Source organism: Achroia grisella, unplaced genomic scaffold, assembly GCF_030625045.1.
Source record: "Achroia grisella isolate CSIRO2021 unplaced genomic scaffold, CSIRO_AGI_Agris_v1 utg778, whole genome shotgun sequence".
NCBI classification, from domain to species: Eukaryota; Metazoa; Arthropoda; class Insecta; order Lepidoptera; family Pyralidae; genus Achroia; species Achroia grisella.
Genome location: NW_026713018.1, coordinates 7,896 through 79,984, shown reverse-complemented (window position 1 = coordinate 79,984; position 72,089 = coordinate 7,896). Strand labels below are relative to the sequence as shown.

General features: G+C 39.6%; 4 protein-coding genes across 4 annotated transcripts; 2 read left to right on the top strand and 2 right to left on the bottom strand.

The window, feature by feature from the left end:
* Positions 1–27,964: 27,964 nt before the first annotated feature.
* On the bottom strand, positions 27,965–41,014 carry LOC131850619 (chaoptin-like). Its single transcript, XM_059200914.1, has 6 exons — positions 40,881–41,014; positions 34,058–34,247; positions 32,297–32,432; positions 32,107–32,217; positions 29,054–32,034; positions 27,965–28,958 (listed from the first exon to the last, which is right to left on the bottom strand). The coding sequence occupies exons 2-6, from the start codon at positions 34,233–34,235 to the stop codon at positions 28,630–28,632; spliced, it is 3,735 nt and encodes a 1,244-aa protein (XP_059056897.1). The 5' UTR covers positions 34,236–34,247; positions 40,881–41,014; the 3' UTR covers positions 27,965–28,629.
* A 3,310-nt stretch (positions 41,015–44,324) lies between these two features.
* On the bottom strand, positions 44,325–50,386 carry LOC131850615 (large ribosomal subunit protein eL38). Its single transcript, XM_059200910.1, has 5 exons — positions 50,315–50,386; positions 50,133–50,161; positions 49,320–49,380; positions 45,487–45,609; positions 44,325–44,383 (listed from the first exon to the last, which is right to left on the bottom strand). The coding sequence occupies exons 2-5, from the start codon at positions 50,133–50,135 to the stop codon at positions 44,358–44,360; spliced, it is 213 nt and encodes a 70-aa protein (XP_059056893.1). The 5' UTR covers positions 50,136–50,161; positions 50,315–50,386; the 3' UTR covers positions 44,325–44,357.
* An 834-nt stretch (positions 50,387–51,220) lies between these two features.
* On the top strand, positions 51,221–55,362 carry LOC131850614 (NAD-dependent protein deacetylase sirtuin-7). The gene is made up of 4 exons (XM_059200909.1): positions 51,221–51,636; positions 51,718–51,815; positions 53,400–54,231; positions 54,563–55,362. Exons 1-4 carry the CDS (start codon positions 51,379–51,381, stop codon positions 55,334–55,336), a joined length of 1,962 nt encoding a protein of 653 aa, XP_059056892.1. The 5' UTR covers positions 51,221–51,378; the 3' UTR covers positions 55,337–55,362.
* Positions 55,363–59,586: 4,224 nt separating this feature from the next.
* LOC131850641 (uncharacterized) lies at positions 59,587–62,129 on the top strand. Its single transcript, XM_059200941.1, has 4 exons — positions 59,587–59,680; positions 60,026–60,237; positions 60,715–60,965; positions 61,912–62,129. The coding sequence occupies exons 2-4, from the start codon at positions 60,035–60,037 to the stop codon at positions 62,127–62,129; spliced, it is 672 nt and encodes a 223-aa protein (XP_059056924.1). The 5' UTR covers positions 59,587–59,680; positions 60,026–60,034.
* The last annotated feature ends 9,960 nt before the right edge of the window (positions 62,130–72,089 follow it).

The following is a 72,089-nucleotide window of genomic DNA, read 5'->3' as shown; positions in this document are numbered from 1 at the left end:
CTGGTTGTATTTTTGTTGACCACAGCTCGGATTGGAGCTTGAAATGCTACGTATGTAATGTTCTGGATCTCTTATCGAGCCACTATGTCATAACTGTTATTTATGTTGCAGGTGCTTTTATGAGCATCATATTGCAAACGGCGACACAGATATACATATGTACATACATACCACAGATTATATTAGACTTGTGGAAAAAGACACTTATATTATACTAGCTGTACCCGCGACTTCGTCCGCGTGAATAATGAAAAAATGTTTAATGACCTAATCCAATAAAAGGTAATTAAAAAAGTTTCATCGTTTTAGTTTAAAAAATGACGACTCTTCCATACAATCTTTCATCCCCCCTTTCAACCCCTTGGAACCCTTTCTTCTCATGAAAAAGTACCCTATACCCTTTCTCAGGGTCTAGACTGTGTACCAAATTACATTTAAATTGGTTCAGTAATTTTTACGTGAAAGGGAGACAGACAGATAGAGTTACTTTCGAATTTTTAATATTAGTAAGGAGTATATACTTTATTGTAATCTTTCTGATATATGTATTCGCCAATAATCTAATTTATATTAAATAATATTTATATATTATACATAAAATTATGAAATGGTATAAATAAAATTGGAGTGTCTGTTTGTAATATTGAAATAACCGTTTTTTACTACATGCCAATGCAATGCAATATGATTCAACAGATGTTTTGAATTTATTAATAATTAAAAATAAAATTAGAATGTAAAAATTTGACGTTCATAAGCGGCTAAAATGCCCTACATAAATAAATGATTTTTGAATTTGAATTTGAATATTTAAGGGTAAATCTAGTAGACCTATAGACTTTTATTTAAAAAAAAAATATGATGTGCTTATATTAAGTTTATTTGGATTAATATAACTTCTATATCTACATCTCAAACGAGTAATTTGCAAAGTGGCCTCGTGTGGTGGCCACCGCATGCAGTGCAGCGAGCCCGTGTGGCCGTGTGGCCGGGTGGTGACCAGTGTGTGGTGACCGTTGCAGTCCTAGCTGACTTATTTACAAGACGCTGACTTATTTACGGACACTGCTCGCTGTCTGATTAGATACATGGCTGCGCAAATGATTCACATTATTGTCTGTAAGAGATTGCTTTCAGCGATAAGCGCCTTTTGTTTGAATATTTTTCTTTTTTTTAATTATTTGTTCTTTTTTTATTCACAATGAAGAGTGTTATATTATTACTAGCTGTACCCGCAACTTCGTCGCGTTGATTTTAACTTTATTTTTCTAAAATAAAAGTAGCCCAAGTCACTTTGTATTTCATCAGCTACCTGCCAAAAAAAGTCCCGTCAAAATCAGTCCAGCCATTTCAGAGATTACCCGGAAAAATATATAAAAATAAAAAAAAATGTTATTTTGATGTATGTACCGTATATATATATATACTTTCGTAAGCATTTAGTGAAGAGCTGTTAAATGAAATTACAAATAGTCAGTACAATTTTAGTTTTAGTTTTTAGTTTAGATAGTTTGGCCAGTGATGGATACACTGGCAATGAACTGAACTAATCGATCACTCTCTGCAATGTTGTTTTTAAATACACCGAGAGAAATGTGTAGTGTTGTGTTCACATCAAACTAACTCGACAGTTGATAATGCCTCCGACTACCCCAGCTGCGGAATGATTCGTAAAGATATTATATATTGTTTTTATCTTATCTTACATACTATAATATTATTAACGCGACATTTTGATAGTAATGTTGTAAGTATGGATGCATAACATTGAAGATGGTACGATTATATTCGTACCAAGAGTAACCTGACATTGAGGGTGACGCAGCTGAAGTCGAGTCACAACGCGAGTTTCAAAGCGTTTGTGGCCCTGGTCCCCACCGACTTGCTGCCCACCTTCATGAAAGAGGACTACTGGCCGAAAGGTGTGGTGTATCGGCGCTACCGTGGCAGATTGCCGTCTTCAGTGCCGTGATCACACAGACAATATCAATGTATTAGTTTTTAAATATTATATTATATGTATGTTGGTCTATAAGGTATTTATAATATGGACCTAGTCACCTGAAATAAATGAATAAATAAATAACTCCTTTACACAAAAGTCACTAAACGGATTTTATTGAAACTTTACAATAATATACTCGTAGCTTATAATAACATCAGAATAACACATGAATTTGACGCGAGTGAAACCGCGAGCATATGTATGCTTATATTGGTTTGAACGAGTTTTATGTTTTCAAATGGGAAAAACGAAAATTTCCCCTGATATAACGGATAGAGAACATTTTCAATTCATGATGTATTTCCGTGTATTTTGCTATTTTCTTAAATGAATACGTAATAGCGAAACATTTTTCCGATTGCCGAGGGAATTTTATATTTAACCGAGATAAAATGTAGCCGGAGGACAAACAGAGACACAGCGCAGACGACGCCAGACCTACCTACTCTGTGTTCTTACATACGCGAGTAGATATATTATGACGACTTGCCTCGGAGTGGCCCACCTGTTTTTGGTTAAAACAAAATGTATATTATCACAAAAACAATGTTAAATGAAACAGTCGTGATAGTGGTGTCATGAAAGGGGTTAGAATAGAATAGAATAGAATGGAATAGAATAGGATAGGATAGGATAGAATAGAATAGAATAGAAAATCAATTATTCAAATAAAAATTATTTTAATCACTTTTGACTAGTCATAGTTATCATTCTTTTAATCTACCGCTCATTCGGAAAGCTGTCTCATCACAAAAAGAACGAGCAAGAAACTTGCGTGTTGCTCTTTTAAATAATCCTTGTAGTACATAGCGCAGGCTCCAGGGTGCGCCATTTCGTTATCATCCATAAAAAAAAATATTTGAAATAACCCGAAGGAGGATGCTCAGTTCGACAATTGTATGTGACTCCACAAATTGCTAGCCTGGACTGGCACGCTTGTTACAACAGCAAAAATTATACATCACAACTGGTGTTTGTTTTATTTTAATGAGGCCGACAGTACTGGAACGAACGCGCCGAATAAACTCGTGCACTGCACGGCTCACGTTACAAACTAGTTGGTATAATTGGAACGTGGAAACATATAAACTATTACAAGTTTGATTATAGAAACATTTGAATATTTTTTTTTATATAATCACAATATTAAACGTCAAAAGTAAAATCATGAGATCGAATTTTAGCAGACGTACTGTAGGAGTTAACCAGACCTAATTTTTTTATTTCATTTCGCCCTAACATACTTGTTGCAGCCTCTTTTGACAGGACTGTTTGCTGGCCCCTTATAAGACGTAACTATTTTTTTTATTGAGTTGTTTGGGCTATTGCCAGATGTTTTTTTTTTAAAGGATGATAATGGAATGGTGCACCTGCCTGTGCTAACAGTTTACGCTGGCGGGGCACCAGTGGAGGATGATAATATGAACATGAGGTCAGGTCAGTTAGCCCAACGTGACAAATTCACCGGGAATTTATCACGATGGTTTCCAGGGGGAACCGCGTGGAGGTCGACCTAACATGGTACATTGCTAGCAATGGGGACATTAGTCCACATTACTAACAATCCCCTCCCCTCAATTGTCAGATGTTTGTAGCACCTGTAGCACTGCGACCTACATACGTCTATTGTGCTCGCCGTTTTTCAAAGTACGCTACCTAGACCCGTCAGGGACAAGAATTGAAGGATATTCTTCGGAGCGATGGTTTTTATCTCCTCAGGATAGAGTGTAAACTTTCCAAAGGAGATATTTCGTTTATGCATGAGTGGGCTACAACCACATAGGATGTGTAGCGGCGTTAGACGTAACTAGGACAGACAGAACAATTGACGGGAGACACGAATACAACGGACACAAAGACGGACGACAATATAGGAATTTTACTAATTATATTTTATATTATCAAGCAGGCTCTCTTCCATTACCGATGACCATCTTAACGGTCGGCCAGCAGACCGTTCAATACCGACAGACTAAAATATGGAAAGAGTCATCTACGAAATTGCTACTCTCTATAAACAGAGTCCACGTGTGTATTATTAATTTATTATATATAAATTTATCGTATATATGTACATGTGCAATTATAATAGAATAAGTAATAAATATAAAAAGAAATTGTGTTCTTACTTTGTTTTTTCTTTGTCTATCTCTCGGATCTCTAGGACGGATAAAGTTGGCAGTGTACTAACTAATAACCTGGCTGGGAACATTTAGAATTTATTGCTGACGACCTCGGTGGTCTAGCGGTCTAGCACACCGCTTTACGACCGATGGTCGCGGGTTCGATTCCTCGCACGGCACAAACATTTGTATTCATGATTATGATTGTTTGTATCGGTCTGGATGTTTTCTATGTATAATATGTATGTATTTACGAAAAAAAATATCTATGTACTTGTATCAGTTATCTAGTACCCATAACACAGGCTTTAGCTGGCCTAACTTGGGTCTAGATGGCGCTGTGTGAATTGTCCTGAGATTATTATTATTATTATTGCTTCATTACAAAAGGTCAATTTTCAAATCTAAATCCTCAACGCCGCCAGAAGAAGTTTATCCTGAATGATAAGTCACTTGTGTGCGTAGTAGATGCACTATAGATAGTAATGCATTACAGTTCCCGTAGTTTCACTGCAGCTGTTTGGAAACAGTTTAAACGGAGAAAAACGGACAATAAACTAGAATGTTGCACATTGCAAACGAAACTAGAACTGTACGAGCAATTTACTATCGTACGTACGTAGTTCAAATTCAATATTGCGTGTATCTACAAGGCAGGCGGAAGAACTACCAACTGCAGATATGTAAGGATTATCTACTTAACTACTCACTACATCTTTACGATTATCTACCTAACCAATCATCTCATAAAATATTTTCTTTGTAAAAAAGCTTATTATAAAATTGAAGAATTTATAAATGATAATAATGTTTTTGTAGAAAATATCTAACTTAAAATTCATAGCGCTGACAATGTTATCTGACTGAACTGAGATTAAGTGCGTAGCGGTTTTTATGTTGATTGTCGCATGCCTAATCCATGTTGTTAATTAAATATAAGTAAATCAATATTTATTTAAAAGAGCAACACACAAGTTTCTTGCTTATTCTTCTTGTGATGAATCTGCATTCCGAATAAGCGGTAGAATAAAAAAACTTGACTATTCAAAAGTGCTAATATTAAGTTTATTTGAATAAAGATTATTCCTATTTCTATTTCTATTTCTACTACTACATATTTTTGCGACGAACGGGCGTGTTAATTTGTTTCTTGTTAAGGAAGAGTGTTTTAAAATGAAACTGTAACATCTTCTCATGAAGCGTTTATTGCAACAACCTTTAAATTTTTATATTACATAGGGGTGGAGTATCCACCCTTTTTATTGGTGCTCATATGTATTGCGTGATGTGATGCCGTCATCGACGCAACGTTTGATGTCAACCAGTGGTGGTTGAGGATGGCCTGTGGGATTGCGCATTGTACTGCTCACAGCAGATTTGCTACTACTAACAGGCGATACTGAGGTAGTTAAGGAGTGTTGGCCAAAATTTGGTTGATTTAGTTATATATAAGCTTGATGAAAAGTAACAATTTAAGATCTATATTAATTACCTGTAGATAGGTAAATATCATTAGAAGAAATTGGTTGATTTAATTATAAGTTTGGTTAAAAATAACAATTTCAGGTCTATATTAATTACCTGTTGTACCGTCCCAATCATAAATTGTGCATTTTTTATTCGCTTACCGCGCGTAATGTTTGGAGCGGTCACAATCGTAGGTTGGTTTGCGCGGTGAACCCACGCATGCACTTGGCTTGACATACGCGCGGTCTGTCGTCTCGCAAATCGTGATATTACCGAATAACCGGGATAAATCCAGGAGAATACTCTTCGAAGCATCTCGTTGAAATTAAGGTGGAACCAGAACGTCGCACAAGACTCCATCCAAGTAAGTGCACGTATCCTTCTTATTTATTGTGATCGCTCCTGCAGTGATACCAGAGTGTGGCAGACGATCGAATTCCACCGCCTCACGGTGTCTGCTACACCTGTAGATAGGTAAATATCATGAGAATAAATAACCCCCCTGATCTACTAATTGGTCGAGACTTTACTAAAAAAAATTATCTTACACGGCAGGCGAAATAAATACTGAAAGAAGAAATCTTTTATTGCTGTAACCCTTTATAAGCGGAGGACGATACTGTAGTTGAGTGTTGGCCAAAATTTGGTTGTATGTAAGTGATTGTTTAGTTATAAGTTTGGTTAAAAATAATTTCAGATCTATTTTAATTACCTGTATATAGGTCAACTTCCTATGTGGCCGTAACTTCACTAAAAGTAAATTAAATCATAATTATTGTTACTTGTAACTGTACGGTTGATGTAATTATTATAATTATACGTGTGTGTTATTAGGTACAGGTCACGGAAACACATCATTCTCATATTAAGGACAACTCAGTAACTACTGGTCAATTTTTTATAATATCTGTCCAAGTTCTTAAGTAACACACAAACAAACTGTAACACGATATTGAAACCATTCGTTTTCATTTTATTTTTACACTGCAAGAACAGCAATCTCTACCGCATATATCACGGGGAGTGTTCTGAGAAATTGTTCGGATTTATACCAGCTGCTGAGAGTCACCGTCGTACCACCCGCCGGAAACTAAAATACCATCCTGATCATCTGGATGAATGGCGGTCTTCCACAGTGCGGTTTTCTAGAAACTTTTTGCCACGGACACCTTGTGGAATCCTCATATTTTATACGATATTGACGGGTGATAATCTGATCCAACATAAGAAAAAATTATATATATAGTGATAATCTGATCCAACATAAGAAAAATATATATATAGTGCGTAATAATTAAATTATGAAGTCAAATTTGTATACAAAATACACAAAAGTAATCCGTGCCTACTTCAGGTCAATCTCACCCCAGAAACATTCGTGATAAGTTCCTAGTGAATTTCGACCATCGTTTGAATTGGACGGGGATCGATGAGGAGGGGACAACCGTTAGCGCAGGAAACTGTACCATTATCCACTAAAAAATTGTTACAAATACGAATAACTGGAACGAAGTCCGAGTAACTCTGCGACGCCGCGACGGCTCCACGGCGACACCCCGCGATGAATAGTACAAATGTTGCTTTAGACAACAAAGAAATTGCATCTGTTTAAATTTCTCAAGCTAATCCCAGTTTTAAAAAGATAAAAATACATTTGTATTGCTTGTTTCTGCAACTTTTATTCTTGTGGTCCATTTGTTTAAGGACATTGTCCAAGTTGCTAGGAATATTACTGTACGATATTGTAGCACTGAAGTTTGTTCCACTCGTGAACTCAATACAATACAAAAGTATACTGATGCTAATCGTTACATACAAAAGTGTCTGTATATACATGTAGATATAAAACCTATGTTCGAAAATGCATCAATAAATCGAGTTAAAATAGGTTTTTAACATTAAATTGTTTGTTTTATGTATTTGTATCAGAAATGATCCTAGGCAGGAAAACGGGCCGTACACACTCTGGATATGCATGTAGAAGGGATACCCAGTGTATGTAGTCATAATGGCAAAAGAAAGAAATAAATAAACATTAAAAAATTAAACTTTGATTCACATAGATTTCCAAAAAACCTAACAGTTTCTAACTTTCAGTAGTTTTTTTGGAGATCTATAGATATGGAAAACAATTTCGCCCATTTTTTTAAGAAAGAAAAAAATAAACATTTTATTTTCATTCACTTTTTCAGAAAACACCCAAAAAATTTCAACTTTTATATGTTTTTGTAGATCTATATGAAAATCTATTTCGCCCATTCTTTAAAGTTCATCATCTGTCAGTATTTTTTAAGACCTTCAGTTTTTATAAAAACGTAAAACCTTATTGAATCCTAATTAAGGAAATAATAATCTTAAAGAAGAGTATCATAGAATTTCATAATTACTTCCACACTATCGCTGTTATTTTAGATATTTTTTTTTCAGTATTAAACAGACAATATTATATTAACAAATATGAAGAAATAATTTCTAAATTATTTATATATTCAAAAATTTAGAATATATCTAAATTATGCATGTAACGTCTAAATGTACCTACGTATAAATTTTAGCACGGAAGATCTAGTGGGGGACCTGATGACTCGTGACACAGGTTCCTCGTAAACCTAGTAGAGCCACCAGTTCTCCACAAATGTTGTATGGAATATGTATGTTTGTATGGAATTTTACACGCCTCAAAGGCTCTGCACCACTTTATATTATGTATTTTGTGGAGAAAAATAAATATATTATTATTATATACACAAAATTGTTATCTTATTGTTGCCAACCAGTTTAGCGAGCAATTTGAGTCGAAAAGAACTGTAAAGTAGTTGGACGGTGCATCTCGATGCCGCGCCGGCTGCCAGCGTGAGGGCTTTCACTCAGTTGACAGTTACGTGCACGAGACGCGTCGCCGGAGCTGGCTCGTCGCCAGCCACCACCCACCAGCCACCATCCACCAGCAGGCGACCTCGAGTATCCAACACTAATGCATAACAGATGAGCACCAACGTGCCTACTATGCAATTGCGATTATAAATACATACAATTCCTCTGGTATTGTGTCTGCTCATGAGCAGCGATAATCACTTACTATGAGGTGAGCTGCAAGCTTGTTTGTAGGAGCTATCCTCCCTATATAAAATACATGGAACTATAACTTTTATTTCTGTTTATTTTAACCCACCTTGGACGGAAGAATGTGTCACCTGATGGTAACTGATTACCGCCGCCCATGGTGTTAGTAGTATGGACTAATGACCTCATTGGTAGCAATATATCATGTCAGGTGGAAGTCCATGCAGTTCCCCCTGGAAACCATTGTGATATGTTCCTGGTGAATTTGTCACGATGTGCTGACTGACCTGACCTCATGTTCATCTTATCATCCTCCACTGGTGCCCCGCCAGCGTAAACCGTTAGCGCAGGCGGGTGCACTATTCTATTGTTATATGTAAAAAAAATCTACCTTGAAATGTGGTAATTCTATAGGCTTTATCTAAATATATATAACTCAAAGGTGACTGACGTAGTGATCTATCAACGCACAGCACAAACAACTGGACGGATCGGGCTGAAATTTGGCATGCAGGTAGATGTTATGACGTAGGCATCCGCTAAGAAAGGATTTTGATAAATTCTATCCCCAAGGGGAATTCTATCCCCAAGGGGATAGAATAGGGGACGAAAGTTTGTCAATTTTAAACCGATCGGGCTGAGACTTTGCATGCATAAAGCTACTACAACGTAGGCATCCCCTAAGAAAGGATTTTGATAAATTCCACCCCCAAGGCGATAAATTAACGCGAGCTAAGCCGCGGGCAAAAGCTAGTATAACATATAACAGCAGGTGTTAGACAGCACCTGGCCAGAATTCTTTTGGATGAATACTGCTATCTGTGTATCTATATCTGTGTCGGGTGATATAGCACGTGTCCACGTGTCCATGGGTGATGGCGATATGGGGAAGGGGCAGGGGGAGGGGGGGTGAGCTGAGAGTTTTATTTATTGCTGCAAAGTTGCGTCACGGAACATTCAGCGGTCCAATCGTTCGCTACTAACTTCCAAACAGGAAGGGAGGACGCGCCGCCGCTAAACTGGCCTCAATATACGATTAAACACCTCCTCCGTACATAAATCTATATCGAGGGAGCGAGCCTGAAAACTTTAATAAGATGTTTAATATTAATAATTATGTGCTAATGCAATATACAAGAAATACCGGCCAAACAAATCGACGGCCTCGGTGGTCTAACGGTTTGGCACACCGCTTTACATCCGATGGTCGCGGGTTCGATTCCTCGCACGTCACAAACATTGGTATTCATGAGTCTGATTTGTATCTGTCTGAGTGTTTTCTGTGTATAATATGTACGTATTTACAAATATATATATATATATATATATCTATGTATTTGTATCAGTTATCTAGTACCCATAACACAAGCTTTAGCGAGCTTAACTTGGGTCTAGATGGCGCTGTGTGAATTGTCCTGAGATTATTATTATTATAGTTTGATAATCCTTGGGAAGAAAAATAAACCTATAAGTCGCCTCGCGCCCGTAGACCCGGTACCATTTCTCCGTAACTTTTCGTCTAAATTGTTATGAAATTTAATAATAAAACTTTTCAAATGAGGTTTAAGTATATTGTTTTAATTCACATATTCTGTTGTCCGTCTGTCTACTGTCAATAATAATAATTACCCTGGACTACCTCCACGTGGTTCCCCCTGCAAACCATCGTGATAAATTCTTGGTGAATTTGTCACGATGGGCTAACTGACCTGACCTCATGCTCATCATATCATGCTCCATTCGTGGGACACCAGCGTAAACCGTTACCGCAGGCGGGCACCATTCCATAATCATCCATAAAAAAAATTAGCCTGGATTAAGTCAAATTGGGCGCTGGTGACATTACATATCATCCCAGCCAATGACACGGCGTCGTATACGAATATACAAGAGTGGAGTATCTAGACCAGTGATTCCCAAAGTGGTCTATATCGACCCCCAGGGGTCTACGACAAACTGCAAGGGGTCTACGACAGCGATCATCTTGTTATTTTCACTTTATGTTTTTAACACTAAAATTTACTACAGTTAGAAATCTACAAAAAAAATCAATACCTGATAAGAATGGGGGGTCTACCCAAAACTTAACAAACAAAAGTAATTTGGTACAAAAAAGTTTGGGAACCTCTGGTCTAGACAATAAGTTATTCGATAAATAAATGTTTGGGAACCTCTGATCGAGACAATAAGTAATTCGATACATAAATGTTTGGGAACCTCTGGTCTAGACAATAAGTAATTCGGCGTGGTCCCGTAGTAAACCTGCTTTATTGTACATTTTACGTGCCTTTTATGAACTCTCCCGCAGCAAAAATGTAGCGACTTATAATAATATACTAAACCTAATAAAATAACATTCACACGATATTATTTGAGGCGGAAAGAACGAACTCCGTGTATATGGGGACACAAGTGGGGACAATTATATTATTTACTAGCTGTACCCGTGACTACGTCCGCGTGGGATTTAACTTTTCTAAAATAAAAGTAGCCTAAATTACTCTTTATTATATCAGCTACCTGCCAATAAAAGTCCCGTCAAAATCGTTCCAGCCATTTCAGAGATTAACCGGAAGAAAGAGGCAGACAGACAAAAATTGTAAAAAATGTTATTTTGGTGTATTTATATTCATATGCATGTAGTAAAAAACGGTTATTGCAATATTACAAACAGGCACTCCAATCTTATTTATGTGTATAGATACTTAAATAGGATTTTTAAACTATAATATTTTGCACCGTACGTACCGGAATTTCAGGTAATTATATAATAAAGTCACTAATTTTACACTCAGACAAATTGTAAGTTAAAGAGTTTATTGATATCTCCCTACATACGGATGGAGTGTAGCAGAATGTCACGTGATTATTTCTATCAGCCGGGCTACAATGATAACTACTCCAACCGGAGGTAGTGGGCGGTCGCACAACAAGCAAATAATAATAATAACAACAACCTGTAGAATAGTCCGCAAATGTTTGTCATCATAATCATTTATTTTATAATTGTCATTGTTTGGTGATATTTACCCGCAATGACAAATTCAAATTCAAAAATCATTTATTCATGTAGGACATTTTAGCCGCTTATGAACGTCAAATTTTTACATTCTAATTTTATTTTTTTCCCTACCGTCCAGTTCGGTATATAGATCCAATTGAGAAGAACTGACAAGAAACTCAATGAAATTACTTTTTTTTAAAAGCCAGTTTACTTACAATGTATATTTATATAGGTGTCTATGTCTAACATTAAATGAAAATTCAGTGCATGAACAACTATTGCCATGCACGCTCGTCATTCAAGTAATCGTTTAGTGAGTAATAGGCTCTGCTCAGTAAATATGATTTAACAGATGTTTTGAATTTATTTAAGGGTAATTCCAGTATATCCTTTGGTATCTTATTGTAAATATTTATACCTATTCCCATAAAAGATCTATTGACTTTTTCTAAACACTAGCCTCAAGATATTACAACTTCACCCACTTACTTTCATCCTTCTCCAAAAAGCTGTAATATTAAACACTTGTAGAATAGTCCGCAATTTTTTGTCTTCCACTTAAAAATTCTCCATCCTCATCATTCATAATTTATAAATGAATGTTGTCCAAGACTTTAACCTGTGTTTCCATTCCATACATTGCGCGTCACGACCAACAAGAGCCTGCTTTCTTAACTGTTACCGGGGCGGATCCTCTGGATTTAGTTTGATGAAGGTTTAACTCTACGTCGAGTTTTGTTTCCTGCACGTTATATATATAGTACATCTCTTGACACCAATACAGTTGATGCATTAATAAATTCTGAAATTTATATTTAAGTATATTATTTGTGTTGGAGACAGACACACAGCCAGACAAGCATCTTTTTATAGCTGTTTCTTCTTTTAAACCATATATTTTTTATTTACAATTTCTGATATATATATATTTTATTACATTGTTTTTTTATTATCGTGTCATATATGTTACTAAATACATTACTATAAGATTGGTAAGTTATTTATTTATTTTACCCTACATTCGCTGACGTTGCCAGCCGTATTAATTTGATATGACTTTTATGCATATTATAAAACATTGCTCTCATGCATAATATGCTGCCATGCATACGCTTTGAGAGATTTTATTTTTAAGAGATTTTTTTTCATACGTCAAATGGCCGACAAAATTTTCTAATTTTATTTAATATATCTAGTAAATTTTCATAAAGTAATCTTATCTATTAAACATGGGGCATTCCGTTCTGACATGTATCACAGGCTGCGGTGTCTCATCGTCACACGGACAGTGATCGGAGTCTGTTATCTTAAGTCTGTGCAGGTACGATCTATTCCCTCTATTAGGGGAGACCTTTGTTCAGCAGTGGACGTCTTCCGGGCTGAGATGATGATGATGATGATGATGAAGATGATTTTTGTTTTTCATTATGAGGAGGTGTAATATATCCAATGTGGCTATTTCACATTGTTACTGGAGCGGGAACACAACGACTTTGTATTAAAAATCAAATAGTATTATATTAAGCTCGCCTTTGTACAAGTTTTATTGTACATTAAAGAATAAATAAATAAATAAAATATATTCATAAATAATATAAATGACGTAGTGGAGTAACTTGAAACAATCATGCTCGCTATAAAGTTCAAACTTGTGGCGCCGCGGCGTGGTGGGCCGGGTCGATGTGCTCCCTCTAATAAATGGTTGAGTGCAATGATGGCTTGCTCATCCGTCATACTCGTGGACGGGTGCTCCTTGTGGAGACTGGTCTGTTTGGGTTGCGAACACCGATTAGACTATTTGCTTTAGCAATAGCATATGCTGGTGGTCACTCTATTCTCCCAAGTTTGAATTGAAATGAATCTGTATTATTGTAAACATGTATAATATTAATTTGAAAAGAATACGAGCTGAGTTTCTTGTCAGTTCTTCTCATCTCGGAATCATTCCGAACTGACGGTAGATTTATCTATAGACATATCATAAGTCTGTAATAAACCTACATGAGAAAGATATTTTGAATTTGAAATGTGTATATTTCTCAAAAGGGCTCACAGCAAAGAGTACCAACAATCAAAAGTGACATAAAAACAGATATCAAAAATACAAAGTTTGTAAAAAGAATGGTTTTTAATATGGGTTCCGGGGCGTCTTTACGAGAGTGCTTCAAGGAATCAAATATCCCCACCGTTGCTTCTCAATACATTTATAAAAATATCATATATGCCAAGAAGAATATAGACCATTTCAAAAGAGTTAGTGATTACACTAATGAAAGCTTACGTAACAATAACAAACTGATTTTTATGGCAATTGCGTAAGGTTTTACAACAAAATACCAGACTCTGTTATAAATCTGTCAGAAAAAAGATTTAAATGTCAAATAAAACACTTCCTTTGCAAAAAAGCTTACTATAAAATTGATGAATTCCTAAACGATAATAATGTTTTTATAGAAAAACTTTAAATACATAGCACTGACAATATTATCTGATTACACTAATAATGAGTGCGTAGCGATTTCTATGTTGATTATCTGTAGTATATATATATAGTAGTGTGTTGCTCTTTTTAATAGATGTTTTTTTATATAATAATTACTGTAAAAGAGCAACAGACAAGTTTCTTGCTCATTCTTCTCGTGATGAGATCTGCATTCCGAATGAGTGGTAGAATCAAAATATGATTATTCAAAAGTGCTTGTAATGAGTTTATTTGAATAAAGATTATTTTTATTTCTAATTGTAAAAAATCCAAGTGCGCTCTGAATGGAGTTGAGTGAAACCTGTTTACAGCTAGTAGAGTAGCAGCGTGGAGTCAGCGCTGTTGCATATTTGTGCGCTGTGGACGCTTGCTCGCAGTGCACCATTTGTACGTAATCATACACTACATCACAAGGTTTTGCTAAATAAGTTCCTCTCCAACTATTTTCAAGTAGAGCGGCGGGGTGGTGCGGGGCGGCGGGGGACGGGGCGGTTGCTCCCTGCACCCTGCACCCTGCACCCTGCACCCTGCACCCTGCTCCACCGAGTACATAAATGCCTTATTTTCTAAGAAATTATACGCCACACTGCTAATGAATATGCATTTTTCTGAAATCCTCAAACTTGTGCACATTTCGCTGGCGCTGGCACATAACTTACTGCATGTTCATTAATTTGATTATTAACTAAAGCAGATTATAAAAATACAACTTTCATCATTGAGGAATGATCACGTAAGTCAATTCAATTTATTAACACTATATGTATCTATTCAACATACTACAAGAGTTGAAGTTTTGTAAACTTAATACTTACTACTTATTGGTAGACTAAACAGACAACCAGACAAACATAACAACACAAAGAACGGAATCCATGGATTTCATCTTTTAGAATACCTACCAAAAATTTGTCTTCTGATATATAATATGTGAAAGAAATAATGATTGCAGTGATCACTAATACAAGTAGGTGCCTACTTAAATCTGATTTATTACGCATTACAAACAATCAAATGCGACAATATAAATTTCCGTTTTAAGCGAAACTCAAACCGCGACTTACAGCATAGCATATGCAGAACTTTATGGTTTAACGCATTAACTGTAGACATTGACATTGTGAATAACAGTTCAAACGTACAAAAGCAGACTAACGCAAGCAGATAACAGAAATGGAGTCGTTAAAACTGTTTGCGGTGAAAAACAATTTGGCAGCAAAATACGGAGCAGTGGGTGTGGGTGAGGCGCGCCGCGGTACAAACTGATAGAGCGGCGAGTGACGCGCAGGTGATGAGAATGTGGGGCCGGGGGGTGCTGTGACTAATTTAGTAAACAAAGACTGAGATGCAATCTTAACGCAGTGTGTACACTACCACAGTACGTCACCGTACAGTCGTCAACATTTTCCACCGCTCCACGTCCAGATATCGTCCATACATACCATTTCCCCTTCAGTACACCAAATTAGAGATGTACTAACTCGTAATAAACATGACTCGAGTTAACTCGAGTTGAAATTCAGGTAACTCGAGTTAACTCGAGTTGACTCGAGTTACCTGGAATAAAAAGTTTTTTTTTTCATTATTTCGAAAAATTCTAATGTTTTGGGCGCGGCTAGCCTTGAAAGTTTCACCGAACTATACAGTAGAAATGGCACTTTAAAGCCGCAGAAGGACTTATAGAACGCAAAATCATTTTAATGATAACATAATCGGACGAATATGCGAAAAACAATAATAATCCCAATTCAATATTGAAATTTTTGTGACGAGTGAAAATTGTATGATATGAAATGATTGGAAAATTTCATTTCATTGTCAGTTCGATGACAGAATCATGCTTTCGCTCTTTCACTTGATTCATTCATTTACCAGCTGAATTCTTCCAACTAGAGTTGGCAGAATTCGGTGAGTATTTGGTGCAGAGATGAGTCAACTCGAGTTAACTCGAGTTGATCTCTGCACCAAATACTCACAAGCGATCATCAGTCCATACTCATGCATCGTGTTAATAATAATAATAATAAAAATATACATTTATTTAGCAAAAAAGTCAACATTAGCATACCTACATTAAATTAATTTTGCAGTATGTATACATGAAATAACTTATATATATATATATATACACCACCACTCCAATATAGTAAATCAAATAATTAAAAACCGATACACTACTAACAAATATTTACTTAACAGGCCTCCGCTCAGCATATTGCTGCAGCCGAAGCTACAGCGCTGATTTTCAGAGGAGCTCACATCGATATTGGAGAAAAATCCGACATCTTAAAAAAATTTTAAGAAGGTAGTTTCATTATTACTCGGTATCGTTAAACTAGTTGCGTATAACACCCACTCATATCTTCTCTGTATAAAAAGAGGGTTTTTGTAGGTCGCGGCATTCGGTGTTTGAGCACAGGATGTGCTGGTTGTATTTTAAATGCTAAAGTGAATTGTGTTAGATACATAGTTAAATTAATGCTATATAGTTGTTATTTCATTATAATACATATATTTACCAGTATATGGAGCTGATATTTTTTATAATCGTGTACTCAATATATCAAGTTGGAAAGCAGCCCGGACTTATCGTTTATACATCATAGCATCCAGATTGTGTGGGTCGTACAGACTCATACACCGTGGAATGCAACCCGCCACCCTGCCCGAGTACTGCTGTATACTGTCAACAGAGTCAGAGCCGACCGCCCCGCCCCGCACCCCGCGCCCGTCACCCGCCCTCTTTTAATTGTTGTTCCAGTAAGTGCACTGACTCGCTCCATACACGACAGTTGTAAACACAATGATGTACATGAACAGGTACTTGCCGAAAAAAGCACTTTATATTGGTTTACTTAATCTAAGAAAGGAAGTACACGTATGTTCTTTTATAAAAAGAATATAGTTATTTTGAGTAAGTACTCAAAACTACACTATTGTTTTATGGGTGATAATGGAACAGTGTCCCCGCCTGCATTAACGTTTCACGCTGGCGGGGCATCAGTGGAGGATGATAAAATTAGCATGAAATCAGGTCACTCAGCCCGACAGTTACGGCAATTTCAGCAGGATTTAGATTTATCATAAGGTAAAGGGCCATATTATGAGACACCTTTTGAGTAGGAGTTGAATATTTTACATTGTTTAAAAAAAAATAGAGTTGAAACATTGAATTTTTCTAAGTTAATAGTTTGCCTGATATCTACTGAAGTGATAATAATTATTATCAAGTGAGTTTTAGTTGAAAATGCTAATAAATTGAATAAAATAACAGATAATAACAGTACATACGGCCGTATTTATGAAACAGTCTAAAGCAACACGTACGGGTGTTCCATCGGGAATGTCCCAAATTATGGAACTCAAAATGAACTGAAGTACTCACATTAAAAACATTTTTCAGTTACTAATTTATTTATTCATAGTATCAAAAGTTTTATTATTAATTATTAATACAGTTAGATTTAAAAATTATACGAATAAACAAGCAATAAATAAATATTCACTTACAAAGTAAATATGACAAGAACAGTTTCAAATCTTAGGATTAATAAACAAGATATAAAAACCAAATATACATTAAATTAAACCAAAAATTCAACTATTTCATTTCTTCTTTGATCCTTTGTAGTAATGCGTTCTCTATTAGCTTTTTCCGTTCATCAGCTATCACTTTTTTCTCATTTAATAATTGTTTTCTTTTATGTAGCTTTTCTTCTTTAGTTTTACGATCAGTTTCTTTTTTTGAGTCATATTGCATCCATTGATCAGATATGCCAGCAGAAGGTAGTTTGAGTTTACCTGATGACTCAACTTTAATCCATTTTTTCTTGACTTCAAATTCAACTCAAATATTAATTCATCACCAACATTACGCACAATATTAAATTTATATTAACAAAATATTAGTTAAATTTAGTCAATTTAAATTACTACTTTCATTAATACCAGAATGAGCTTCAGTAACCATATCTAAAGGTTCATTTTATACTATAATTTCATACAGTAATTACCTCAGGAATGGCCGCTTTGTTGAGACTGGGTACTGGTATTTATCAGAGGAGAATATTTATTAGAAGAATGACAATCATTGTTAAGTGTCATGTAATCATTAGTTTTATCATTCGACTTGATTATTAATCAAATTATTTTCTTACTGTTCTGTTCTTTCTCTAAAAATTAAAATTTACCAACGTCACTTCTTTGACAGTTAGTTTATTTATTTCATGAAAACCAACCAATATCAAATTATAAAAATTATACCAAACAATCAAAATTAATAATAACAATATAAAACAAGTCTATAGAATAAAGATATCAAATTCAATAAAAAAAATGTGTCTACCTATAAAAATTATTAATTTAAAAACATCTATAAAAATGTGATATGTAGGTGCTTCGTAAAAATTTTTAATAAAATAAAGTGTTATTAATTTTTTCAGGCAGGTTTTCCACTTAAGTATATGTTTTAATTAACATAAAACAATATTTATCATCCAGCTTATTCATTTTTGAGGTTAGTTTTTTATTTTCATGGAAATTTACAATCTATGTACTTATCTAAATGCAAATTTTTATAAATATAAACTGTTCTAACGTAAATTGCTTTGTTATAATTAATTAACAATTATTAACACGAAATTAACTAAATATTGTCCACTTATTGCTGTTTCATAATTACGGACAACTTAGAAAATCGAATGTGAGGGGGATGTGGAACACTGAATATACTGTTCCATAAATACGGTCTGTTTAGAAATTTTTGCGGCAATTATGAAACACCTAAATAAAAAATAAATACCTTATTAAAGTACTTTAAATTCAATATCAATCAATAGATTATAAGTCAAACTTTTGATTAACATGTTTCAAGTATTTTTGAATCATTGACAAATATTTCAAATTGTTAAAACAAAATGACACCTGTCATTCTCTAACTCTAAAAGACAGTCTTTTTTCATGCAACCTGACACGTGCATTTCACTATTTTTTTTTTCTATACATTTTAAGGTGTTTACCAAAATAAATTAATTTAATCAATAAATAGGTTATTAAAGATCATAAAGATAATATTATAAATACTGAATACGTTAGAAATTATTTGTAATTCAGATTTTTATCACTTGTTTCATAAACTAGTACAATGTTCCATAATATGGCCCTTTACCTTAATGATTTGCAGGGGGAACTGCGTGGAGGTCAACCTGACATTGTACATAGCTAAAAATAGAAATAGAAATAATCTTTATTCAAATAAACTCATTACAAGCACTTTTGAATAGTATATGTTTTGATTCTACCACTCATTCGGAACGCAGATTCATCACAAGAATAATGAGCAAGAAACTTGTGTGTTGCTCTATTGAATAGATGTTTTTTTATATAAATAATTACACAATAACAAGTAAGAGGCAGGAGGAATGGACGAGACTAAGATACTTTATATGAACTCATCTTCCATAAAAATATGATTAAGTATAAAACAATAACGTAGCGCTACATAACATACTTACGTTATGGAAGTATCGGAACAGAGATTAGTATGTAACAGGTTGTAGAGTAACAGAGCGATACGCTTCAATAAAATGGTCGTCACTACACCATGTGCGCTGTAGGCTGTAGCATGGTGCAGGTGACAGTTTCATTAACGTTTCGTTTCACTCTAAAAAGTTGCCGCGATTTACAAATTATTTATTTATTTAAACATGAGTGTACAGTTTGATGTAGTCCTGACTCCCAAACCAGCGTGAGCTGTATATCAGGAGTTAGTTCTTCCCAAAACAAGGATTATAGGTTTAATTTACATGTAGTATGTCTGCATACTTAATTAATATTCTATACAATTTAGCCAGTGTGTGTGTGTGTGTGTGTGTGTGTGTGTATTATGACTTAGTATTTCAGTTGTACCATCATCACCTGCTTCTTCCTTATCCCATTTATTTGTGGTCGTCGTAATATGTTTTCTCTTCCATTCATCTCTGTTCGCAGTCATCTCGTTATTTACTTCATCTTTCACACAGTCCATCCATCTTTTTTTCGGCGTTCCTCTGCCCTTATTATTATGCACATTCATATGTAACACCTTCCTTAGGATATGATCTTCATTCCTACGCATTACATGCCCATACCACGACAGACGATTACTCTTCAACCTCTCCGACACCGGCGCCACTTTCATACTTCCTCTGATGTATTCATTCTTTATCTTATCAGTTGTACCACATTCGTAATATATTAAATCATTAATAACTGTATTATTAACTTGAATTTAAATGTAAAATTATAACTGTCACCCGCACCATGGTAGAGCGCACATGGTGTACACGTCTAAATAACAATGAGCCGGCCCCGAGCGGGGGGCTTCTACCAAACAATCACGCCCCGACGCATTATCACTTTGACAATAGTATCAGTGTAGACTCAGAGTGGTGTAGTTTCAGTTGTGTAACAGCTTTCAGCCGCGACTCATGACTATTTGTTAGCGTCAATTGTATAATACAACCGTTGGTGTGTTTGTTATTTGAACTGTTTACCTGTTACGCTATTTGTTGAGGGTAATATAAATGTGCTGACTGGCTAACGGGCGTGTCATTGGTGAATACAGGGGGTTCTCAAAATGTGGATTATTATTTATATTAGTAACCGGGTCTTAACACGAATAATTTTTATGGCAATTAATGGTATTTACCTCTCTCGACGTTTCGACTAGGTTGCACTATTTGCCATAAAATTATTCGTGTTAAGACCCGGTTAATAATTTAAATAGTGTATTATTATGTCGATCAAGATGGTATATAGTAGAAAACAAAATCACCGACGCTGTCTATTCGCTTATATCTTTTAAATTACGCAACGGATTTTAATGCATCTTCAGCAATAGATAGAGTTATTCAAGAGGAAGGTTTATATGTATACATGCCTGTTATACGAGTAGTATAGAACAAGCCGGGAAATTCAAATAATTGTAATACCTCCATGCGAAGCCGGGACGGGTCGCTAGTATACAATAAGTAGATATTGTGTCAACAAACTGATCTAACGGATATATTCATGGTAAAATGAAATAACCTTAACATACGAAATAAATAAATAAGCGTCAAGATACAGCTTATAAATATTAATAAACGATTGGTTTGAGAGTTTCAATTCTTCTAAAATATGTATGCCAGCATGTGCAAATGATGTATGCTCTTCTACACAATACAAACTAAAAACAACTACTAATATTCTTTATAGAAATGCTAATAATGCTCTTCTACTACTAATGTATACCATATCATTTTTTTTAATACCAGCGACTGTATAATCTCAGCATATTTTTTTTTGTGTATGATAATGGAATGGTGCACCCGCCTGCGCTAACGGTTTACGCTGGCGGGGCACCAGTGAGGATGATAAGATGAACATGAGGTCAGGTCAGTTAGCACATCGTGACAAATTCACCAGGAATTTATCATGATAGTTTTTAGAAGAAACAGCGTGGAGGTCAACCTGAATTGGTACATTGCTAGCAATTCAAAAATCATTTATTCATGTAGGACATTTTAACCGGTTATGAAAGTCAAATTTTTACATTATAATTTTATTTTTTCCTTACCGTCCAGTTCGGTATAGATCGGCAGTCGAGAAACTCAATTGAATTACTTTTTTTTGTAAAACTCAGTTCATTTATATAGGTGTCTATGTCTAACATTAAATGAAAATCCCGTGCATGAACAACTATTGCCATGCAAGCTCGTCATTCAAGTAATCGTTTAGTTATTTAACAGATGTTTTGAATTTATTTAAGGGTAACTCCAATATATCCTTTGGTATCTTATTGTAAATTTTTATACCTATTCCTATAAATCTATACCTATTGACTTTTTCTAAACGTTACTCGGGGACAGTAAGTTTGTCTTTAAATCTAGTATTAATATTATGAATATTGCTGTTGTAAAAAATATTATAAATGTTTGTTGTTATATACAAAGTGTATGTACTTTGTTATATATAGCAGGTAATATGTAATAATAATATAATGTGTGGGTCTGTATGAGCCGTACTTTATCCCCGGCACGCAATTCGATTTCGGCGAGGATCACTGGCTGATTGAAGCACATAATGTTTACATCCATCATCGTAACCTTCGAGCCACCTTCGCACCTAGTCTCCGCCTCTAATGAATACTATTATATGTTAAGTGTACTTATATAATATGTTATTTTATTTTACATATTGTTATTCCGCTGTAAGAATAGGAATCGAGTTTCATCTGAGGTTTAATCGGCTGAATTTTTTTGTTAAATGATTGACAAAACTTGTATTGTTAGCTCAATACATATATATATATATATTGAGCTAACAATTTATATATATATATTTATAATATTATATTGTTTTTATATGACATAAGTCATATTATTATACAATATTTTACGACTATACCGCGGCGTTTTCTTTGCTCGTCGTCTTGGTCTCCATCCTTCACACTACCATATACACCATATTATATATTATTTTATTACTAGTTGTGCCCGTGGTCTTACTCGCGTACTTTGTTGTGTGTGTGTTATTCTGATGTATAAACTACATTATTGTAAAGTTTCATTAAAATCTGTTCAGTAGTTTGGCTTGAAAGAGTAACAAACATCCATCCATACTCATCAAACTTTCTCGTATATATTATATTATTAGTAGGATTACCTGTATATATAGTTAGTCTTTAAGATACATATATATATAATATACGAAACTTTGTTCTAAGGGGTAACTTAAGTTACTTATTTAACCTTCAAAATAATATAAATTTTATATAATTTAATATAAAAAAAAAATCTACGTGGACGAAGTCGCAGTTAATAGCTTGTATAAAATTACTTATTTATATCATATTAGTGTACGATATACAAGTACGTAGTTAGTTTAAAAACATGTTAAAGTACATATTCGTGTGAGTCGTTTAGTATTGAAGCTGTATTTATATATAAATGATAAACAATCATGTTTGTCGTCAGTGTAATAGAGTCGTATTGTTAGGATGAATTAAATATAATAACCTGGCGGTGTACTCAAAGGTGTTCTGCGTATTATTGAGGTGCACGGCTCACTGCCTCCGCGCCGCGCCGTACTATGAAATAATTCAGTTTGCTAATATTGTTTGCCGACGCCGCAGCTGAAAACGAAATATTTCAGGCCATTTTCTTACGAAAACATGTTGAGCGCGCGTCCCCATTATCAGAGGACGGGCCCGTGACGTCGACGTCGCGTCTGGGCTTGCCACTCGTACTTATAAAATCATCATCATCATCTCAGCCTGGAAGACGTCCACTGCTGGACATAGGCCTCCCCCAAAGATCTCCACGACGATCGGTCCTGCGCTGCTCGCATCCAATGCCTTCCAGCGATCTTGACCAGATCGTCGTTCCACCTAGCTGGAGGCCTTCCCACGCTGTGTCTTCCGGTCCGCGGTCGCCACTCGAGGACTTTACTGCCCCAACGGCCATCTGTCCTACGAGCTATGTGCCCTGCCCATTGCCACTTCAGTTTCGCAATTCTTCGGGCTATGTCGGTCACTCTGGTTCTTCTGTGGATCTCATTTCTAATTCGATCACGCAGAGAAACTCCGAACATAGCCCTCTGAGTGACTCTGAGCTTGTTTGTGAGGCCCGTATTTAGCGACCACGTCATCACTGGCAACACACATTGGTCGTAAACCTTCGTCTTGAGACACTGCGGAAATTAAGTTATAATAAAGTATTGTACATATTTCAGGTAGTCGTACTCTATACTTTATGTGAATAAAGTACACGAAAATACGTTATTTCGCGTGATTTGATTTCTTTGGGATTTTGTAAAGTTTAGTCGTATGTATCTTTTCATTAAGTGAAATTCATCGATTGGTGCTGACTGATTTTATTAATTATTTATTTTAATTTAAATATTGACTGTAAAGTTGATGTGCAATTATTTAATAGAGATACTAATTTGATACAATATCTTCTAACTTCTTTATTATTATATTTAAAATATATTTTTAAATATAATAATAAAGAAAGATAAATTATACTTTATTTTGATACTATGTACTTTTTTTCTTACCTATAATAACTAATTTATCTGCAAAAAAAAAAGATGGCAACCCTATTCGCGTGACGCCCCTGCCGGCCACGTGTCAACGCGCAGGGAACTAATCGCTGAATGATATTATCACCGTGTGATGACAGAAGCAGAGTGCAGTCGAACGTGTCATGTTGACAGATGATACAGGACACAGGTTATAAATTTACACACCTTATATAAATACCAGCTGACCCGGCAAACGATGTTTTGCCATATAAATTAAAATCGCTATAAAAAAATAAAGGTTTTGTGATAGAAGTGTTTTTTATGGTGAGTCACCCTATACATCATACAGAGGTATAAAAATTAGTCATAAACCTATTCTCAGACCTACTGAATATACATATAAAATTTCATGAAAATTGGTCAAGCCGTTTCGCGGAATATAAATGCGAAACCTGTGACACGAGAATTTTATATATTAGATATATATACTAGCTGTGCCTGCGGCTTCATCCGAATGGAATAGTGCAAATAAAGATATAATATTTAAATATTTGACCCAAACAAGCAAAAAAAAATTACATCGTTCTTCAGAAATGATGAATTCCTATACAAACTTTCATCACCTATTTTATTTTTATTAAGGGTAATATTTACGTTCTTTGAATGTCACATTTATTTATATTTAATCAGTAACCTCAAACATAAGTATCAAGCTTCTAGCTTTAAAATAACGGTACTTCCATACAATCTTTCATCTCCCCTTTCCAATACTTTACAACCATTATTAGTATTAAAAAGTAGGCTATGTCCATCCTCAGGGTCTAGACTATCTGTGTACCAAATTTCATTTAAATGGGTTCAGTAGTTTTGGCGTGAAAGCGCTACAAACAGATAGACAGAGTTACTTTCGCATTTGAAATATTAGTAAGTATATCTACTACGTACATGTGGGACATACTCGTATCTTCATTGCGATCGCGTTGTGACACGCCGCGCCGCGCCGTAAACGTATATTTGCATGTTCATTTTATTCAGGTAGTTATTGTACTCCATACGTAACTAAGCGAATAAAAAAGGGATTCGTAACGTACCGACCGGGAACACAATGTGTCACCGCTCGGTTTTATGTATTGCATCCATATCACGAGGATATAACACAATTACAACGCTGTGAACAGGACAATTATAAATGAAATCGTATGCCATGCCGTATGGCCAGCGTGTTGTAACTGGCTAATACAAATGTATTTTATATTTTAAAATGGTATTTAAATTTAAATAAATTTTGATTGTACATCTAAATATAACTCAAAGGTAACTGACTGACATAGTGATCTATCAACGCATAGGCCAGATGTTATGACGTAGGCATCTGCTAAGAAAGGATTTTGATTAATTCTACCCCCAAGGAGATAAAATAAGGGATGAAATTTATATGAAACTTTGTCAATTTTAAACCGATCAGGCTGAGACTTTGCGTGCATAAACCTACTATAACGTAGGGGAAGGGGATTGTTAGTAATGGGAACTAATAACCCCCAATGCTAACAATGTACCATGTTAGGTCGACCTCCACGCGGTTCCTCCTGGAAACCATCGTTATAAATTCCTAGTGAATTTGTCACTATGGGCTAATTGACCTGACATCATATTCATCTTATCATCCTCCACTGGTGCCCCGCCAGCGTAAACCGTTAGCGCAGACGGGTGCACCATTTCATTATCATCCACAAAAAAACCTACTATAACGTAGGGAGCCGCAGGTAAAAGCTAGTTCTTTTATAAATACTTTCATTCTGTTCTGTTAATTCAAGATAGATCCCGCGTTTCGGGCAGTATAACCGTGAGGCTGGAATGGCCATGTGTTGGTTGGAGGGTTGTTCTGTTATGTCAATACAATACTAACCGAATATATATTTTCTCCGTAAACCAAATGTTGTTCCTTTTACCTATACAAAAATAAAACCAGAACACAGCGGGACAATACTAAATTGTTAATAATAATAATAACCCTGGACAGTTAACTGGACGCCACCTGGTCCCACGGTAAGCAGAGCTTGTGTTATGAGTACTAGACAACTGATATAAATACTTAGATATATTTTTTACAAATACATACATATTATACATAGAAAACACCCAGACCGAGACAAACCATTATACACATGAATGCAAATTTATACCTTGCGAAGAATCGAACCCGCAAATAGTTAGTAGTTATAGGAAAAAGTGGAATCGAAATGAAGAATTAATGTAAAAAATATGATTCAGTAAATATACGATATCCAATAGTAATTAGTTTCAATACCTCAGTACATAATAATGAATCGAAACATAGAGAAAATTAAACTATTAAAATATATAATACACTGCAATACAATTATACTATACTAGCGACCCATCCCGGCTTCGCATTACATATCTTTGAATTTTTCAGATTGTTTTATACTATATTCCACATATAAACCTTCCTCTTAAATCACTCTACCCATTGCTGAAAACTTTTTTTCGGACTACACAGTTAGATTGGTTATTTCAATAGTCCAAACAGACACTCCAATATTATTTATATGTATAGACTTAGTGATTTGCGCGGTCGTAGCGAGCGTAGTCGCTCGTAGACGCTCGTAGACAACCCGTAGGGCGTCGTAGCGCTGAGCTACGCCACGCTACGAGTATTCGCTGATCGCTTGCAGGTGATTGCACTGTAGAGCTATTCTGTAAGCATCACTTACGAATTCGAAAGCGGAATCCGCGGTGAGATTGTACGTTGGTATTCTGTAAAACTCGATAGCGACTGGAGCGCCACACACACACTCGATAGCGGGATGGAGGTAAAACAGGTACTAGTATTTTTTTTATAAATAGGCAAACTCTATGGCTCAGTAGAAACTTTATATCTGCAAATGTATACGAGTCCGTTGAGTGAAGTGAGTCGATAAAACTCTTACTGAATACCAATTCTGCACTTGTAGTGCAGGCTGCACACTAGTGTTACTATTCGTGTGATATATAGTTCGATCTGGATGTTTTTTATGTTATTGTACATAAAAAACATCCAGATCGAAACAAACAATTGTATGTATTCAAAAAAAAATTAATCTATGTATTTGTATCAGTTGTCGAGTACCCATAACACAAGCTTTAGCTAGCTTAGTTTGGATATAGATCGTTGTATATTGTTTGCTTTACTATTAATAATGGACGGTTCCTCACGTCTTTAATAATTAGTAATCATTTAAACCAAAATGATCGGATGCCTCAATGAAGGAGTTACGTTTTTCTTACATTTGTTTTTAATTTCTAATTCTTTCAATTTTGTAAGTTTTGACTACATACTTATTTCTGTTACAAATATATCTTTATGTTACACACTTCAATAAAACTAATTAAAAAAAAATACATATTTATTTGTTGTTATCAGAATTATGTACAAAAAAGACTTAAACTATACAGACTGACTGACTGACTGTTACTTACTAATAATATCTCGCCTTGAATTGTATACTTAATAAAAAAATGTAATGACACACCGATACCAGGTTTTATAGATTTATTATGGATATATATATTAAAAAAATGGACTCAATAAATACAAACTGTCGTACACACATAAGACTGCTGAATTTATATGAAAAAAAGGTAAGAAAGTTCCAGACAACCGCACGTAGTGCTCGGCGCAGGATGCGAACCAAGTCCGATCGCCCATTAGTTTTACGCCGAGTTTTCCCAGACCGCATGCCCACCGGTGGGTCACGCCGCAGCGAAAGTAAATTTACACGTTGCGAGCGGGCGACCAGCCCAGGGCACTTTAATTGAAACAATTCTTGTTAAATATTGTCTACCTCAAATTATTGTACACTAAAAACATACGGAAAAATAAAATACGTAATTAACAATAAAAAATGCAGGTCCCTAGGTGAGAAATAGATTCTTCAATGCTGTCTTCAACGTGTTATACCGGTCAGGACAACGGGAATTACAATTTTCTATATATTCGTTAAAATTTGATATGTCCTACCTACATACATACATACATACATCGTAACTCTTTGTTAACTACTCTCTCATTCCGCAAGTATTACAATTAAATATATTTACATACTAATTTTATACATTCATGGACATTATTATATAATATCTAAAAGTTAACTGTTCGTTGCATTTAGAATTTAATTATTGTAAATTTACAATTATATGTATTTACTAATATTTACAACAAGCGCATATTTTGTAGAGTTCAACGAAATTATTATTCAACGTTATTGTTGATTCGAGAAATAACACTTCATTCAGTGAGTATAGGACGACACAGTAGAGTCACATTTAGTCATTTGAATATATTATTGTATATTAAACTTGACAATTATTGTTTTCACCAAACCAAAAGCAATTTAAAACATTGCACACAATGCACAAAATTAGAACACACTCATCACTAACTGAGCGAATGAAGGAGCACGATCCAGAGGAAGGCTGACAGTTCAAAGTGGCGAACGTCGAGCGCTTTACTGGAGAGCGCGCTGGCGTGGCACTCGGACTCGTCGGCGTCCAGCGCCAGCAGCGGCTGAGCGACGGCGGCGGCGGAGGGGCGGGCGGCGGCGGCGGCGGCAGCGGAGGGGGGGGCGCGGCACGTGCTGCGCCGCGCCGCCTCCCGCGCGCCCCGCGACCCCCCGCCCACCTCCACCGTCCACCGCCGCAGCCACGCGCCCACCCACGACACCGAGCACCCGCACCGCAGCGGATTCCCCGACACCACCAGCCCACCTGTTGCATACACGATTACACGCTATAGTCCTACAAATCAATTTAACCAGATTATGATTAGATGGCAATAGCGACTGGTTGTTATTGTTCCTTACCTGGCAACAGTCGGGTCGCGAGACGATTCCATCCAGTGAGATTTGGGTAAAGCGTCGCCGGACTAAAAATGCTGAGTCGGTTATTACTGATGTCTAGTGCTAGATGAGGCACGCGCACCAGGGGACGCACCAGTCCCGCTGGCAGCGCGTCGATGCTGGACTCCGTCAGGCGCAGCGCGAGCGCACGCTGCTGTCCCAGCGAGACGAAAGCGTCCCCGGACACTCGCTTTAGTGCCATACCTCTCACTTCGATAGCTCGTAATTTCATTGCTCGCACATCATGAAATTGCTTGTCCAAAATTTTATCCCGCATATGCACTGAAAGTGACTCTACTGCAACAGTGGATGCCATTATATCGGCCAAGGTAACGTCCCCTCGCTCGGTGCTCGTAGGTGACTCGAGTGCTACCGTACGCAGTGAGCACAGTGACAGAAAAGCACGAGGTTCGATAGTCTCGAGATGTCTCAAGTGGTCCATACGTAGGTGTAACAGACGATCGAGTCCGTCGAATGAGCCCCGTGTTATACGAACTATTGGATTATGAGATACATCGAGAGAAGTGAGCTGTCTGAGTGTCGACCACATGGCCGGCTGCAGTGAAGTGAGTCTATTGCGGGCTAGGTTCAATATCCGTAGGTTAGCTAGTCGACGTACGTCGTTTTCACGAAAAGAAAATATATGATTATCACTCAGGTCGAGTTCTGTCAGATTAGCGAGAGGCAGATGTGGAACAGACTTTAATCCGGTAGCGGCGAGACCGAGTCGACGCAAACGCGGCAAATTATGAAACAATTCCTTAAAATTAGTTTTAATCGCGTTAAATGAGAGCTCTAATAGCATCAGACGTGAAAGGCCAGCGAAAGTATTATCCGAGAGTACAGTAAGAGCATTGTTTGCCAGATTCAATTCGTGGAGGAAAGAAATGGCGTGAAACATGGCGACGTCTAGGTATTCTAAATGGTTATGCGCCAGTTCTAAACGCCGCAGAGTAAACCCAACATGTGTGAGCGCACTACTCGGGAATATACTTATCTGATTTTTGCTAAGATTAAGATGTTCCAGCACAGTATTTTTAAAGGAATCTCTGGGTAGCGACCTGAGTTCATTGGCATCAAGGCGTAGGTGCCGTAGTTGCTGCATATTTTGAAATTGTTCCGCCGAGAGTTGTGTCAATTTGTTATAGGACAAGTCGAGCACTTGCAGCGAAACCATTTCGGCAAATGCTTTTTTTTTCACTACAGCTATTTTGTTGTTATTCAAACGCAATACATCCAGTTTCGGTAAAGAGCCGAAACTGAAGTTATCTATATTCGTCAATACATTATATGACAGTACAAGTTGTCTCAGACTCGATCCTAGATAATTGTAAAAATTTTCAGATATACTTTCAATAAAGTTGTGTGATAAATCTAATACAGTAATGTGCACCATGTGGCCACCGCTCAAGTATGATATTCTATTATAACTCACGTTTACTGAGAAGTTAATATCCTCCTTGGATACATTCTCAAAGTATTCGGTGGAAAACTCAGTTAATTTATTCTGTTGCAAGTCTAGCACTTCTAATTTCGGCAAATTGCAAAACGTTCTCTCGGAGACGTACTCGACGACATTTCCAGCTAAAGTTAAATAAACTAAGTTTGGCAGATTTGCAAAACTACGCTCGCTAATGTTGTGCATGCGATTGTAAGACAAGTCTACGCTTCGCAACTCTATTAGACCTGCTAGAAATTCTGAGTTAATTTTACTTACATAATTATACGATAACCTTAACTCCTTCAATATGAAAGAACTATTCGTTTCGATTGCTTCTGTGGGAAATTCTATAATCTTATTAAAATCTAGATCGAGATATTCCAAAGAAGAGAACATTTCTATTTCCCTTGATGATAAGAAGTGAATATTATTGTTATTTAGACTAAGCCAACTCAATTTGTCTATAGGTGTAGTGATGGGGAACTCTCCGCTGAATAGAGTCGATGATAGTTCGAGCACTTCTAGCGTTGTAAGGTTCACAAAAACATCCGCGTCCACGTTGTAAAGGTCGTTGAAACTAAGCACGAGTTCGCGAAGCGGCAAAGTTGCCGGGAATGCACCGGCTTCGAGTTGGGACAATCGGTTGCCCTTCAAGCTAAGCGTCACCAACGCATCTGACCAAGGTCCGAACATATCGCCCGATATTACGGATATTTGGTTGTAGCCGAGGTCCAGATATGCGAGTGTGGCATCCGCCAAATCACTCAAAGCTACCGGGAAGGACGTTAGATAGTTGCTCGTTAATGATAGTGAATGGAGATTAGGCGGTAGACCTGTCATGTCCTCTAAACGATTATATGCCAACGACAAATGCCGCATACGGGTCATTTCCCGTAAATTTGCAGGAAGCGATGTCAGATCATTATGATCCAAGTCCAGTTGCTCCAGATTATGCTTTAACAATGCTATAGTCGATTCCGATACGTATTTAAGTCTATTATAAGACACGGACAGTTTTTCGAGGCGACCACTATCGAGCACGAACGAAGGTATCACCGTGAACTGGTTCAAGTCTAACATCAGTTGCTTTATTTGAATTCTATTTTGAAAATCTAACTGAAACGTGTCATCGAGTTCGTTGTGGCTCAAGTCTAGGGAATCAATTTTGGAGTAGTGTGCGTGACAGGTGCGGTTGAAAGCGGCTCGTAATACGTTGTTACGGAGGTGTAGGTGTTGGAGGCGCGGCAGGCGCTCGAGACTGGCGCACGGCACGTGGGGCAGCAAGTTGTCGGACAAGCGCAGCACGGCGAGAGCGGGCGGCAGCGAGCCGGCCGCCAGCGTCCGCAGGCGGTTCCCGTCCAGGTGGAGCTGCGCCAGCCGACGGAGCTGCGACAACGCGCCGTCGCGTAGCACCACCAGGTGGTTGTTACTGAGAGATAAGCTGCTCAAACACTCTGACAGGAATCCCCAGTCCATCGTCGGGTCTATATCGCTTATGTAGTTGCTGAAATATTGCAGACAACATTAATAAAAACAACATTTTGTATATATTAAATGGCAATGTGCCGTGACATACTTTTGTAAATTAAGCCAATTCAGCACCCGCAGTTCTTGTAAAGCTTCTATTGGTATTTCAGTAAATTCATTGTGTCCTAAATCTAGAGATGCCAGAGTGGCAATCATTGACCTGCGAATGAAAAGATAATGTTTATATATTATGTAGAGTCAGAGATGTGGTGAATGTCATGTTGTTTGGGTGTACGTACGAGAAGGCGCCGGTGTCGAGGTGGTGGAGGCGCGATGCGACCAACACCAGCGTGCGCAGACGGCGGGAGTCGAGCGCCGCCTCCCCGAGCGAGCCCAGCCGCGCCTGCGACACCGACACGTGCCACGTCTCCGCCTCTACACCCAACATATCACCAACAACATACGTGTACTACGCCACTTACGTAAAAAAGTTAATTATGATGATTCTGAAAACATACTCACAGTAATCTTATAAAACACACCAACCATATTCATGCACCACCCACACACAGACACCGTACACTCACACGTACTCACTCACCTTACTCACTCACTCATTCACACTTAGACTTAATTTTTACAATATAATTCGTATTCTGGCTCGTACAGGACAGATCCGGCCTAGTGTAGGAATCAATGCTATTGTGTACATATGAAACAATTTTGATAAATTATTATTATTATTAAGTCCTGTTCGGACATCGTCGTCTCGCCGGACTGGAGTCCGCGAGGGTGGTGGTGCGGGGCGTGCTCGTGGGGGTGCGCATAGCACCGCACCGCACCGCCCGGACTCACTTCTGATCTCACCACCGAATACGACACGCGCGCTCAATATTCCATTTAATTTAAAAGTCCTTAGTGTAGGACCCTACAGTCCAGTCCATATAACAACAATATTCCCTATATTGTTGTTAAGGCGCAATCAATCACGGGGTCTCGTGATTAACCCATCCCACATACTATGAGTACATTACATTAAAAATATAGTTTATATCAATGACACTAAGCATATATGTTATTAATTTGTCTTATGTATCGTATGTAAATATAACACGAAATGTAATAAAAATTGTCGTCCTTTCTGTGTGATCGAGTGTTAATAGAAACATTCCTTTCTCTCAATAAAAAGTAGATGATGATGACAAACTCCAGTACTGACGTGACGCATCACATCTGAGCCCCGCAATCCGTTGTCTAGTACTCACAACACACGGTCTGTTTGTACTATCCTTTTGTTGTTGTGAAAATAAAACAAATATTTTGTACTAATGTAAAGGATCTTGTATTTTCCCTCCAATGATTCAGCTCAGAATGACAAATTTAAAATTACAGTGTTCTGTGTTCTTTTTTAAAGTTATATACTACAATGCAGCAAAATGAGGCTGCATACATTTATAAGTAACAACACCTAACGTCTTAGACACGGCCTGTTTATCTTAGGAACAGACTTGACTAGTATGTCAATTATTGTAGATTATTATTATTGTTATACAGCTATGGTTGAAATGCAATACAACTATAGCAAACTAACTAGTATTCCTCTATATATTCACTGTATATATCAAACTAGTCTATAGTAACGTCCAACAAGTAAGAATTTGAATAAGTTAACTAGTTTTAATATTCATAGATTTATTTTCCAATAGAATACCTTCAGTTAAAAACATGATGATGCTTCATTCATGCTTATAGAAATAGAAATAATCTTTATTCAAATAAACTTAATATAAACACTTTTAAATAGTCACATTTATTTATTTATTCTACCGCTCATTCGGAATGCAGACACAAGAAGAATGAGCATGAAAATTGTGTTGTTGCTCTTTTAAATAAATATTATTTTAATTATATTTACATTAACAAGGATTAGGCATGCGACAATCAACATAGAAACCGCTACCCACTTAATCTCTGTTCAATCAGATAACATTGTCAGCGCTATGAATTTTATGTTAGATATTTTCTACAAAAACATTATTTATATAAATAAATATGTGTACCTGTGTCGGGGAACCTGTGGAACGGTACGTGGTGGCAGTCGAGGTGGTCGCCGCGGCACACGCAGAGCGCGTTGGAGGCGCAGGGCCGCGCGGGCGCCGCCGCCGGCTCCGGGAGCCCCGCCGCCAGCAGCAGCGCCGCCGCCACGTTCAGCACGCGGCCCCCGCACCACCGCCGCATCACGCGCCGCCACTAGCGACCAACACTCATTGGAATTCATGCCCACACGCTGGTACCTGAGTGGTCTCGGACAGTGCGGTTTCAGTGGAGATTCCTCCCACGTTTCATAAAGGTCGGCAACGCGCACGTAACACGTAGCGTTTTTTTTTATGTAATGATTTGTATTGTGTTATTTCTATTTCATATAAATAAAATTGGAGTGTCTGTTTGTAATATTGAAATAACCGTTTTCTACTACATGCATGTGAATATAAATACGGTGCATACCCCAAAATAACTTTTTTTACAATTTTTGTCTGTTCCTGTCTGTTTGTTCCGGCTAATCTCTGAAATGGCTGGACCGATTTTGACGGGATTTTTTTTGGCAGGTGCTGATGTACATAATAAGGAGTAAGTTAGGCTACTTTTATTTTAGAAAAATAAAGTTAAATTCCACGTGGTCGAAATCGCGGGTACAGCTAGTATGTTATAATAATTTATATGGTGCTGTGCTGTGCTGTGCTGTGCTGTGAGCATCGTCATTGTTGTGTTGTGATGTGTGATTGTAATAAATATTATTCTATTCTATTCTATTCTAACCAAGTCAAGGTCATTATTCCACGCGAACGAAGTCGCGGGCACACCTAGTGTGTAATAAAACTATTTATAACGGAATAAATGCTTTAATGGTAAGATGGTAGACAGTGAAGTGACATATTATATAGAATTTGTTTTATATGTTTTTGATTAAAGAATACACAAAATAAACTTTGGATATATTATCAAAAGAGTTTCACAACAGAAATAAGCAGAAAATATATGGCCCTCCTCTAGAGCTGCCTGAGCTACGCTCGTAGCGCTGTAGTACGGCAGCACACGGTACATGGACCACACGGCACAGCCGCCAGAAATTACAATCTTCATTTGTCATATCGCAGAATACCGCGCTTTACTCACGCTGTACCCCAAGTCGTCCCAACTTCGCACGGATGCATTACAAATCTTTGAACTTCTCGGCTTGTTCTATACTATAACACGCATGTATTACATAAACCTTTCTCTTGAATCACTCTATCTTTTGCTGGAAACAACATTAAAATCCGTTGCGTAATTCAATACCGCGAATTAGCGAACAGAGTCGGCGACTTTGTTTATACTATGAGTAAAAATGAATTAATATAGAGAGGTGCTTCTAGAGACGTCTATTATAGCAGAGCACAGTGACAGAAGTAATAATAAAACAATTGTATAACAAAAACTATCATATTTTAAATATGGATAAACGAATATAAAAACTGCCGGTGACTCTCATTGTAGGTCCAACACTATGTGAAGAAAAAAAGTTAATTCATTAATATCAAAACCGCCTACAAACTTATTACAATTATGGACTGTTCAGTTTCTCTAAATCCAGAAAATATCACCAAGATATGTATATATTGTACTTTTGTGACTCTTGAGATATTTGCTATATTTAAAAGAAACATAAAACACTTCAATAGTTAAAATAAATTTTAATGCGATTTTGATGACGAGCGTGCATTCCAATAGTTGTTCATGCACAGGATTTTCATTTAATGTTAGACATAGACACCTATATAAATATACATTGAAAATAAACTGGCTTTAAAAAAATAAGTAATTTAATTGAGTTTCTTGCCAGTTCTTCTCAATTGGATCTATATACTGAACTGGACGGTAGGGAAAAAATTAAAATTATAATGTAAAAATTTGACGTTCATAAGCGGCTAAAATGTCCTACATGAATAAATGATTTTTGAATTTGATGTGTATGAATCTGAGGAAATTATTAAGCTAAGACTCGTAGATATATTGTGAAGTTCTGAAGTTCCACCTCGTGTCACTATACAGACCGCTGCACACTGTCGTTTCCATGTTTCCAGCTACTGCTTTCTCAGTACAAAATAAGTAGTTATATGCGCTCTAAATATATTTATTGTACTTAACGTTATCGTAAAAGTTTACGTTCTAGGCAGCTGACTAAGATTCCCGAGTAATCACTCGCATGCCGTCCCAATTGTATTGGTAACAGTGGCGGTGGTAGCCGCATGCCGTCCGCAGCCACCGTCACCCCGTCACCGAGTTACTGTCCCATTATTTTTCTGTATAATTCTCAAATCTTCGGCGAGGGTCGGTGTTACGAGAAGTGGATTTAGTGTAAGGGTCGGCAGTTAGGCAGGACTCGGCGCCCATATATAATACGCACATTATGCTGCCACTGCGTGTGTGTGCGTCCGTTGCCAGACCTCTGTGCGTTAGTGCACCTGTGTGCGTGTGCGCGTGTGTGCGCAGGTAACAAACGCGTGTAATGAATTATTCATAATGTCCGGGATATACGCGAACTATCGCCTACATTCGCATAATGTTGGTGTCCCACTACACAGCTGCACATAACACAATTATAAATGTTTATACATACATTTATTGTATGGAAATGTTTATGTATTTTTATCAAAATATTTTCGTAACATGCGTGTTCGTTCAAGTAATTTAGTTATAAAATCCAGGCCTGCTGGCTGTAAGGTGCACTAAAACTTATACGCTCCATGTTCGTATCATAAATATATATGGTGCCGTAAACAGTCGAAAGTGAATTAATGGCGGGGCTCAGTACTCTGTACGTTGTGACAATGTAACGTGCACTCGATTGTAATCTTATCTTAATATAATATTATAAACGCGAAAGTTTGTGAGTGTGGAATATGGATGGACCGATGTTTGTTACTCTTTCAAGCCAAAAATTCTTAACGGAATTTGATGAAACTTTACAGTAATTATAGTTCATACATCAGAATAACACACCTTATCATTACATAGTATAAAACAAAGTCGCTGTCGCTGTCTGTCCGTCCCTATGTATGCTAAAATCTTTAAAACTACGCAACGGATTGGAAGCGGTTCTTTTTAGTAGATAGAGTGATTCAAGAGGAAGGTTTATATATATAACACATGTACACCCGTGCGAAGCCGGGGTGACTAGTTATTAATATTATAAATACGAAAGTTTATAAGGTATGTATGTATGTTACTCTTTCACACAAAAACTACTAAACGGATGTTGATGAAACTTTACAGTAATATAGTTTATACATCAGAATAACACATAGGCTATGTTTTATATTGAAATTTACAGCACAGTACAGCTATAATTTAAAAAGATATTATATAAATTGGGTGTAATCTATCTATCTAAATATATTATATATAACTCAAAGGTGACTGACGTAGTGATCTATCAACGCACAGCACAAACCACTGGACGGATCGGGCTGAAATTTGGTACTCAGGTAGATGTTATGATGTAGGCACCCGCTTAGAAAGGATTTTGATTAATTCTACCCCCAAGGGGATAAAATAGGGGATGAAAGTTTGTCAATTTTAAACCGATCGGGCTGAGACTTTGCATGCATAAAGCTACTTTGACGTAGGCATCCGCTAAGAAAGGATTTTGATAAATTCCACCCCTATGGGGATAAATTAACGGGAGCGAAGCCACGGGCAAAAGCTAGTATAATGATAAATGTAAAGTAAGTGTAATGCAGACAAAGATCCGTGGGTGAGGTAGTGAGAGCCTAACATAAAAGTAGCTATGTCCTTGTTGGTGTGTTATCTATCATCTACAAATACGTACATCCCACGTTACATCTACAACTATGAGTGAGTATTGAACAATAACTAACTACGTGTAGGTATTGTAATTACTCAACAATTATTTGTTTCATTGCGAGACAGTACTCAAAGGAGTGTAATTATTATTTTGATCAAGTTTTGTCGTTCGTATTATAAAGTTGATCCTGGGTCCCTCACTAATACCTGGCTTGTCATTATGAATACTAAATAACTTGTTATTGTCTTCTTCAAATTAGATACAAACGTGTGTGTTTCGGACAGCTACCACTACTACAGGTACATACTATCACCTCACCACTGTAGCGTTATGTTATATGTTGTGATGAGGTGTCACTACATAATATATTATTTATTGTGGTATGTAGGTAGTGAGTAGTGAGTATACAGCTGTAATAATTGTACTATTTATTGTACACTAGCTGTACTCGCGACTTCGTCCGCGTGGAAATTGTCTAAAATAAAAGTAGCCTAAGTTACTCCTTATTACATCAGCTAATTGCCAATAAAAATCCAGTCAAAATCGGTCCAGCCATTTCAGAGATTAGCCGCAACAAACAGACAGACAGACAAAAAATGTTATTTTAGTTTATGTACCGTATTTATATTAATATGCATGTAGTAAAAAACGATTATTTCAATATTACAAACAGACACTCCAATTTTATTTATATGTATAGATTAGTAAGTTTATTGGTGTGTTCGCGTTCATTCGACACGGAGTCGAGACGTAGACTGATTTTACATTGAACTTATATATAATATATAGCAGTAGATACATAAACTAATGGAAGGGTCTCAAGTGTTGAGAGAAATATTACAAGTGTAGACACAACATGATATAATCGGAATTAAATTTAATAAACGAAAAAATATACGAACGAACTACGAATATGTACCTATGAAGTAAAGCTACGATATTGTAGCAAACAGGTATGTATTCCTCTTTACGACCATACAACACTATTATCTTTTACAACTTATAAGGAATAAATATGGACAAAAAAATTTAATCTTTCAAAGTATTTTAATGAGTAATTTTTGTTTAGTAATATTTGATATAATATAAGTCATTCAATTGAGTTTTCTTCTCAATTGGATCTATATACTGAACTGAATGGTACGGAAAATAATATATTATAAAAAATTAGACGTTCATAAGCGGCTAAAATGTCTACTTGAATAAATGATTTTTGAATTTGAATAAGATTTCGAATTAATATTTAATGTATTAAATAAATCTTAAAAAATCATATATGGCAATGTATATAAAAAAAAAGATTTATATACATTGCCATATATGAGTTTTTTACAATTTATATCTCAATATAAATTGTTTTTAAGAGGTAAAAATTTTTTTATTTCTTTCGCAATTACAGTAATTGTTCTATTTTGCAGATAAATATGAGTTTAAATTTTAGTTTTAATCGGCCATAGAATAGAATAGAATATCATTTAATTAAAACTTAATATAAGCACTTTTAAATTATTATTTAAATTTGATTTGAAATGCATATCTGAGCAGTGTAGACAAGACATCAAATATGTCGTTTGTTCGTTCACTACCAACTATATGTAGAGACAGCTCATACAGGCAGCTCGAAAAGTAATTTTAGAACAAAATAAACAGTACGGGCTCGGATTATTGGAACATAATTATAATATACGAGCGAGCTTAGAATGTTACCTGAATAGAAACTATTATATGTAGACGGCAACCACGATTACGACAAGTAACAAAAGACGCCATTGTTTCGTATATCTACGTGATATCATAATTATCGTAATTTAACATATAGTCGTTTATAAACGCTGTTTATTTGACGGTGAAATATAAAAATATATACATTGTACAAAGTACAATACTGTACAGTGGGACACGGAAAATCTATACAAATAAATATATGTAATTAAAATATGTAGGGGTTGTTCCCTTGTACACTTGTTGATTATGATAATTGATAATGTACGGGGATGACAAATAAAGAGATACGTCCCGTAGTGACCGCTCGATGTTACACACTGATTTATTGTATAGTAATAATATATTATATATGCTGCGTAAGTGATAGTTTATAAGAATATGTTTATTATAGTACGGTGTTCCTTACAAAGTGTCTGTTTGTAATTTCAAATTAACTCCATATGTTTATTAAAAAAATGTTGTCTGTCTATTTGTTCTTGCTAATCTCTGAAGCGGCTGGACTTATTTTGACAGGACTTTCACTCGCTGATAGCTAATGTTATAAGGAGTAACTCAGGCTATTATTTTAGAAATTTTGTTTATTTTAAATAAATGAAAAGTCAAAGGAATTCTACGTGAACGAAGTCGCGGGTAACAACTAATTAATAATATAACCCCGCATACAGGCGGACCATGACGAGTTGTTGTGCAAGTGTAGGTACATAGATAAATATCTATAGTTTTATTCAAAACTGGCATTGACTACGTATCCCAACAAATTTACACTCCTTTTTAATGTACATAGTCTGATAAAAAAAAAGTAGTTAGGTTTAATAACAATGTTAAAAAACCGACTAATGAAATCAATTGATCATACGTTGATTTAACAGTTACTTACATAGTAGTCATTATAGAATGCAGGTTACTTAAGAAACTTAAGAAAAATTGAATGATTGAATGATTACCAAACTGTATCTTGTATGCATAAGTTGTAAACTTGAAGACTGCAAAATATTGTTAATGTTATTCTATTGTATGTTACAATAATTTTTACAATTTAATTTAATTTTTTTGTACGCTATGCGATGTACTTCATATTAATCAAGTTATATATAAATAACTTAATCTTTTATATGTACGAGTAATCTATAATTCTAACTAAATATATTGCAGCTAATAGAAAATTCGGTGTATTTTATTATTTTTATATAATTTCTCATTTACAATAGATCTTCTTAATAAACACATATTTTTAAATAGCTCTACTCTGCCATACGCAGTGATGTGTACACGTTTACTTTTTAACCGGCGTGTAAGTACAATATTTAACTTACATGTACAAACGAGTAACTCTGTCCGTACTTATTGTATAGGATATAGGAGCACTCGGTCACTGTTCGCGTGCGAGCACTCGTGTCTCGTCACAGTAGAGGGGTCCGCGGCCGCCTCTCGACCACCGCTCGCTCGCCGGCCGGAGGCGGACTGCCGCCGACTGCCGCCGACTGTCGTCGTGTCGCCGCGGTACTCCACAACCGCCGCCGCCCGTCACTTGCACCGTCGCCGTCGCCGTTAGGGTTACCACCCGTACTTCATAATAAAATATTGTACGTTATTTCAGGTAGTTGTACCTCTATACATTATGTGAATAATAAAGTACAAGGAAATACTTTATTTCACATGATTTGATTTGAAAAGTTTAGTCCTATGTATCTTTTCATTAAGCGAAATTTATTTCCGATTGGTGCTGGCTGAATCGATGTTATTCGTTAGGTATTTATTTTAATTTAAATATAGACTGTAAAGATGTGAGACACTAATCTTATACATTACTTTATATAATATACTAAACGAATAGTAATAATTGATAGTGTATAATACTTTGTATCAAACAACCTGCAAAAAAATATGTTTTTAAATATAATAATAAATAAAAATAAATTGTACTTGATACTATATACATTTTTATTACCTATATAATAACCAACGTATTTTAACTGCAAACAAAAGGTGGCAACCCTAGTCGCCGCGCCGTCCTAGTAGCGCAGTGATCTAGTCACTGCGAGTAACGAGCGAACGTAAGTACATAACGATAATCATTTGTAAAGACTTCGCAAAGTTTTTTAAGAGGAGTGTCCATGCAATTAAATTACTTGTTACCTACATCGTTTCTTTAGTATTTTAATATTCTTTTTTGGATTATTAAAACGAGAGAGCTGAGATAGGTCCTTTTTATGGTGAAAATCGAGTTTTTTCAGTTGCACGTCATTTTGTATAGCTGTTAATCACAATTATCAATTGTAAAACTTAAACTTGAAATTAGTTAACATCATGAGACATCTTTCCGAATGAGCGGTAGATTAAAAGAATGATAAAACTATGACTATTCAAATGTGCTTAAATCACAGACAACATAATATTACATAGCTTAAATTAAGTTTATTTGAACAAATTCATTTCAATTCAAAATTGTAATTCATTCGAGTTCTGAATACACAGCTAAATTGCACGCTGCACAATTGCAATTGTAAAGTAGTGCTTGAATATAAATATTTCAAACAAATGAGAATTGTTATTCAAAACTGATCAATTTAAATCGGTTTGATTTAAATTGATCAGATCTGAATCAATTTCAATCAAACCGATTTAAATCGATCAGTTCTGAAAACATTGGATACTAATATTGCGTCGAAGCCAACAATGTCGGCTGTATAACTTTATACGTTTGTGCTCAACAGCTCGTAAACTAGCTGCAGAAAGCGCCTGATATTGTAGTAATAGCAAATAATAAACACGAACCAAGAGCAGAGAGCTGCCGACGGCAGCCTGCCTACCTAATATAATCAACAAACCACTTCGGCGAAAATTGTCCGCATTCTGTATGGAAATTTTATATGAAATTTAGAGCAGAGTCGCGTTGAATTGAACATCACTCACCACCATCTTGAGAGCAGTACACCGATGCGACCGTAAAACTATTCATACAACCATTAGAAGCTCCAAGACTGTTAGTTGTAATTTATAAAGGAAGATTTTTTTGTAATCGGATTAACCTCCACGCGGTTTTGTTAATGTATCACAACGCTTTCATCATCTGCTTATTCCTTATCCCATTTACTTGAAGTCAACGTAATATGTTTTTCTCTACCATTCATCCCTGTTCGCAGTCATCTCGTCATATTACGAGAGAATAGTTCTGGCTTCAGTTTTTTTATGACCGGCCGCCTGCCTGACGTCAACCTTCCTAGAGCATACTCGTAGGCTGCAAGTTATTTAGATTGTGTATTACAATGCTTTAACTGTTCTTTATTTAGTCATCGTTCCTTCAGCAACTGGTGGCATCCTTACTTCAACCAGTAGTAAATGAAATAGAGCAGCCGCGATCACCATTTCATACTCACCCATGTGATAATGAAATGATATGGTAATGACATATTGGAAAGAACTTAGTAACATCGTTCTATAGCAATGTCTATTATATTATAGACATTGCTATAGCGATGAAGCACTAGTTCTTTCCAATATAGGACATATTGGAACCGCTTGGAGGTCAACCTAATATGGTACATTGCTATTAATAACCCTATTACGGTTCGCCTGGAGACCATCATAATAAATTCCTGTTGAATGTCAGGATGGGCTAACTGATCTGACCTCATGTTCATCTGTCATGTTCTCATCCTCTCATCTTCACTTCGGGGTGCAAGTAACCATTATAAAGCATTATCGCAGGCGGGTGCACCATACCTTCAAAATATCTGTCCGTCAGTAGTACCGGCTGACACTTATTTTAAAGTTAACGCCGTCCTTCACGTAAACAGCCGTGTACAGGCGGTTCAGGTAAGAAATGAAACTGAATAACAAATGGTATAAAAATATTATAGAAGGATCTATGTATTTATTTACCTACAGTACCTGTACCTACTTCATCAATTCAATCATCATCGTTTTCAATTAAATGCCAGTTGTAGCTATTTATGTGCAGTTCTTTAGCTATTTATGTGCTTTTTACAAATGGGCGAAAATTATAACGAATGGCAAAAATATCAATCATATCTGTAGGTTGAAAATCACAATCGAACTGACAATATCTAAACTTAACATTGTTCAAAATTTCGTTAGTCAAGGATTAATAGTACTAGCCAAACAAAAGGCAAACGTACTGTATAAGTGTCAGCTGCTTGTAGGACTGGACAAACTGGCGAACTGGTAAAGGCTCTACTACCGTTTTGATTCCCTATACACTATCAAATCATTGTTCGTTTTACTGACACATCCCATGCATCCATGTGTTGGTGTTGGATGGCAACTGAAGTTCGCTTAACAAACTATTTCTTCTATTATTAGTTCTATTATATTATCTATTATTAATATTAGTTTTTTTTTGTAATTATTTTGTATTATTTTGTAAAACAAAAAATAGAATAACAAACAGTGCGACACTGTTTGTTATTCTATTTTTTGTTTGTTTAATGAGTGTTTTAGTTTTTTCTTCTACTGAATAAATATCATTTCATTTCATATTATATTCTTTGACGGCTGAGTACCTGGTGATATAATTCACCACAATGAATTATATCACCTGTGTGGTGAGTGAGTGCACTGTGCTATATATTATTTATAAGCAGTGCGCAATAAATTAGAAATGTTAGTAAATGATATTAATATTAAACTGTTGGTCGATATTTAGTGAAGTTTTACAGTAGCACTCACCACACTCTACAACGAAGTTATCGCGGGCATCTCCGCAGGATACTACTAGTGGTAAATGAAACGACAAATGGTATTTTATTATTTTTTATTTGCACTTAACATCACTTAACTTCTTTAACTTGCAGACCTGCAACAAAATAATAACAGTATATTAAAAATTAAATATTTTTTTCACTAGAGGCCAGACTGCCGTGTGGAACTTTCAAAATAACACTATTAGATATATGAATTATTTACTATGGAAAGATTTCCTTTGGCAGAGTTAATCAATGACCTCTGCTTCATCTTAAGCTACAAGAATTTTCAGGGTCCAGACCTTTGTCCTGAGTAATGAAAAGACATGACAATGTTATTGTCTGGCCGGTATTTAAGAAAGTTCTAAAATACAAATACTACATCATCATATTATAAAATTAAAGCTATGTGAATAGTGTTGTTTACATTCTACAGCATAATGAATATAGGCAGTATTGCTACTAGAAAGAAAATAAAATTATTTTTTAATAATATTTTTATTGGGTCTTTTTAGAAGTCAACTCACTGGTATTTTCTAGATTATAGGACTGTGACAGACAGATAGACAAATGGTTTGGTTTTATTTTAACTTTCTTGGTAGAAACCCTATAGCAGGGTAGGCGGACCTTTATGCATCAACATGCAATTTTTCAAAAAAATATTCAATGGGGTCATTGATGTGCCATCAAATAATTTTGACTTTCTGATTATTTGGAAAATAATAATAATAAATACTATCAAAACTCTCTATGAAATAAAGTAAACAAAACAGGTACATTTTGGATTGTTTTCATTACAGGCATAAATTAAATTACTGTAATATTAGTGTGACTTCTGTTGCTGCAGGTTACAGTCAGGCTTGTACGATGTTACTTTTAGCAAAATGCATGCTGAACTGAATTCATCTGTCAAACGGTTTCTAACAGTTTTTAATGTTATTCATCTCTGAAAATAATGACTCACAGGCATAGGTAGGTGAAAATATTGTTAAAATAGCATGAGCCAGCTTCTTCAAACAGTTTTATGATTGACGATGTGCTATTGACGGCACGCGTGCCATGGGTTCGCCTTCCCTGCCCTATATATTACTTCAAATAATAACAAAAAGTAAATGGCATGGAATTGAAAGTAAATGTAGTTCTTTTCACTAAAATTAATCCAAAACAGTTGATTTAAACATTTTCCATTTAGTAATAGGGATGTAATCTATAATACCTGGTGGCAAGCTCTGCTTGAGCTTCTCTGCCTTCTCCTTATCTGTGATGACCAGCGTGTACAGAAACCGGGAACAGCGCACTTTGAACTTTACATTCTCTGAATTCTTCTTTATTTTCACAGCTGAAATATAATATGACCTATTAGTTATACAGTAATAACACCTACATGAGCACTCACTTTAAAGACATATACATTGTAGTGTATCAATGTTGGCCCACAAGACGAGAACAGATCCTGATGACCAACTTCCTCTCGGCCGAATCTTCTAAAATAGTTAAGATATTTGTATTATGAAACTTAGTGAACATCTATGACGCCTGATAAACAACCACAATTTGAACCTAAAGGAAATTGATGCTCCACCACAACCCACACTCAGAACAGTCTCAGGCAGAGAGAAAGCAATTAATGAAATTGGGGTCGGGGCTCATGAACTCTATGTATTGTTGTGGGTAATAATATGCCGTTATCAGTTGAAATTATGTTTATTAAAGATGATGATATATTGACATCATCATCATCATCATCGCAGCCCGGAAGACGTCCACTGCTGGACATAGGCCTCCCCCAAAGATCTCCACGACGATCGGTCCTGCGCTGCTCGCATCCAATGCCTTCCCGCGATCTTGACCAGATCGTCGGTCCACCTTGCTGGAGGCCTGCCCACGCTGCGTCTTCCGGTCCGTGGTCGCCACTCGAGGACTTTACTGCCCCAACGGCCATCTGTCCTACGAGCTATGTGCCCTGCCCATTGCCACTTCAAAGTCGCAATTCTTCGGGCTATGTCGGTCACTCTGGTTCTTCTGCGGATCTCCTCATTTCTGATTCGATCACGCAGAGAAACTCCGAGCATAGCCCTCTCCATTGCCCTCTGAGTGACTCTGAGCTTATTGATGGGGCCCATAGTTAGCGACCACGTCTCTGTTCCGTAAGTCATCACTGGCAACACACATTGGTCGTAAACCTTCGTCTTGAGACACTGCGGAAATTTGGACGAAAAGATATATCGGAGCTTCCCGAACGCTGCCCATCCGAGTTGGATTCGACGATTGACCTCTTTCTCGAAATTGGATCTACCTAGCTGGATAGTTTGCCCTAAGTATACGTAGTGATCGACAATTTCGAGTGTAGAATCTCCGATTTTTACGGGAGCAGGTACGACATGGACGTTTGACATAATTTTCGTCTTGTCCATGTTCATTTTAAGACCTACTCCTTGTGAGACTCTACTGAGGTCTTCGAGCATTTTGCTAAGGTCTTCCAGGGTCTCAGCCATGACCACGATATCGTCGGCAAATCGAAGGTGATTGATGTACTCGCCGTTAATGTTGATGCCCAGCCCGCTCCAGTCCGGAAGCTTGAAGACATCTTCCAACGCAGCGGTAAACAGCTTTGGCGATATGACATCGCCTTGTCTGACACCTCGCTGCAGTTGGATAGGCTTCGAATTCTGGTCGTGGAGGCGAACTGACATAGTGGCGTTTTCATACAAACATTTCAACGCTTCGATATATCGATAGTCAATTTGGCACCGCTGGAGAGACTGTAGCACAGCCCACGTCTCGATCGAATCAAAGGCTTTTTCATAGTCCACAAACGCCAAGCAAAGTGGCAGGTTGTATTCTTCGGTCTTCTGAATTACCTGCCGCAGCGTATGAATGTGGTCTATGGTACTGAAGCCTTTTCGAAACCCGGCTTGTTCGGGAGGCTGGAAGTCGTCAAACCTGCGCGCGAGACGATTCGTGATGACTCTCGAAAACAACTTATAAACATGGCTCAGCAGTGTTACGGGTCTGAAATTCTTCAGAAGCGATTTGTCTCCCTTCTTGAAGAACAGAACCACCACACCCTTTGCCATGCTTGAGGCGTTTTGCCCTCGAGGATGACGGAGTTGAATAGCTTCTGGAGGATTCGTAGAACAGGTCTACCTCCAGCCCTCAGAAGCTCAGCAGTAACTCCATCATCGCCCGGCGCCTTGTTGTTTTTAAGTTGTTTAAGAGCCATACCAATCTCGTACAGGCTGACGTCCGGGATATCTTCGGTATAGTGTCGGGTTAATTTGGCTCTAGGGTCTTTCGCCGTGTTGTTAACAGGTGCCCGTGTTGTCGTGTATAACTGTCCATAGAACTTCTCAATTTCCCTCAAAAGTTCGGGTTTAGACGAAACGATCCTGCCGTCATCCGTCCTAAGTCGCGTCAGCTGGCTCTGTCCGGCAGCCAGATCCCTGTTAAAGACTTTTGAGCCCTTGTTTCTCTCAATAGCCTCCTTTACACAATTTGTGTTAAAGTGGCGTAAGTCACGAGTCAAGGACTTAGAGATCTGCCTGCTAAGTTGCCGATACTGAGAAGCGTCAGTCGGAGACTGCAGGACCATACTTCGCCTTTCATCCATCAATTTGAGGGTAGAGATAGATATTTTTCCGGTTCTTTCTGCGCGGCGGGTTTTAAAGTGCTTAGACCCAGCCGCACGGACAGTTTCCACGAACCTGTTGTTGTAATCGTCCACGTCAACGCAGTCACCAAGGCTTTCGAAACGGTTTTGCAATTCTAGCTGAAAGCTTTCGGGGTTTTGGATCTGTATAGGTGTAGGGCGGAGCGTAGATTTCATCAGTCGGGATCGTTCGAGTTTCAGATTCAGATTCAATGTGCCTCTTACAATCCGGTGATCACTTCCAATTTTGACGGCATTGATCACAGAGACATCATTGAAAATCTGTCTTCTCGTTGACAAGATGAAATCTATCTCGTTTTTTGTGGCACCATCGGGACTAATCCACGTCCATTTCCGGTGTTCCGGCTTCCTGAAGAAGGAGTTCATCATAAAGAGGTTCTCCTTCTCCATGAAGTCGGCCAGCATTTGACCTCGGAAGTTCCGATCACCGATACCAAATTGCCCCACTCTCAGCTCATCACCGCTTCGTTTGCCCAATTTTGCGTTAAAGTCCCCCATGATAACGCTATAATGAGTCTTTGTACTATGTATGGCTCTGGAGATATCCTCATACATAGCCTCAACCTCATCGTCGGAGTGCGTCGAAGTTGGAGCGTACACTTGGATGACCTTCAATGAATACCGTTTGGTAATTCTGAGTATCAGGTACGCTACCCTAGTCGACACGCTCTCGACCTTGATAACATTATTCACAAGGGACTTGTGGACGAGGAACCCGACACCGCCTTGGGACAGTTGATCGCCCTCCCGGAAGTAAAGCAGATTGCCGGATTTCAGGACTATCGAGTCCTCCCCCTTTCTTCGGACTTCAGATAATCCCACGACATGCCAGTGCAATCTGCTCAACTCTTCCTCCAGTTCAATTAACTTTTCGTCGGTCCGCAAACGTTGTATGTTGCCAGGGCCAGTGGTCGTCGTTTGTGGTAGCCTGGTCTTACCTGGGGATTCTTCGCACCCCTGCCCCGCCGTTTCCATGACCGCTACCATGGTCAAGACTAGCGGGGCCGCCGGGGACTGGGGGCCGGGGCCTTGGGTGTAAATTCATTTGGGGGGATATTGCCATAATCGCCACGCTTGGCATGCGGGTTGGCGATCGCAGTATGATGGTAGGTACTCAGTAGGACGCTGCTGCCCGTCCACTGGTCGATGAATCCCTTAGTCGCCTTTTACGACACCCACGGGAAGAGAGGGGGTGGTGCTATTCTTACAGCGACACCACACGCTTTATATTGACAATTGTACATAAAATATTGATCTTACATACTAAATAACAATAGCAAAATGTAAGGTGGGGTGACACAGTTTAGATGTGGCAGTGCTCAATAGACATGTTATGAAACTAAGTTTAATAAAAAGTTGAAAATAATAAAGTAACTCACACTTAGCGTCTGGTCTCCGTGCCTTTAGTAAAAAGTCTTTAATGTCTTTGATTTCACGCGGCTGAAAATGAAAACAATTTGAGATTAAACATAAAGAGTGACTACTCGAGCTAGCTCCTCACACCCACACACTATGGAATGGCCTCACTAATGTTTTTCCAAAAACTAAATTATGCTGTTGTAACTTTAAAAAATAAACAATAACAACTGTTGACCAATGCTTTTTGAAATAATTTGATTGTAGAACACACCACAAGTTATCTTCAAATTTGGTTTCAATTGGTTGTAATAAAATATTATAGATGTATAACAGTGATATACTTAATAAATAATACTAGTATATACTACCAAAATACATAATACATATTTAATAGGAATGGACCTTGTTTTACAAAAAGATTAAATATATGATTTTGTTCAATACTTAATAAATAAGAAGCTGCAGAAAATGTGAAGTTAAGTCTCAAGACAAGGCACATTTTATAAAATGTAACTGCTAGTGTAACTCATGAATATTACAGAACAAAGATAGCAGAGTACGTGGTAGTCATGTTAATATCCGGAGTAGTACTCGCTACGCTATTCCTGAAGATTCTGGTCGGCACCAGTCTTCAGTTTTGTAGTAATCTCGTGGATTGTATTGACACTTTTCAAATCGGACCAAAACAAATTGTAGTTTTTAACCGTACTATACTGGTGTTATCACAAAAATTGATACGTGCATATTTAGGCGAATGGCTCAAAACTGTTCATCATCAATTATAAACATTTTGATACACTTCTCCAAAATAAAAACAAAAAATATATTCTTACCATGGTGAACAATCGGTCTGACACTTGCACTGAAATAGTAAAACACAGAATATAAAAATAAAAGTTTCAACATATAGATATATACGTTACACAGAAATGTTACTATTTCATATAAATAAATAGTATTTTGATACGACGATTTATTACGATTATTAAAAATTTCAAAACATCACTTTACTCACCTGTCAAGAAGTTGAACACCAAAAAAAGAAAGACATTATTTTTTTTTTACTTTATTATTAGGAACCGGATGAGAGTCCTTCAGCCGAGATATTAAAAGACAATGCAAATTTTTATATAAGCAAAAGTAATAACAAATAAAGAATTATCAGCTACTATTATATCAGAAACAAACATTTCTTTAGTAATATTTAGATAATCTTAAATTTTATCTACCAGTGAAATAAAATTATAAATAAAATATGCCAACCGTCGCGTTTACCTCCACTAATTTGCCCAAAATTCCCCTAAATATTGAAGAATAATACATCGAATAACAATGTGATTGTGTCTTATTTATTAAAATAATATTGCAGTATGAATATTTATATTAATATATATTCGATTATTTGTTAATTCATTTTTAGTGGAACAAAGTGACTTAAAAAGCAGAAATATCTACAGAAGGAATTTAAAAAATAGGTTTGACAAAATATTTGTGAATGACTTTCCATAAAATCGATTATCTATAGAAATACATTTTCATTTAAACGATTATTGTATTAATAAATATATAAACAATTATTAAAACGCAAATTACAAATTAGTCCATATACTTATACTAAAATATCATTCCACACTCAGTCTGTACGTGTCTGTACCAGTCTTTATTTTTTTTTATCTGTGAGGAACCCAAATTTCCTATCCCGTTACTTTGTTATATGATTTCATTAGAAATGCATACATACAATTCTTTACAGAGTAATAAGACTTAGAATATCAATAAGTAATGAAAAATTGTTAAACTCTAAAACGATTTTACAGTATAGATGGATCAGTGTAGTCTAACATTATCTTATCTGTGGTTCAACTAAAGCGAAAAGTTATCTGTGGATGTGACATCTTTGGCAGTCTGTGGAGATAAGTGATCTGTGGAAATAATATTTATTTGAACCTATTTCAACCAATCTTAATTGACACATTTTATTGTTTTCGGTCATGAAACCCAGCGACATACATATTACTCCACAAAAAACGGTTAATTTCGTTTAGAATGAGCGAGTATAAGTGAGAACCGATAGCCAGAATGGAGGCTCGTGGCGGGCTGCGCTGCAGCGCGAGACTCAACGGTGAGGCGAGTCGTTCCTCGACGGGTACGAGTAGCAACGGAGGCAACCTCACCGTAAACAAGAGACCGCTGGCGGCGGCGGCGGCGGCGGCGGCGGCGGCGCTGCGGCGGGCGCGGGCCGCCGAGCGCGCGCGGGAGGTGGAGGACAGCCCCAGGGTGCTGCGGGACAAGTGCCGCCGGCTCGCGCGCGCCCTGCGCAACGCCAAGCATCTCGTCGTGAGTTACTCTTCGTTGCCTCCTTTGTTCGCTCACATTTTTGGTATACCGAGTGCCTGTAACGTGATGCAATGTGTACAGGTGTACACCGGTGCGGGCATCAGTACGGCTGCTGATATTCCCGACTATCGTGGGCCGCACGGAGTGTGGACGCGACTACAGCGGGGCGAGACCGTAGGGTCAGTGTTTTGATTTCATATTATATTTATTGGATGATAACTATAAACAACCTGTTGGTGCACCATCTGTAATGAAATGGTAACTGTACGGCTCTTGAAAAATAAAAACACACAGATATATATCAGCGATTGAAGAATTTTGCAATCTATCATTATATTTCACCATATTTACATAATATCTTTTAAAATTATACCCAATGACTTATGAGATGATTAGCATTCTATGTATTCACCATGCAGATGCCGGGTCCATCCTCTGGGAGTTCATAATGCTCTTCATGTGCCCATTAAAATAGTCCAGACATGTGTAATACATAATATTGAAATTGTATTTTGAGTATCAAGTTGAGCCTTCTTTTATAAAATTAATTTGTGTTTTGTTGTTAATCATTTTTGGTCTGGCTATTGTAAGATTTATAGCTTCACATATAATTAGAAGTACTCTATCAAGGCGTCAGAGTAATCCCTCTGATAGAGGAGGACCTTTTATTCATTTATATGCTGTATTACTGTAAAGTTTTCTAGCATACCATGGATTCACTATGCGGTTGTCAGGCATGAACCTGTAGCAAAAAGGGAGTAGTTCCAGGGAATTGGAACTGGGTGTAGGTTTATAGGGTTCCTTGCTCATGGTGTTGATGTATACACTCACAATTTCTCTCTCATGACAGATAGAACTGCCAGTAGACTGATAGTGTAGCTTTAGATACACATTCTAATATATAATTTACTACAGTTCCCTAGGATCTACTAAGATTTTTTAAAAATTGTAGAAAAATTTTGATGGCATTGGTATTTTTTTGTTCCATTTTGACTGCATTTAAATGAATCATGTAGCTTTTTACTTATAAACAAAAGGTTGTCCGTAAACTAATATTCTATAATATTCTGTATTCACAATTATCCCTTTTTCCACACTCATTACAGCTGCTCACAGACTGCTTACAGCACACTAGATATATTTTAAGAAAAAGAAATAGAATATATTTTAAGTTTTTCATTAAGAATAAGAGGTGTGGCCATGAAAATGCACTGTGGCATGTTATTGGTGTCATAAATAATAATAATAATAAAAACCTTTATGTATGTATAATAATAATAAAGTCATGTTAGTCTATAATTTAGTAATTTTTTTTTTATTTCCACATCTGAATATCAACAGTCTGTCATGTGATATAGGCCTCCTCCAAGTATTTCCATAGCATTCATTCCCTTGCACTCTGAGTCTAAACTTTCCCTGCTACCTTCCTATTTTTTGGTCTGTCTGCCTCTGTTTCTTTTGTGTCTTTGGGTACCACTCTGTAATGTCTTTTGTCCAGTTTGGTATTTTTTCCCTCATCATGTGCCTAGCCTGTCCACCACCACTTCATAGATTTAACAGTTGTTTCTACATTTTAAAATTTTGTTTTTTCTTTTATTTTTGTTAGGTTAATTTCGTCTCCTAGTTTAACACCGATAACACTTCTTTCTATTGAGTTCTGCCATACTCTTGGTCTCTGCACGTTTCTCTGTAGCGCTCCAAGTTTGGCACCCATATGCTAGACAGGGACTATTCTGTTGGTGTAACGTATCGGTGTGGCGCAGGCGCGTGGAGGTGTCCCGGGCGCGGCCGACGTTCACGCACATGGCGCTGACGGCGCTGTGGGCGCGCGGCACGCTCAAGTTCGTGGCGTCGCAGAACTGCGACGGGCTGCACGTGCGCGCCGGCCTGCCGCGCCGCGCGCTGGCCGAGCTGCACGGGGACATGTTCGCGGAGCTGTGCGCCGCCTGCCGCCGCGTCTACCTGCGGGCCTTCGACACCACCGAGCGCACGGCGCGGCACGCGCACGCCACGCGCCGCCTGTGCCACGACTGCGGCGCCGAGCTGCGGGACTCCATCGTGCACTTCGGGGAGCGCGGCCGCGCCGCCTGGCCGCTCAACTGGGCCGGGGCGCTGCGGCACGCCGCGCGCGCGGACGTGGTGCTGTGCCTCGGCTCCAGCCTCAAGGTGCTGCGCCGCTACCCGCGCCTGTGGCGCATGCACGCCGCGCCGGCCGCGCGCCCCGCGCTCTACATCGTCAACCTGCAGTGGACGCCCAAGGACTCGGTGGCCGCGCTCAAGATCAACGCGCGCTGCGACGCGGTGATGCGGCAGGTGGCGCGGCGGCTGCGGCTGCGCGTGCCGCCCTACCGCGCCTCCCGCGACCCCCTGCTGGCGCACGCCGAGCCGCTCGCGGAGCCCGAGGCGCACACCTCGCGCCGCCCCCCGCTCCGCGCGCCGCCCGCCTCCGCCTCCGCCTCCTCCGACGAGCCCTCCTCGCCCTCCGCCTCCGACTCGGACGAGGAGCTGCCGCTGCGCCGCCTGGCCGACCGCCTGCGCGGCCGCCCCCCGCCGCCCCCCGCGCCGCCGCCGCCCGACCTGCTCCACGCCTTCCAGGTTCTACTCCCTTTCACTCGATTAGCGTGAGCTATACCAGATGACGGCAGATTTTTTTAGGTTTATATTGAGTTGCAAATGAGATATTATTAAATATTGGACATTTAATTATTTTATAACACTGTCCGTATTAGTTATTTCTATATCTTAGAAAAAACGGTAACAATGTTTTAGTAGAAGAAAACCCTCAATAGGTAACTATGAATAGTGGTTTATTTGTTATATATATAATATATACAAAATTTATCAATAAAGACTTCATAGATTAAGGTTTATTTGTGTATACTATTTTTAAATAAATCATTGAATCGAAAGTTGAATTATGTTACAGGTCAACATGCGGTCCGGGGAAGCGACCATTTTGTTGCGTGCCGAGCACGCGCCGACTCTGTGCAGTCAGCGTGCGACGTCGCCCGAGCGGAAGACCACGAGCGCGCTGCGGCAGTACAGGAGGCCGCGCCCCCCGCCCCGCGCCAACGGATCCCTCGCCGCCCCGCCCACCGCCGGCACCGCCTCGCCGCTCCTCATCGAGCCCAAGAAGGAGGAGGACGAGGGCGGCGGCGACGCCCGCCGCGCGCCCTGGGACCTCGGCGGCGGCCTGCGGCGCCTGCTCCACCGGCCCGCGGACGCCAACGGACTCGCGCCCAAGACGGAGTTCAAGGCCGAGCCCGAGTCGGAGTCGGAGGGCGAGGTGAAGTCGGAGGCGGGCGAGTGGGAGGAGCCGTCGGCGGAGGCGGCGGAGGCGGCGGCCGGGTCGCTGGCGGCGGCCATCATCGCGCGCGCGGTGCTGGTGTGCCGCGCGTCGCTGTACCCGGGGCTGCACACCATCCTGGCGGCGCCGGCGGACGCGGTCGAGTGCGCCTGGTGCCGCGGCCGGTACGGCGCGCGCCGCTGCCTGTGGTACGGCCCCCCGCGGACGCCCCCGCCCGACCGCCGCGTGTGGCGCCGCGCGCGCGGCCGCCGCCTGCTGTGCGCCTGCTGCGCCGGCGACGACGCCCCCGCCCCCGGCACCCCCGCCGCCCCCGGCACCCCCGCCGCCGCCGACGACGACGGCGGCGGCTGGTACGGCAAGGGGTACCGCAAGGGGCGCCGCCGGAGACGGTAGCGCGACACACGCTCCCCCTCGCCCCCCTCGCCCCCCTCGATCCCTCTCCCCGCGACGTCGCACGTGCCCGCATCGCATCGCACCGACCGAGAACGCGACCGGCGCGGCAGTATTAAAAATGTTTATATTAAAAAGAATTGTGAATAGTAATAATGTTGAATTGTACATATGAATTATTTAAGTCGACCGACGACCGTAGCTCGTAAGATATTCATATTTATTTTTTTTACCGTGGACTGGTACTGGTGACGTAGGTGTAGTGCCGCGAGTGAGGCCCCGCGCCGCCTCGACGTGCGGTGTTCACCGCAGCCGACCGGTGATGAGGTGATGAGGTGATGAGATTCCATTTGTAGGCGTGGACCGATCACCGCCAGTTAAGAATTAATTATCTTAGAATAATAATCGTGACTGAATATTTTATACTTCACATTATTGTAGCTTTAATTTAGTCAATTGTTTTACAGAAAATAAATATCGAGGTAGTCGATGGCTCCGTTCCCCGTGACAATGAACGACTTGATGAACATTCTGTGATAGTTTACGGAACAAAACTCGTTTACACAAACCGCCGCTAGTGTCGCAACCTAGTAGTAATCATATTTGTTGTGTCAGAAGTGCACTCGACTCGTACTGATCTCAATATACAAATATAAACATAAATATATAGATTATCTGAATGTACAATAACAATGTAACCACAAACCACAACTTGAATACACTGCTCGCACAAATTTTCTTTAAAACCGTACTCATGTTTAGATGAATCATGGTTTGGTTGATTGGACTGTGTTGCCAAATATTTAGTTAATAATTGCCTCGATTGATGGAAAATAAAATTAATAATTTAATTGTTTAATGCATTCTTATCGTGAACAGGTAAAATAACTTAAAGCACATCCTCAAAGTGATACGGCTCACATATTAGCTGAGTTAGATTCATTTGTACCGTTGTAACTGTAATTGTCATCACATGTTAGGTTATTTATTTTAGAAAATGAAAGTTGTGAACACTCACTTCTACTGCCGTGATGTATGACTATGTCGAACATATGTATGTGTGTGTATATCGACAATAACGAATGAACAAAGACGAAGTGTTAGTGTTGGTCGCTGGGAGGCCGGCGCCGCGGCCGAGTACCGGCCACAGTCTCTACAGACCACCTCACAGTAATGTGCGGCCGCTATGACTGCCAGGCGGGAGCTGGCCTGCAGCCGCTCCAACTCCTTCCTTTGGTTTGGAGTGCCATCTGCACTCGCCCCCTATCGTCCGGTGAAGCTGTAAAGGCCAGCTGCGGCCGACAGCATTAGAGTAGTCCGAAAAAAAAATGAGTGACGGTACAATAATGCGTTGGTAACGTTTGGTCTGCTCGCTGTTACTGTTGACTATGATACTGTCACTGTCATATGGCGATATTTTTTATGTAGTATTAATTTGTGCATCACCAGAATACTCGTTGCCCTAGCTTAGAGTTGCCAACCGTCCTGTTTTCCCAGGACATGTCCTAGTTCTTATAGTGTCCTGGATAGTTTTAAGAAGCGCCCTGGGTTTTTCAAACGCTCTGAGAAGATGATGTATTTTATTTAAAAAATACTTTTAAGTATTGAAGACTGATTATGACCATTACTTGAATTTTATTAATTTAGCCTATTGACATTATATAATAATATCATTATAACAAGTATATTACTGAGTCCTGGTTTTATATTTGGTGTTGGCAACCCTACTCTAGTTTCCGTTGCAGTTTGCACAATAACTGAATAATTGAAGGTTGTGATGTACATAATTAGTTGTATAAGTACCGAACAATAATTATAAGAAGAACACGGCCAGTGTGTCGCGCACGCTCCTCCTCTGTACCTCCAATGTATTGTAAATATAACACAACTGGGACATACATGCACACCAATTATACTCCTGAACGAGTGCCGCCCGTAGGGACCGGCCGGCTCTGATCACTACGACTCATATACTCTTATATAGTTGCTCAACCAGTTGGTTGGATATTTAATTTTTTCGCATTTAATTGAATTAGTGCTAATTGGTAGTTTGTATTCACACACGTCAACTTAACGTGATGACTATTCAAAAGTACTTCAATGTAAGTTTATTTGAATAAATTATTTTTTATTCTATTATAATAATAAACAACAAACCAACATACAAAATTATTACATTGTCCCAGGTACTTATAATACTATTTGAAAATTGTAACAGTTTTTGTTTCAATGTTTTATACTTTTTTTTTTTTATTATTTAATTTTATCTATCGAGCCACGGTGCTGTGCTTGTGCTGCTATCGCGCCGTAGTGGCCGCACGTCGTGTAGAGTCGTTAGAGTACGTAGAGCGGCTGTTGACACACTGGAGTGTGGCGGCGACAGTCCCCCAACACTATTGTATAGTTTAATATAATTATGATATGTATCTATGTAATGTGCTGTAGATAGGGTGACGCGACATCGTGTCGTGATGTTCAATTGATGACTACCGTTTATAATTATGTAATTTGACTAATATTGGAATAAACAAATGAGCTGAATTTTGTATAGTGTGTTTCTTTTTATTGAACCCACTGACCCATAGAGTATCACATTTTAAAAATTGAAATGATTTTGTATTGCATCACAACTTTAACAGAAACGATTTCATATAGTGTTATATAATTAGCCCACAGATATCGAAAGTATATTCAATAGGCGTATCTATATTTTTTAATTTTGTATATTGCAAAACTACAAAAATGGGAGGAGCAAGCACCAACAGCACTATGTAAGATGTGTATGTCACGCTATGAGAACGGCGCGGAGATCAACTCGACATGGTACATTGAATCGACGATACTTTCCCCCAATTGCAACTACTGCTGATAAGACTGTCTCGGATGGTATGTGCAGGTATATGTGACCCTTACTTGTAGTGACGACATCTCCAGGAATTAACTACGATGGTTTCTAGACAGGATCACGCAGATGAACAAAATGTATAGTTGCGTAAGGCCACTAAGCCCCGTCGCTGAAAACCTATGTTCTTTTTGATTTGTAGTTGTATATATTTACTTATATCGTGAATAATCATGGGATAGGGATGGACTTGCCCTAATGCTTATGATTACTTTCGTTAGTGCTCACGGCTGTCTATTTCCGATGAGAGTGCTATCTCGTTTTATAGTTTTAGGTCGTGTTGTGTCAGTAATCGTATATGTAAGTTGTATAAAATTTTCTATTACAATTAATTATTGATTCGACATACATACAATGTCGGTGTATATTTATATTTCTTTGTGTTTAATGAACCCAAAAGATGTTCGTCCTGTGCTATAAATAGCGACTTATTTAATACAGTTGCACGGCACGTGTGCCGCGGACTGGGTACCGGCGCGCTAGCGGGAGAGCACCCGCGAGTGTCGTCGCTACAGCACTGTACGTGTGTGTGTGACCGGACATACCGGACATACCGGACGGCGCGGCGGCGGCACGCTAACTCACACGCTATCTCATTCTGAGGCGAGGGTCCAGCCCCGTATAAAAATTTGTTTGGGAACCCTTATACGAAGGGTAAGGATTTCAGCCTTACCCATTGCGAGGCCCCGGGCGGCAGTCTTTGCGAGTTCCCTTTGTCCTTCGTTTTTTTTTTACGTTTCTTTTTTCCGCCATTGCATCATAATTATATGCCTGTCACTTTTTTCACAATTTTTACAAACAATTAAAATTACATAACACTCTTCTTGCCTTTTCTTTTCTTTTCGGCAACTGATTTACTAAATCATTAAAATAAAAAAATTGCTTTTTTGTTTTTGTTTTTTGTGAAATAATAAAAAAAAAGGTTTGCAAGTTAATTTTGGTTTACGCACGTTGGGGAGCCCCGGTATAATTGGGTTCCTGCCTGACCCCTGGGTCTAGTCTTAAATCCGCTTCTCGGCCATGAGCGCGCGCGTCTCGTGTCTCACACCGCTAACCTAATACTCCGCGCCGCCCCGCCCACAGTGCCCGTACTAGAAGCTCGCTACAGACACGTCGGATGCTGTTATCTGAAGCGGCTTCCGTAAACGAGTACATTACTCTGCGTGAAGTGGACACCATGTTTACATTACCACCATTTATAATTAAAACGTCTGCTGCAGTGGAACGCGTGTTCATTAGTGTTCTCATTGCGTTCAAAATATAGTATTCAGAACATGTAGATTATTGTGGACATACATTTTCATTACAATTATTGATAGATAGATATTATAGAGATTATTATAGAGGTAAGTGTAAATTGTTGGTAATGAGTGATTAATACTATATAATAACAGCGTGTTGTATATCAATTGGGAGTAAATTTCTGTCTCTGCAACTCATAAGTAGTGGGTAAATGATTTCAACAAATTGTTTCAAGTTGTGAATAATGCTAGACTCAGGGGCCGACTAAGGTGTAGCAACCTAGGCACGTGGATAGGGCTCCTAAATTTTAAACTATCAAACTTCTTTCTACAGCATGCAATCAAATTTCTTTTTAAACCATCAAACGTAAACGTAAAGTATGTGTAAAGATTGAAAAATAGTCTTGGCATTTCAGTGATGCCTAGGACCCGGTCTGGACTTAGTCCGCCGCTAATAGTACTGTACATAATTGTGAGCTAGTTAATTACGGTTAGAGTCGGTGATTGGTAAGTATGCAGTTGTAATGATAACAATGGTGGTGCGGTCAGGGCGGGGCGATGGTGGTGGGCAGTGTACGGCGGCGGCTGGGCCGGCGGTGGTCGCGGGCGGCGGCGCTGGTGGCGGCGTGCTGCGCGGCGGCCGTGCTGGCGGGGCTGCGGCCGGCGCCCGACCTCCTCACGCAGGCAGAGTTCCCCGGCGTGCGGCCCGCGGCGGTGGCTCACCTGCTCGCGGACTACTCCTCGCACCCGTTGACCCAACGGTATACATTTCTTATTTAAATAAGTGCTTAGTAACCCGCGCAACTTCGTCTCCGTTTCTTTTGCAATATATTTTTCATTGCAGCTCCGCTCCCATTGGTCGTAGCGTAATGTTATATAGCCTAAAGTCGTCCTCGACAGTATGGATTATCACCGATTATCCAACACAAAAATATTTATTCAATTTGAACCAGCTCTTCAGCTTTATAATATTAGTTAGATAGGTAAATATCGTGGAAGGTCATGGACCTTACCATTCATGTGTTGTGTTGATTACTTGTAGCGTGTACTTGTAACATTAGTATTGAACTGAAACTTACGAGTCACGAAAAAGAGTTACCGTCGCGTGGAGGACGTCGCGTCGATATATCGCGTTGTGAGACAAAGACAAAGGCTGGTGGCGGTGGCTGAGAGAGGACAACGGCAGTCCGTCAAGTTTCTCTTCTACGATATGACCCAGTACACATTTCTTATTTTAGTGGCACGTGGTCCGTGGAGAAGGAGTGGAGTAACTACACGTCGTGGCAGTACATCGTGTCGTACGATTGCGGCGCGCGGTGCTCGGGCCGCGCCACCGTGGAGGCGCACGACCCGCACCACGACCCCCGCGCCGGGGCCCATGCTGGGTCCCACGCCGGGGCCCACGCCAGTGACGGCGGGGAACACCGTGTGCGCGTGGTGCACGCACACTGCACCAGACTGCCGCTGCTGCCGTGGCCTCAACTATGCGGTACATGTAGTTGAATTATTAATAATGTGACCAATGAACCCAATGCATGTACAATGTCAGCTCGATCTCTACGCGGTTCATCCTGGACACAATCGTGATATGGTATTCGCGAATTTATCACGATGGGTTATAGCTCATCTTATCATTCTCCACTGGTGCCCTGTCAGCATATTTACCATTAAAGCAAGGGGGTGCAATACAAAAAAAAAAAAGGAAAGAATTATAAAGTCACTACTGTAAGGATTTAGATAGAGATATTGACATAATTGAACTCCTACAATAATAAAACTGTCTATTTATGTAAATTACATTAGTAGATATTATTTATTACGCCTTTACTAGGTTACACCATATACAACACAATCTATATATATTTTATAGTATGAAATGAAAATGAAAAGATATTTATGAAAATTCACAACTATTTGCACTGCGTACAATCATCAACGTCGTATCACTCGTAACCATAAAAAAAAACCGACCCATATTTCAATTTTATGCAATAGCAGTACATGGGCTGGGACAAAGTCAAACATTAGCGTGTTTAAATTTTACTTTTTTTTTTTTTTTTTTATTTACGTTTAATACATTATTTAAATTATTAACCGGGTCTTAACACGAAATATTTTTATGACAAATAAAGGTATTTACCTCTCTCGACGTTTCGACTAGGTTGCACTAGCCGTGATCACGAGCTGACGACCACGTCGTGTGACACCACGTGTTAAGACCCGGTTAATAATTTAAATAGCGCCATCTAGTAACAGACATGAGAAACAAACCTTACTAGGTAACCATTAATATACAACTCAGGTTTAGTTTGTGGATACACATGTATACCTTTCCGACCGTAACCTTGTAACGGTGCACTACAATTTCTCGTTTTGATAGTGAATTAGGAAACTTCTTATAAACTTTAATTAGAGTGTTCATTGTGGTTTCGTAGGTGAGACGGACACGGAGACTGTGGTGCGGGGCGGGGGCGCGGAGGGCGGCGCGCGTGTGAGCGAGCGCGCCCGGTCGCGGTGCGTGGGCGCGGCGGCGGCGCTGGCGGCGCTGGCCGGCGCGTGCGGCGACCAGCGGCTGCTGCGCGCGCAGCGACACCTGCACCTGCAGCACCTGCGACGAGCGCTCGCAGCCACCGCACCGCACCCACCACTCTGAATAATGTACTTGGGAATATAAACAATAAAGAATACAAATTCAATTTTTTTTTTTTTTTTTTCTCAAAATATAGCAAAACGGGAATTTTGATATAACTACCAATGTAACGATCGATATTAATGTAACGATCAGCCCCTAAAAACCAGCAATATATACATTACAAGATGCAAGTACATAATATTTAACATACTAGATGTACCCGCAACTTCGTCCGTGTAAAATAATCATGACCAAAAAAAAAAATATTTAATAAACTAACCCAATAATGCCAAATAAAAAAAAAAAATAAATAAAAAAAGTTTAAACGTTAAAACGTTAGTTTAAAATGACGACACTTCCATACAACCTTACACCTACTCTTTTAACAACAGCCTATGTCCTTTCTCCGGGTATAGACCTGTGTACTAAATTTCATTGAATTTGGTTCAGTAGTTTTGACGTAAAAGCGAGACAGACAGAGTTACTTTCGCATTTATAATATTAGTAAGGAGTAAGGATAGTAAGATGTTATACATATACACACATATCTATGTTTATATATGTATAAGATGTTATACATATACAAACATAGATAAGGAAGTAAGGATGTTATACATATACACAGAGTTATTCCGCCGAAGGCACTGAGTCTACCAAAAAGGTCTGTTCTGTGTATGCATGGACCTAAAACCTTTTCTCCAGATCTACTCCACACTGTAATACGTCGATTGTCAATCGAAAACTTATGTAAGTTTACATCACCAGTAAAGAGCACTGCAGCACTGTCCTCAACATTAAGTACAATCCAGGTATTGTCTTGCATACCTTAGACGATCTGCACAATATACTGCACTTAACTGAATACGAACTAAACATTTTCTCGAGTAGTTGTTGGTCTTCATGGAGTCGATTTCATACAGTTTGGTCGCTCACATGAGTAGCTCGGCATAACACGTTTTGTACGGTCCGCGCCGTGGACGTTCGCTCTTTTCGTTCTCGAGCTGTTGTAACCCGAACTCTTCCTGAACCACGACGTCTGGCGACCGATGTAATAACCGACTCCATCCAGACATTTCAAACTGCCCGCCGCTACCTAATACCTTACCTTACCATTAAACCTTCAGCGCGCAGACTGTGACCCTCCTCGGTTAAAGTTATTATTACCCTAGCGGCTGTAAGTACATCCATATCACACCCCGAATTTTGAATACAAAGACACAATATGAACCTGTTAGTGCAAGAAACCCTAATCAAAAGTTATAAAATTAAATTTCACAAAAACATAATACATATATTCAAGAGTTATCAACTTAAGTGTTAAAAACAACACAAAAAGTGTACCCACCAAATTGATTTCTTACTATAAATATTAGTGACACACTTTAAAGAACCCATAATTTAAAATTTACAGAGTATTACGAACTTTATATATAAGTTGTTAAATTGTAGATCGCAGCTATCTTCATGGCTTCATTGGACTCCTTCACTCCTTTTTCTCTGTTAAAGTGCCGAGTTTTGTAGCAACTGATATCATCTGCTGTCGTGTCGCCGCGAGTACTTCCTCGACCACGAGTAATTTATAATATATAATTATAATTGTCCTAACAGTAACACCATTGCACGCTAGATGGCGCGGCCTACAAAGCAAAGCAAAATAAACGAGCAATTTAACGCAGTACGTAGTACTACTATCGCCCACTAGATGGTGGGTAAGGTAAATGTAAATGGCGATAGAGTTTCGATTTGGAAATAGCATACTTATATCTGAAGTCCTTGCAATACCTCCGGTTTAGGTTTAGGTTTAGGTTTAGGTTTAGGTTTAGGTTTAGGTTTAGGTTTAGGTTTAGGTTTAGGTTTAGGTTTAGGTTTAGGTTTAGGTTTAGGTTTAGGTTTAGGTTTAGGTTTAGGTTTAGGTTTAGGTTTAGGTTTAGGTTTAGGTTTAGGTTTAGGTTTAGGTTTAGGTTTAGGTTTAGGTTTAGGTTTAGGTTTAGGTTTAGGTTTAGGTTTAGGTTTAGGTTTAGGTTTAGGTTTAGGTTTAGGTTTAGGTTTAGGTTTAGGTTTAGGTTTAGGTTTAGGTTTAGGTTTAGGTTTAGGTTTAGGTTTAGGTTTAGGTTTAGGTTTAGGTTTAGGTTTAGGTTTAGGTTTAGGTTTAGGTTTAGGTTTAGGTTTAGGTTTAGGTTTAGGTTTAGGTTTAGGTTTAGGTTTAGGTTTAGGTTTAGGTTTAGGTTTAGGTTTAGGTTTAGGTTTAGGTTTAGGTTTAGGTTTAGGTTTAGGTTTAGGTTTAGGTTTAGGTTTAGGTTTAGGTTTAGGTTTAGGTTTAGGTTTAGGTTTAGGTTTAGGTTTAGGTTTAGGTTTAGGTTTAGGTTTAGGTTTAGGTTTAGGTTTAGGTTTAGGTTTAGGTTTAGGTTTAGGTTTAGGTTTAGGTTTAGGTTTAGGTTTAGGTTTAGGTTTAGGTTTAGGTTTAGGTTTAGGTTTAGGTTTAGGTTTAGGTTTAGGTTTAGGTTTAGGTTTAGGTTTAGGTTTAGGTTTAGGTTTAGGTTTAGGTTTAGGTTTAGGTTTAGGTTTAGGTTTAGGTTTAGGTTTAGGTTTAGGTTTAGGTTTAGGTTTAGGTTTAGGTTTAGGTTTAGGTTTAGGTTTAGGTTTAGGTTTAGGTTTAGGTTTAGGTTTAGGTTTAGGTTTAGGTTTAGGTTTAGGTTTAGGTTTAGGTTTAGGTTTAGGTTTAGGTTTAGGTTTAGGTTTAGGTTTAGGTTTAGGTTTAGGTTTAGGTTTAGGTTTAGGTTTAGGTTTAGGTTTAGGTTTAGGTTTAGGTTTAGGTTTAGGTTTAGGTTTAGGTTTAGGTTTAGGTTTAGGTTTAGGTTTAGGTTTAGGTTTAGGTTTAGGTTTAGGTTTAGGTTTAGGTTTAGGTTTAGGTTTAGGTTTAGGTTTAGGTTTAGGTTTAGGTTTAGGTTTAGGTTTAGGTTTAGGTTTAGGTTTAGGTTTAGGTTTAGGTTTAGGTTTAGGTTTAGGTTTAGGTTTAGGTTTAGGTTTAGGTTTAGGTTTAGGTTTAGGTTTAGGTTTAGGTTTAGGTTTAGGTTTAGGTTTAGGTTTAGGTTTAGGTTTAGGTTTAGGTTTAGGTTTAGGTTTAGGTTTAGGTTTAGGTTTAGGTTTAGGTTTAGGTTTAGGTTTAGGTTTAGGTTTAGGTTTAGGTTTAGGTTTAGGTTTAGGTTTAGGTTTAGGTTTAGGTTTAGGTTTAGGTTTAGGTTTAGGTTTAGGTTTAGGTTTAGGTTTAGGTTTAGGTTTAGGTTTAGGTTTAGGTTTAGGTTTAGGTTTAGGTTTAGGTTTAGGTTTAGGTTTAGGTTTAGGTTTAGGTTTAGGTTTAGGTTTAGGTTTAGGTTTAGGTTTAGGTTTAGGTTTAGGTTTAGGTTTAGGTTTAGGTTTAGGTTTAGGTTTAGGTTTAGGTTTAGGTTTAGGTTTAGGTTTAGGTTTAGGTTTAGGTTTAGGTTTAGGTTTAGGTTTAGGTTTAGGTTTAGGTTTAGGTTTAGGTTTGGTTTAGGTTTAGGTTTAGGTTTAGGTTTAGGTTTAGGTTTAGGTTTAGGTTTAGGTTTAGGTTTAGGTTTAGGTTTAGGTTTAGGTTTAGGTTTAGGTTTAGGTTTAGGTTTAGGGAAACGTATAGGATAAAGTAAACGATTAGGATGACGTTTAGGTTTAGGTTTAGGTTTAGGTTTAGGTTTAGGTTTAGGTTTAGGTTTAGGTTTAGGTTTAGGTTTAGGTTTAGGTTTAGGTTTAGGTTTAGGTTTAGGTTTAGGTTTAGGTTTAGGTTTAGGTTTAGGTTTAGGTTTAGGTTTAGGTTTAGGTTTAGGTTTAGGTTTAGGTTTAGGTTTAGGTTTAGGTTTAGCTTTAGGTTTAGGTTTAGGTTTAGGTTTAGGTTTAGGTTTAGGTTTAGGTTTAGGTTTAGGTTTAGGCCGAGGTTTAGGTTTAGGCGGAGCCGCGTAGGCTTAGGTTTAGGTTTAGGTTTGTGTGTGTGGGTTTAGGTTTAGGTTTAGGTTTAGGTTTAGGTTTAGGTTTAGGTTTAGGTTTAGGTTTAGGTTTAGGTTTAGGTTTAGGTTTAGGTTTAGGTTTAGGTTTAGGTTTAGGGTTAGGTTTAGGTTTAGGTTTAGGTTTAGGTTTAGGTTTAGGTTTAGGTTTAGGTTTAGGTTTAGGTTTAGGTTTAGGTTTAGGTTTAGGTTTAGGTTTAGGTTTAGGTTTAGGTTTAGGTTTAGGTTTAGGTTTAGGTTTAGGTTTAGGTTTAGGTTTAGGTTTAGGTTTAGGTTTAGGTTTAGGTTTAGGTTTAGGTTTAGGTTTAGGTTTAGGTTTAGGTTTAGGTTTAGGTTTAGGTTTAGGTTTAGGTTTAGGTTTAGGTTTAGGTTTAGGTTTAGGTTTAGTTTTAGGTTTAGGTTTAGGTTTAGGTTTAGGTTTAGGTTTAGGTTTAGGTTTAGGTTTAGGTTTAGGTTTAGGTTTAGGTTTAGGTTTAGGTTTAGGTTTAGGTTTAGGTTTAGGTTTAGGTTTAGGTTTAGGTTTAGGTTTAGGTTTAGGTTTAGGTTTAGGTTTAGGTTTAGGTTTAGGTTTAGGTTTAGGTTTAGGTTTAGGTTTAGGTTTAGGTTTAGGTTTAGGTTTAGGTTTAGGTTTAGGTTTAGGTTTAGGTTTAGGTTTAGGTTTAGGTTTAGGTTTAGGTTTAGGTTTAGGTTTAGGTTAGGTTAGGTTAGGTTAGGTTAGGTTAGGTTGGGGCGTGGGTCGGGCAACCTCCTAGTATGGGCCTGCCATTGGGAGGCTTCCCCATCCTCGTGGATACGTCCGCGGGGAACGGTGGCCGAGCAATGGTTTGGTTCTGGTACGCCCCGGGCGGGATAGTAGTCGTTCCTTCGGGATACGGCTACTATGTCGGCCAGTAGCCCGGCAGGTTGGGCGGGTTTAGGATTCCTATGCCTCGACAAAAGTCGAGGACCCCGGAGTTAGGAACCCGCCCAACTTTTTCTTTTAGTCTTCTTTTTGTTTGTTTCTCCTTCTTTTGTTTTGTTTGGTTTTTCTTCTCTTTTGTTTGTGTTTTAATTTATTTTTGGGTTTTTGGTTTGTTTTTGGTTTATATCTGTCTTTGTCTGTCTGTTTGTCTTTTCTGTCTTTTTGGTTTTGTCTTTCTTTTTCTTTTCGTCGTTCGTGGCAGGAGTCCGGGACCACACCCGTAAAAAGGAATCAATCGAATGAATGGCTGAACGGAAAAATAGATTACCCCAGGGAGGTACCGGTCGCTCTGCGGCCGGAGAATCCTCCTCCACCGCACCAGATTTGCTGGGGGTGGACTGTCCCGCGTCATCTGGGGGGGACACGCTCAGTCGCAGGAAGGAGTGGGAAGAGGAAGTAAGGAGGTGCGTCGAAGCCGTACAGGGGATTGAGGAGTTCGAAATCCACGTAGCCGGCATGGACTCCGAGTGCACGGGGTCCGCGCTGTCGGCTGCGTCGGAGGACTGCCTCAATTCCAGGTCGGCCACATCGGAGGACTGCGTCAACCTAAGGGTGAGCACTTCACCCAAACGGTACCGGCGGAAGAGGCGCGTCGTCGAGAGGCCACAAGATCTCGACTCCGACGACGACGTCGAAGTGATAGAGGTGGAGAGACGGGTTCCAAGCCCGAAGACCAGGAAAGGGAAGAGCAAGCATGCCGCCCGAATGGAGACAGAGGGCTCGGCGTCTGACGCCGGGCCTTCCAAATCCGTCTCCGTTCCAGCGGTTGCCTCCCACTTTACCGGCATGGAGGTTCGTCGCGCTGATGAGCTCGGCGCCACCATCGAGGATAGTGCCCGGAAGGTTCTTGCTGCGATCAAAGTATCCGGCAACCTGAAGGGCACTATCATAAAGGAGATCAAGGACGCCATCACTAACATCATGACGGCGTCCGAGATCCTGAAGGAGAGGTCGGCGGATGTCGAAGTGACCACTCTCAGCCGAGAGAACGCACGTCTGCGGAATGACCTGGCGCATGCTAGGCTGATGTCCAGCGGAGCCATCGAAGAGGCGAAGGCCGACAAGCGGGAGATAAATGCCCTCCGCAAAACGGCACACTCTTCTGCCATTCTGGCCGAGGAGATTGCCCAACTCAAGGCAGAAAGGGAGGAGCTGCAGCGGGAGGCCCGGGAGAGCAGAAGGCTTCTTGAGGAGCTGAAGAAGACCAACGCTCAGACTCAGGCCTCTCTGCTGCAGGCGCAGCGCGATTTGGAGGAGGCGAGGACGGCCATCGAGCTCCCGCCAATTACCATCGGGGGGACGGCGGCGGAAGCGCCGGAAGGTGCCACGCCCCTCACCCTATCGGAGACAGCCGAAGACCGGATTATCCGGCGAGTAGGCGAGATTATGGACGGCCGCTTCGCCGAGATGGAGGAGCGGATCTCGGCGAAGCGTAAGCGGCAACCCAAAGCTGCCAAGAGTTCGCCTGCTGCCGGATCATCCGGCCCAGCGGCCAATAGGGCCCCGCAGAACGGGGAGCCCATCGGGGGTGGAGACCCGCAACCGTCGACCTCAGCCAACCGGGAGGGCTGGTCGACGGTAGTCCGGCGAGGGAAGCGCAAGGGCGCTGGCGCTAGCCAGACGGCTCCTGCCAATGCGCGCCCGTCGAAGGGGCCACGCGGCGGCCCAACAGAGGCACCTCCGCAGCGGAAGGCACCCGCGCGGAAGAAGGTAAAAGCACGCCCCCTCGCTCATCGGCAGTGGTGTTAACCATGAGGCCGGGAGCCGAGGAGAGGGGCGTCACCTACAGGTCGGTGCTCACCGAAGCGAAGGCCAAGATTTCCTTGGCCCAGCTAGGTATCACCGACCTGAGGTTCAAAGTTGGGAGAACCGGGTCCCGTATCCTGGAGATCCCCGGAACGCACACAGGCGAGGCGGCAGACGCGTTGGCCGCCAAAATCGAGGAGGTCCTGCCCGAGGACACCGTCCGGGTCTCCAGGCCAGTGAAGTCGGCCGAACTGCGCATTGGAGATCTGGACGACTCGGTAATGGTGGCCGACGTGGTCGTAGCCGTGATGCGTGAGGGGGTTGCCTGGAATCCTCGGTGAAAACCGGGGAGATCCGGCGCAACACCCAGGGAACGGGATCCGTGTGGGTGCGGTGCCCTGTGGCCGCCGCAAAGAAGTTGGCCGAGGCCGGCCGGCTTAAGATAGGGTGGGTGATGGCGCGGGTGCAGTCGCTGGACCCGCGTCCCCAGCGGTGCTATCGCTGCCTCCTTACGGGACACGTGGGAGTGCGATGCACCGCTACGGAGGACAGCAGCGGAATATGTTTCCGCTGCAGCGAGCCCGGCCATAAGGCCGCGCGCTGCGCCGCGCCATCGCCGAAGTGTCGGTATTGTGCCGCGGCGGGTCGGAAATCCGACCATTGAGTGGGCGTCACAAATTTGTGTCGCCCGCCTAAGGCCCGAGCCGCGGCACGGGCCACACGCGGGGGGGGGAGTCGATGGACACTTGAGTAAAATCAGGTGTGCATCGACTCCAAAATTGACCCTAGGGTGGAGGATTGTTAGGGCAATCCGAAGCTCACCGGGGAGGCATTAGGGTCTGGAGGTGGCGTGCAGAGACTGTTCCCTGCACGCCTAGATGGAGGTCCCTTCGATGGGAACCATGCCGGTGGTCTTGGTGAATGCTTATGCGTATCCCATGGCCACGGCGATTATGTCGAGGAGGAACAGTCGTCAGGTTTTTAGCAGGTAGGAGTCCGGCAGTATCCATTCTTCCCTAAGGGAATGGTTCTCCATGATGGATTTTCCTGACGTGAAAAAAAAAAAAAAAAAAAAAAGGTTAGGTTAGGTTAGGTTAGGTTAGGTTAGGTTAGGGTAGGTTAGGTTAGGTTAGGTTAGGTTAGGTTAGGTTGGGGCGTGAGTCGGGCAACCTCCAAGTATGGGCCTGCCATTGGGAGGCTTCCCCATCCTCGTGGATACGTCCGCGGGGAACGGTGGCCGAGCAATGGTTTGGTTCTGGTACGCCCTGGGCGGGATAGTAGACGTTCCTTTGGGATACTGCTACTATGTCGGCCGATAGTCCGGCGAGTTGGGGATGGACGATCGTCATCTACGTCCATCCATGTAGGGATGTCGTCATGTCGGAAGCTCCCATGCCTCGGTTCAGCCGAGGACACCGGAGCTCCGAATGCCATGTTGTGTGGTGATGTGTGTAAACACAGTCACATGTGTACATATTTGTACATACTCTATGTTGTATATATTGTGAGGTCTAATTGTTTAATGTTGTATATATATGTTATATAAGTGTTTAATGTTGTATATAGTCTTGTATTTGTGTCGTCGTCGTCATGGGTCGTGTCGTCTTCGTCGTCATTTTGTCGTCGTTTGCGTCACGTTCTTGACGCCGTCGTTTTGTGTGTGTATCGTCGCTTCGTGGCGTCGTTCTCTCTCCTCCCCGTGCTCTCTACCAGTTAGAGGGACACTGTGGAGTGAGGTTGGTCGGGCCCGGTGGGTGCTTCACTGCGCAGCCGGGCAGGCACACTCGTGCCCCCGATCGCAAACCGTAACCCTGACGCTAGGTGTTGGTGTCATGTCTATCAGCCTAGTTAGTTAGGAACGGGGGCCTTGGCTTAACCGCCCGGGCCGCGAGGAGACAACCTCTATAAAAAATCCGTCCATTCCAAGGTCTACGTGCCGAGGGAATGCCTAGTGGTGGCAGGGGCGTTAAACCTGTCGCTAGCGTAAAACCCGGGAGCACCTGTCGCCCTCCCGGCGTACAAGACCGTAGGCAGTAGCAGGGGGCTACGCTGTCTACGCAACCCATCCCCCTCACTCGTGGGAACAAAATGGAAAAATCTAAATCAACAAAACAACCGATGTTGGAGGAGGATTCGGATGACTCCGGATCAAGTTTGGTGTCGGCTCGCTCAGAGCCAGAATCGCCGATTCAAGGTATGCAGCCGAACAAGACCAGGCCGCTGCGCAGAGCGAGAGGTAGACCCCCAACAACTGGGGACTACGTGGGGTTGGCCAAGGCCAAAAAGGAGTTAGCTGAGGTACAACGCCAAATGCTACAGAATGAGGCCGAAAAGGAGCTGCTGGCTGAGACAAGGGCGGCCAGGCTGAGCAAGGTAACACTTGATGGGGGAAACACCAACCCCAATGATGTAACCGTGGATGGCCTGCAGAGGCAGGTGTTACAAAACATCCAGGTGGTGCTCAGCGTGGCCTCCAAGTCGAAAAACTTGAAGGGCACGTTCGTCAATGCCCTGAAAGAGTCAGCGGCTTCTATTAGTGAGGCGGCCCAGGTTCTGGCCAAACGAACGGCCAACGAGGAGAACGAGCGCCTAAGAACGGTCAACTCCCGCCTGGAAGAGGAGGTGCAAGTTCTCCGGAAGCAATTGGAGGAACTAAGAACCGAAGTCGCCCACATGAGAGCGGAGAATGAACGGGCCTCCCAAGCGCTGCAGACCCAGACCTTGCAGACGAGCTCAAGCGGGTCGGAAGACCTCAAGCGCACCATAGCGGAAGAGGTCACTCGGGTCATGCAGCTCAGGTTCGACGCTTGGGAAGCAAGACACCCCACCGTCAGGCAACCAACCGCTACAGTGAGGGTGGTAGATAGCGAGGTGGATCCGGCCTTAGAGGCTGAGATTTCTCTCGAACTACCTGGGCCATCCGCCGCATCCTCTTCAGCGGCGGTAGTAAAGAAGACCAAGGCCAAGAAAAACCAAAAGGGGAAAAAGGCGGCCCAATCAGAACCTGCCGCCTCAAAGAAGCCGGGGCCGGGGACTGGATCCCAGAAATCCAACCCCACGGGACACACTTGGGCGACCGCGGTAAAGAAGAACGGTCGCATAACGGGCCGACCTGAAACCAGAGCCGGTCCATCCAGTGCCCAATCAAAGAAGGCTGACGGGCCTCAGAAGAAGAAGGGGGTTCCATCCCCCAGCAAGCTTCGAGCCCCCCGCTCTGCAGCGATAATACTCGCCCTCCCACCAGAAGCAGAAAAGTCAGGG

Coding starts and splice junctions, on each gene's coding strand:
- LOC131850619 (XM_059200914.1), bottom strand. CDS start 34,235: ATGCGGCGGTGGTGCGGGGGCCGCGTGCTGAACGTGGCGGCGGCGCTG. Junction 32,433..34,057: donor CCACAGGTTCCCCGACACAG/GTACACATATTT, acceptor TGTTGGGTGTAG/AGGCGGAGACGTGGCACGTG. Junction 32,218..32,296: donor CTCGACACCGGCGCCTTCTC/GTACGTACACCC, acceptor TTTCATTCGCAG/GTCAATGATTGCCACTCTGG.
- LOC131850615 (XM_059200910.1), bottom strand. Junction 45,610..49,319: donor ACGGAGACCAGACGCTAAGT/GTGAGTTACTTT, acceptor ATTATATTTCAG/CTGTGAAAATAAAGAAGAAT. Junction 44,384..45,486: donor CAAGCAGAGCTTGCCACCAG/GTATTATAGATT, acceptor ATTTTGTTGCAG/GTCTGCAAGTTAAAGAAGTT.
- LOC131850614 (XM_059200909.1), top strand. CDS start 51,379: ATGGAGGCTCGTGGCGGGCTGCGCTGCAGCGCGAGACTCAACGGTGAG. Junction 51,637..51,717: donor GCAACGCCAAGCATCTCGTC/GTGAGTTACTCT, acceptor CAATGTGTACAG/GTGTACACCGGTGCGGGCAT. Junction 54,232..54,562: donor ACCTGCTCCACGCCTTCCAG/GTTCTACTCCCT, acceptor ATTATGTTACAG/GTCAACATGCGGTCCGGGGA.
- LOC131850641 (XM_059200941.1), top strand. CDS start 60,035: ATGGTGGTGGGCAGTGTACGGCGGCGGCTGGGCCGGCGGTGGTCGCGG. Junction 60,238..60,714: donor TCGCACCCGTTGACCCAACG/GTATACATTTCT, acceptor TTCTTATTTTAG/TGGCACGTGGTCCGTGGAGA. Junction 60,966..61,911: donor GCCGTGGCCTCAACTATGCG/GTACATGTAGTT, acceptor GTGGTTTCGTAG/GTGAGACGGACACGGAGACT.